We start from the raw sequence: 69,385 nt of genomic DNA, 5'->3' as shown, positions 1-69,385 counted from the left end.
AGCTATGTATGTGCTTGGAGGTGGTGGTTCCATATCAGGCTACATAGGGAACCCCCAGACAGACCTAGGTGGAGGTCCTCTGATAGCAGGTTCCTGTAGGGTTACAGAATTTTCTCTCCAGTAATCTACCTCACCTTTGCGCTCACTACCCCATACCTCATGCAAAATATAACAGAGATTCATTGTTGTTCTTTGCTGCAACTTTGGGCAAGGAAACACAATCCACCAAACTCAACCAACCCACATAGAGTTTATTGGGAAAGGGAGCGAATGGAGAGGGGTATCGGGAGAGAACGAGAATAGGCGGGAGGCGCTTGCTTGTCAAGGGAGGTTTAGAACGAGGCTCGTTGAAACTGGAATCATAGAACTGCCATTGGCCTAGCTCTGCCGTGGCCCCAGCTCCGCATGGTTTCTGCATTCGGAGTCCTTATCCAGCCACTTAACAAATGCACCTTTGACAGCCTTTGAACTGTCAGCGAGGAGCAATTGCCTGTCAAAGACAGATGGGGGGAGGGGGAGAGTAAAAAGCCGGGCGTTGGTGGCTCACACCTTTAATCCCAGGACTCGGGAGGCAGAGGCAGGCGAATCCCTGTAAATTCAAGGCCAGCCTGGTCTCCAGAGCGAGTGCCAAGTTAGGCTCCAAAGCTACACAGAGAAACCCTGTCTCAAAAAAACAAAACAAAAACAACAAAAAAGACAGATCCTGGGGCTAGGGAAGGTCACCCGGAGAGGAGCGATTGGGTCGAGGAGAGAACCGGAGGATTAGAGAGGTCCTGCGACCAGAAGGGTTTCTTGAGAAGGCACAGGCCCGAGAGAGGGCTGGCGCGGTATGACAGCTGAGGAGAAACCACCAGGGTGGGAGAAGGAGAGGAGTCGGGAGCAGCAACCGGGCCAGGTTGCCCAGGACCCGGAAGAGGGAGAAGTCAGTATATCAACATTCACCTGTTGTCAGCCCCAAGGCCAGATCTGGCTTCACGGTGGATTTCAGAAGGCCCAGGAGAACTGTTCCAGACATTGGGTCTTGAGGTGTACAGCTGAGGCTAGGTCCTGGAACAAGTAAAATCGACAGGAAAACGTGTAACATTTGCCCAAAGTGTCTGAACCCAGCAGGAGGTCTCAACTGGCTTGTTTGACCTTCACACTGAAGTAACTGCCCAAACTCTTCACCTGGATGTGCCCCTTCAGTACCAGGCTGAGTGCCCTCAGTACTCCTAGCCCAAGATGTGCAGGGGGAGAAGGAAAAGGGAAGAGGAAGGGCCACGAGGCTGCTTGCCTGGTGTGCAAAGCACAGGCTTCCCTTTCCATAATGTCCAGAGGAGGGCTAGGGCACCTTAATCTGCCCCTAAGGACTGTGTAAAAGGCAAGCAAAAGGCCAGGTGGTAGTGACACACACCTTTAATCCTAGCACTCGGGAGGCAAAGGCAGGCAGATCTCTGTAAGGCCAACCTGGTCTACAGAGCTATTTCCATGACAGGGCTACACAAAGGAATCCTACCCCACCCCACCCCCCAAAAAAGCAAAAAAATGGCAAAAGATGACAGCATTTGAAATCCTATTTGGCTCTTATTTACTAAGTTAGAGTGAGTCAGTGGGCCTAGCAAAGTAGAATTAGATGCTACAGGCAAAGCCCTTTGAGAGTGACTATCCCTGGGAAGGGTGAGAGCAGGTAGAGTGCTCTTTGGTTAGCCAGAAACTGGCTTATTAGGACATCTGGCTTATAGTCCATTGTGGCAGGGAAGGTGTGGCAGGATCTTGAAATACCTGGTCACTTTGCATCTGCAGTCAGGAAGAAGAAACCAATGAATGTGGGTGTCTAGCTAGCTATCTTCTGAGACCCAAACCCTGGGAATGCTGCCACTCTCCTTTAGGATGGGTCTTCCTACTCATCAATTAGCCTAATCAAGATAATCCCTCAAAAGCATGCCCAAGGCTATCCTAAATTAATTCCTCAGTGTTCCTGGAGGCTTGTGTCCTAGGTAGTTCTAGAGCCTGTCAAGTTGACAGCACTAAATATACCTTAGGGTTTAACAGGAAGGTGCAGGAACCAAAAGGTGTGTATTAAATCTGGCCAGGATACTGACCTACACTGGGCTCTGGGTTCTGGTACACTCACTCCCCGTCCCAGTTGTCCCAGTTCTACTGCTTAGATTCAGTGAGGCCTCTGTTTCCTATCTGAGAAATGGAGTAGGTTGGGAAGAGCTGTATCCACTATAGCTCCCTGCTCTGATTGTACACCAACCCAGTCCAGATGGACAACCAGGGATGAGCCATCCCGATGGTCAAACCACCTAAATGACCAGTTTTTCTAAATGAAGAGGTCAGAAGCCCAGGTAACAGGAAGGAGTGCAGGTATTCCCACCAGAGAGGATGTTGGTCTAGGTGTTCCCACATTCTTGGCCCATTGTTCAAGAGTGAAATAAAAGCCAGGTGGTAGTGGCATACACCTTTAATCCCAGCACTGGGGAGGCAGAGGCAGGCAGATTGAGTTTGAGACCATTCTGATCTACAGAGCTAGATCCAGGACAGCTAGATCTGTCTAAAAAAACAAAACAAAACAAAGTGAAATAAAAAGGCTCAAAGGTCCTGAGTTCAATTCCCAGCAACCACATGGTGGCTCATAACCATCTATAATGGCATCTGAAGCCCTCTTCTGTCCTTCAGGTGTACATGCAGATAGAACACTCATATATATAGAATACATAATTTTTTTTGCTTGTTTTTGCTTTTGTTTTTCGAGACAGGGTTTCTCTGTGGCTTTGGAGGCTGTCCTGGACCTAGCTCCTGTAGATCAGGTTAGTCTCGAACTCACAGAGATCCACCTGCCTCTGCCTCCCAAGTGCTGGAATTAAAGGTGTGCGCTACCACCACTGGCCATAAATCTTAGAGTGAAATAAAAGCCCACACAGATTGTAAAGTAGCAAGGAAACTTTATTCAAATAGAACAATTTAGAACACACTGCAAGAGAATAGTGTACCACTTGAGTGAAGATACTCAAGGATACAATTTCCTTTTTTAAAAATGTGTAAGAGTAGCCGGGTGTTAGTGGTGCACACCTTTAATCCCAGCACTCTGTGAGTTCAAGGCCAGCATGGTCTACAGAGAGTTCCAGGACAGCCTCCAAAACAATACAGAGAAACCCTGTCTGGGAGGGTGATGTATGAGTGTTTTGCCTGCATGTATGTCTGTGCACAATCTGTATGCAGTGCTCACTGAGGCCAGAAGATCTCAGACCGCTTCGAACTGGAATTACAGATGGTTGTGAGTCACATATGAATACTAAGAATTAAAATGAGGTCCTTTGCAAAACTAGCAAGTGCTCTTAACCTCCAAGCCATCTTTCCAGCCATAGAGCTTCCTTTTATGGAGCTAAAGAGAAGGAGTTAGGTTACTAGAGGAATCTGTAGCATGGTTCTCCCCCACACACAGTTTTTGTTTTTTGGGTTTTTTTTTAGTTTTTTAGTTTTTTGAGACAAGATTTCTGTGTGTAATCACTGTGGCTATAGACCAGGCTGGCCTTGAACTCCTAGAAATCTGCTTGTCTCTGCCTCCCAAGTGCTGGGATTAAAGGCATGCACCACCACTACCTGTTCATCTCAAGTCATAAACTTCAATGCTGTGCATATTCTTTCTCATAGCGCATCTGATTTTAATAATATACGCATCCAATTATTCATAGACATTAGATGGTAAATAGATTCCCCTTAAAAGGTCACTTAGAGGAGACAGTTTGCTCTATTGTACATGTGTCCTGTTACCATAAATCTTTCCTCGGCAATCAATTTAAAGACAATATGGCATATAGTATCCAGATTCTTTGTGTTTTTATCTCAAGGTGGCTTTTTTACTATTCTACTTTTACTTCCTTTTTTTTTTTTTTTTTTTTTTTGAGAGGGTTTCTCTGTGGAAATCTGCCTGTCTCTGCTTCCTTCAGCAAATCCTACCGGCGTTGGCCATCACAACCGGCTACTCTATTTCCTCCTGTTACTTTTTTTCTCACAAGCCTACATATATTTTTAAATGCAATGTAAACCTTTAGAGGTTTCTCTTTATCTGGATGGCGTGAGCATATGGAAGCTGCTCCGATGCCTCTCAGTGGCCCCACAGGGCAGGCTGTGGCAGCAGGTTTACCTCTTTTCTCTGGGAACCTTGGGGCGTGGGGGTCATACCTGACTCCATATTGGTAATTTTCCAACTAGAGTGTCCCAAACTAGTCAAGGTTAGATCAATCACCTCTGTATCCATGTGTTGAGAATATGTCAAGTCTGATGGTCCTTAAGGGGAAAAGAAACTCAATCTATTGCTCAGAGTGGAATGTGTTTGTAGGTAATACAAATGAGAGTCTAGGTTGCTAAGTTGCTAGGTACAAGGCTCAGAAAGAGGTTGTGTGTGAGTGTGTTTAGTATATACAGTGATAGTCCTAAGCTGTTAGAAGCATTATAATAGGTTTGTGTGCCTAGTCTAAACGAAGTAGAGTCCCAGGTTGCCATTCCTTATGGGTGCCTGCCTCATTGGAGTGCTGGCAGGGTTTGGAGCCCCTTTATGGGGATGGGTTAGGTATGTATGCAGGTGATGGGAAATGTTTAAACAATCACTGGGGTGATATGCAGGCAGTGAGAGACTATCCACAGAGACCACTGAGATTTGCTAGATGATAAAGTGGGTACTGCTTGGTGAGGAAGTACTTTAAGGGAAAGTTGGAGATATGTACCTAGAGCTGCCAATAAACTCAAATGAGATGGAACTTGTGAGACTTAGTGACAGGCAAAGGTTTTTAATAGCAGTGAGCAGCAGCACCAGGAAAACTTAAGCAGCCAAGGAAAGAAGGCTATGTGGTTTTATGTTCTCTGGAGGGAACTCTCAGGAAGTGTTCAGGTACAAGGGTCCTATGGCTAGGGTTACTATGCAGGGATGGGGAGAAGGATGGATCATGGTGAGGACAGTAGGAAGGGGCAAAGGAAAGAGGGGATTGAGGATTTGCTACAGGTCCTGGTGGGGGAAGGGTCACAGTGTCCAGGGGGAAACTGGACTGTCTGTGGAAGCTGAGGATTCAGATGGGCCCATGTGGGCCATTTGCCAGAGGTCACAAAAGAACAGCTTCTGGTGGCCTTGGTTTTGACTTATTTTCCAAGGTGGAAATAAAATTTCAAAAAATCTTGTTGACATTTTGTTGTTTGTTCATTTTGAGACAGGATTTCACTTATAGCCTTGGCTGGCCTAGAACTCACTGTAGATCAAGCTGACTCTCTTGATTGCTGGACTAAAGGCTTCTACCATGCCTGGCTTTTGGTTTTGGTTTTGTGAATGGGTCTCACTAAGTATTCCAGGTTGACCTTAAACTTGCAGTGCTCCTCCTGTTTATAGGTATGTATCATCACAGAAATTACTGTTGAGGGTTTTTTGTTGTTTTATTTTTTCTTTTGAGATAGGGTCTTACCAAGTAACTTTGACTTTAGAGATTTACCTGCATCCATCTCCTTGTGCTGGGATTAAAAATGTGAGCCATTGCACCCTGATGAGTGTTTGTTTGGTTGATTGGTTGGTTGGTTGGTTATTTGTTTGGTTGGTTTTGGTTTTGGTGTTTTTATAACTTTGGCTGTCCTGGAACTCAGGCTGACCTTGAACTCAGAGATCAATCTGCCTCTGCCACTCAAATGCTGGGATTAAAGTGTGTGCCACCAGCACCTGTCGGGTTTTTTTTTTTTTTTTTTTTTTTTTTTATGTTATTTGGATAGGTGCTTCATGTAAAGGTACCAGCTCTGCAGGTTTGCTGACCCAGGTTCCATCCGATGCATGTGGTTGTTTGCATTCCTACAGCAAGGTGGGAGGTAGAAAGAAGGGAATTACCCTAAACCCCTGGGCCAGCTAACCTGGAGCATGAAGTGGAGCAGCACAAACGAGACTTTGCCTCTCTCTACAAGTTGTAAGGCAACTAGAGAAATTGACCTTTGACCTTCATACATATGATAGCACCTGCACTTACATATACATAAAATAAAGAAAAACATTTAAGGGGGCTAGGAGAGGTAGCTCAGAGATTAAGAGTACTGGCTGCTATTCTAGAGGTCATGAGTTCAATTTCCAGCAACCACATGGTGGCTCACAGCCATCTATAATGAGTTATGGTACTATCTCCTGGTGTATAGGCATATATGCAGGCAGAATAGTGTATACATAATAAATACATTCATAAAAATAAAAATATTATGTATACAGTGTTCTGCCTGCATGCCAGAAGAGGGTATCAGATCCCATTATAGATGGTTGTGAGCCACCATGTGGGTGCTGGCAATTGAACTCAGGAACTCTGGAAGAGCAACTAGTGTTCTTAACCTCTGAGCCATCTCCCCAGCCCCAATAAAAAAAAAAATCTTAAAGAAAAACGTTTAAAAGTCATTTTCGTCTTGAGAACTTGCTGAGCTCACTTATTAGTTCTAGGAGGTTTTTTAAAAGTTTTTTTTTTTTTTTTGTTTTTTCTGTGTGTGTGTGGCTTCCTTGGGAGAAAAGGGTGTCAGGTTCCTTACAGCTGGTTACATATGTGCTGGGAATCAAATCCCATTCCTCTGGAAGAACAGCAAGTGCTCCTAACTGCTGAGTGAATGAAAATGAAGACATGGACACACCTAGTTATGGCTGAGAAGAAGGATTTATTGTAGATAAAGAAGAATAGTGTTAAGGTGGAAGCTTCACCCCAGTCCCTGGCAGCCATATACCAAAGAATCTGGGATGTTATGGTGGAGGTTCCACCCAAGCCCCCTCCCCCATCTCCCTCCAAACCCTGCTGCATCTCTGAAAGCCTGCCAAATGATGACCCCTTCCCCAGAGATACTCTAGACCACTCCCATAGGATATTTAAACAGTCCCCTAGAAAACAGACTAGTGGTTTTTCCAGTCTCTCTTTCCCTTCTCTCTGGGAGGCTGGAAGGCCATCTGGGAGCACTGTATCCATTAGACATGGTCTTTTTCTAATTCAGTTTGACTTGGTCTGATTTGGATTGCTGCATCAGCAGAGAGGCTTATCTGAGTGTAGAAACTTTTCAAATAGAGCCAGAAGCATCTGGAAGGTTTACAGACTGAAGCAGGCCACAAGGGGAGAGAGACAGGGAGATCAAGAGAGGAAGAGAGAGGAACCAAGAGAGGACCAAGAGGACAAGAAGCCAAAATGACTGGATTTTATAGAAGAAAAGAGAAGCTGGGGGAAGGGAAGGGAAGGAAGCTTAGGGCCTGGAGAGGTTTAGGGTGAGGGTGGGGGTCAGCCAGGATGACTTGTGAGTAGGGACTGAAGGAGCCTAGAGATTAGCATAGACCTTGATATGCTAAAAGCACCACAGGCATAGGTTAATGGAAGAGCTAGATTTATCTTTTGCCAGAGATAAGGGAATAATAACTCCTTTTAGCAAGTAGGAACTACCCCACCACCACCACACACACACACAGGTTTCTCTGTGGCTTTGGAAGCTGTCCTGGAACCCTGTAGACCAGGCTGGTCTCTAACTCACAGAGATCTGCCTGGCTCTGCCTCCCGAGTGCTGGGATTAAAGGTGTGTGCCACCACTGCCTGGTCAGAGAGATATTTTAAGGAATTGACCTGTGCTATTATAGAGAGGTGAGTCCAAAATCCAGTGAGGGAGGCCAGGAGACCTTAAGGAAGGAGTTGAATAAAGTTCTAGTCCAAAGGCCATCTGCTATACAACCAGAAGGAGCTGGTGTTGCAGAATACATTCACAGGGAGCCTATTGGAGAATTTCCTCTTGCTCTGAAGATATTGCCTTTAGTTGTATTCAGGCCTCCAGTGGATTGGCAGACACCTTCCCACATTATGGAGCTCACTGATGTAAGTGTAAATCTCATTCAGAAACATACAGAATGAGTGTCTTAGCTCCTGTTCTGTTGCTGTGAAGAGACACCATGACCAAAGCAACTTTTTGTTTTGTTTTGTTTTGTTTTCGAGACAGGGTTTCACTGTGGCTTTGGAGCCTATCCTGGCACTCACTCTGGAGACCAAGCTAGCCTGGAACTCACAGAGATCCGCCTGTCTCTGCCTCCTGAGTGCTGGGATTAAAGGCGTGCGCCACCAATGCCCAGCTCCAAAGCAAAAAGGCATGTACCACCTAATGCCTCTTTTTTTTTGTTTTATTTTGGTAATTTTAGGTGGTAGAGAGATGGCTCTTGTTGTGCTTACGGAGGACTTGTGTACAGTTCCTAGCATCCATAAATTGGCTCACAAACTTAACCCCAGTTCCAAGGGATCTGACCCTCCCTCTTCTGACTACCACAGGTACCACACATGGTACACATACACATTCAGACAGAACACTCATACACATAAAATATAAAATAAGTTTAGCATTTAATTTTTTTTCGAGACAGGGTTTCTCTGTGTAACTTTGGAGCATTTAAAATTTTTAATTTTAATATTAATGTGTATATGTGTGGATTAGTGCATGTGAGTTCAGCTGTCCAAGATGACCAAAAATTTCCTGGGACTGGAGTTACAGGCATCGTGAACCGTCTGACATGCTGGAAACGGGAACCTAAACTCAGGTCCTCTACAAAGAGCAGTACATACTCTTAACCACTGAACCATTTCTCTAGCCCTCATTATGAAAGGAGATATCACTAGATAAACCAGGCTAGCCTTGAACTCTCAAGCCTCCTGATTTCTGCCTCCCCAATTCTGGGATTATAGGCATGTACCATCACACCAGGCTTTTGTCATGTTTTGGTGCCCAGTGTTTTATTATTTAAAGGTGTGCACTACCCACCCATATCCAGGTTTCTTTTTGTTGTTATTGTCGTTTTCTGGTTTTCTTTTTTTTTTTTTTTTTTTTTTTTTTGAGACAGGATTTCTCTGTCCTGGAACTCCCTCTGTAGACCAGGTTGGCTTCAAACTCAGGAGACCTGCCACTACATCCTGAGTACTGGGATTAAAGGTAAGTGCCACCACCACCCTGCTAAAGTAATTATTAGTAGTTTAGTTTTTGTTGCCGGAGGGCTTTTTGTTTGCTTTGTTTTTCCCAAGACAGGATTTCTCTGTGTAGCCTTGGCTGTTCTGGAACTCACTCTGTAGACCATGCTGGCCTCCAACTCAGAGATCCACCTACGTCTGCCTCCTGACTGCTGGGACTGAGTGTTGATCTCTCTGAGACCACCAATAGAGTACAACCTCAGCTCAGGGTAGAGTCCATATTCAGTGGGCTGGAGTGGACCATAGAGTTTCCTGGTAGACTTAGGGGGAGATAGAAGGATACACGGAAGAGAAAAAGGAGGAGCCAAGTGATTTCATGGTCTCTTCTACCTGGGAAGTGGGGAGAGGCAGATATTTGTGTCTCTGTCACTCTGTGGATCTCTCAGGTTTATTCCCCAATATTTACTCTTGAGTTATATTTTTTTAATAAAACAAAAAAGTTATAAGTTTTACCATTTTATTTTTTATTCTTCCTCATTTCACTTCTCTTTTCTTGCCTTCCTGTGAGATATGTGAACATTGTTTAGAGTTCTATTTTGATTTGTTTATAGTGTTATTAGCATAATATTTGTATAATGTTCTCAGTGGTTTCTGGGCATTACAATATACATGAATATATTATAGTCTTATTTATATTGTCATTTAGTATTATGAGTGACATACACAAACTTCACTCCATTTGTCTCCTTACCTTATCCACTAAAACCTAAGAATATTTTTGTTTTGTTTATTGGGTTTTTTTGAGACAGGGTTTCTCTGTGTATCCCTGACTGTCCTAGAACTCACCCTGTAGACCAGGCTGACCTCAAATTTGGAGACCAATCTGACTCTGCTTCCTGAGTGCTGGGATTAAAGGTGTTCACCATTATCACTGAACAAAACCTGTAATTAAAAAAATTCCTATATATATATATATATAATATATATATATATATATATATATAATTAGACTATAGCAGGCTTTCTTGTAGGCTACCAACCAGCTCCCAAATCATGAAACCTAGACTTATTATCAGTTTTGAATGCTCAACCTTAGTTTAGCTCTTACTTTAATCTGTTTCTCTTTATCTACAACATTTTGTCTCAGGCCTGTTTACCCTCCCTCCCTCCCTCCCTCCTCCCTCCCTCCCTCCTCCCTCCTCCTCTTGTTTCCTTCCTTCCTTCCTTCCTTCCTTCCTTCCTTCCTTCCTTCCTTCCTTCCTTCCTTCCTTTCTTTCTTTCTTTCTTTCTTTCTTTCTTTCTTTCTGTTCTACTTCTACTGCTTCTCATGCCTTAATGGCTGGAGGCTGCTTGGCTTCTGGCCCCCTGTGTGTCCCTCTCTTCCTTGTTATTTCCTCCTTTTTGGAGCCTAGATTTTTCCTCCTACTTATTCTCTCTGCCCACCAGCCAGCCCCAGCGATACCTCTCCTGCCTTGCTATTGGCTAATCAGCTTTTTATTAGACCAATCGGGTGCCTTAGGCAGGCAAGGTGAAACAACTGCAACACATCTTTACAAAATTAAACAAATGCTGCACAAACAAATGTAACATATCTTTACATTGTTAACAAAGGCAGCAGAAACAAAAGTAACAAACAAATGTAACACACCTTTACACAGTTAAATATTTGCAACATAAATGTAACACATCTTTGCCTAATTAAAATAATATTCCACAACATTAGACAGTGTTATTTTTCTTCAACAATTCAGTATGTTTTAATTTAGTTTTTAAAATTTTATGTACATTGGTGTTTTACCTGCATGTATGTCTGTATGAAAGTGTCAGATCTAGTTCAGACAGTTGTGAGCTGCCACATGGGTACTGGGAATTGAACCCTTGTCCTCTGGAAGAGCAGTTAGTGTTCCTAACTGCTAGGCTAGAAGCCAGAAAGCCTCAGCAATCTTCCTGTCTGCCCCTTGGAGCTGGGGTTTTACAGGCAATTCATAGGATGCCAGTTTGTTATATGTGCTGAGATCTGGACACCAGTCCTCTGATTTTATAGCCAGCACCCAAACTGCTGAGTCATTGCTCCTGCTTGTGTCTCCTGTACATTTCTGTTCATGGTGCATTGTTCTAACCTTCCCATTGTGCCTCTAACATTAGAGATTATTTTTATTTGTTTTCATTCAATCTGAAGGGATTTCATTAAATAAAAAATTCCTGATGGACAGTTTTTTGTTGTTGTTGCTTTTTTTCTTGAAAAATGGTGTCCACATCTTCCTGGCCTCAGTGGGGCTTCTGCTGAGAAATACAGTTACTGAGACCCCTCTTCACTGAGAGCAGTGTGTCATCTTTTCAAGTCCACTTCACAGATGTTTTGTCCCAAGTTCAGAAGTTTGACTATAATGCATATAGCAGGTTCTTGTGGTTTGTCTCATTTGGACCTCACTAACCTTGAATGTGCAGATTTACATCTTTTGCCATGTTTGGAAAGTTTCTGATATTGGATCTTCAAATATTTTCTCAGCCCCATGCTTCTTCTTGGACTTCACTGACACAAAGCCTAGCAAAAACTAGATTTATTTTTAATAGTCCCAAGGCTATGTTCAATTTATTTCAGTCTGTTTTTTCTCTATAGTGCAGTTGGGCAACTTTTACGACCTTATTTTCCAGTTCGGAGTCCAGATTCATTCCCATGCCATATTTAATTTGCTATTGAATCTGTTCAGTAAATTTTTCAAAATTTTGGTTCATTGTAATTTTTTTAGTTCAATAATTTCCCTTTGGTTCTTTTGATTAAGAATCCCCCCAAAATTAAAAAAAGACACCCCCCACAAAAAAAGGATTTTCCCTGAGCTTTTCAATTTGTTCATTTATTTCAAGATAATTTGTAAGGACTGTTAAAGCATTTTTGTGATGGCTGCTTGACAGTCCCTGTCAAACAATTCACATCTGATCCCTTTGTGTGGCCCCTGATGCTCACTTCCCATTCAAGCTGTGAGTTTTGATTTAAATCATCCCCCAACCATGATTGGACAGTTTGGGTTAGGATTATGAGACTGAATCCTACTTAAGCCTTCCCTGTCATTTTGCCAGGCAGTTGTTTTGTACAGGTGAGGGCTTCCTGGGCTGCTCCTCTGGGTTCTGATTCTCATGGCAGTGCAGTTCTCAGAGCCCTTGCTATCCTATGCTGGTCTATTATATTCATCTGGTACCCCTGAGCACTGAGGTGTACCTACTTGATTCTTTGGGGATAGAGATGCTTCTCATGCTACTCAGAGTTGCTGGGTGGGAGGGGGAGAGACCAACTGAGGTGGACTTGCTAGTCACAGGTTCCTACCTTGTCTCTGTTAAATCCATGGAAGGTAGTCAAGCTTCTCTTACTGCTGGGTGGGGGTCAGACAGGCTCTCACATTATAATCTCCATTTCAGATTCTCAGACACTGTTATTGCAGGTGGGTACACCAGGCCAGGTTCCACCATCACATTTAGAGCAATTTCATATCCATCGGCAGTCACTCTCAATTTCCTTCTCCCAGAGTCCTTGACAACTAAATTTGCTTTCTATCTTTGTAGATTTGCCTAGTCTGGACATTTTCTCCAAGTGGAGACATATAGCATGTGTCCTTTTGTGCCTGACTCCTTTTGCTGAACTTGTTTCCGGGGTTCATCTTGTTATGTCAGTATTTCATCTTTTTTTAAAAAAATATTTATGGATATACATTTTATTTATCTATTTATCAGTCACTTTCCTCCTTTTGCCTGTTATAAATAATACTGCTTTTAATGTTCCATTGAAGACATGTATTTTCATTTCTCCTCCCCGCTCTCTATCAGAAGATCCAATATCGGAAACTTCCCAAACATGGCAAAAGATGTAAATCTGCACATTCAAGAATAGTGAGGTCCAAATGAGACAAACCCCAAGAACCTGCTATATGAATTGTAGTTAAACTTTTTTTTTTTTTTTTTTTTTGGTTTTTTCGAGACAGGGTTTCTCTGTGTAGCTTTGGAGCCTATCCTGGCACTCGCTCTGGAGACCAGGCTGGCCTCGAACTCACAGAGATCCACCTGCCTCTGCCTCCCGAGTGCTGGGATTAAAGGTGTGCAACACCAACGCCCGACTGTAGTTAAACTTTTGAACTAGTGACAAAACATCTGCAAAGTGGACTTGAAAAGATGACACACTGCTCTAAGTGAAGAGGGGTCTCAGTAACTGTACTCAGCAGAAGCCCCACTGAGGCCAGGAAGATGTGGACACCATTTTTCAAGAAAAAAGTTGTCTTGGGACTCACTCTGTAGACCAGGCTGGCAGTAGAATCTTGCTGTGGATCAAATTTACGGTTCCTTGATGGCTGACAATGTGGGGTTGTTTCCCTGTGTTCACTGGTATGTCTTCTTAGCAGAAGAGTTTGTTCCAGTGCTTGGCCCATTTTTTAATGTTTTTGTTTGAGTGTTTTAAGTTGAGGACATTTGCTTTCATTCTGAAGGAGATGGCATCCATGATGTTCTCAGTTTGGGAGCGATGGAATTACTTGAAGTGCTGCATAGAGAAATAGGGAGGTACAAAGTAGATCTTTGTGATGAAACAACGGTTATCCAGGTGAGGGAAGATGTTGACTGGTCTGAGGGAACAGAGGAGTTGGTGGGGCAGGTCTGGTTCTGGGTGCCTTGTGAAGAGGAATGCACAGAATTTGCTTTTTTTTTTTTTTAATTTGGCTGTGTCTCATTATATAACTCTGACTGTCCTCCATAAAGTCACAGAAATCTGCCTGTTTCTGCCTGCTGAGTGCTGGGATTAAAGGTGTGCACAACGGCAGGGCGGCGGTGGTGCACGCCTTTAATTCCAGCACTTGGGAGGCAGAAACAGGAGGATCTCTGTGAGTTCCAGACCAGCCTGGTCTACAGAGTGAGTGCCAGGATAGCCTCCAAAGCCACAGAGAAACACTGTCTCAAAACACCAAAAAAAAAAAAAAAAAAAAAGGTGTGCATCACCATGTCTGGCTGCTGATGGATCATAAGTGATCGGTTGAAGCTCCTTATCATTGAGAGGCATGAGAGTCATAGTAATTGAGACTGCCTTCGTGTCATATAGTTTCTGAAACACAGAGTGAGCCTCTTCATCTGGAGGCCAAAGTCTGAAATGAGTGTCTGAGGGCCACCTCCCTCTCAAACCTGCAGTGGAAGAGCCTTTCTGTCTCTTCTAGCTCCTGGTTACGAAGCTGTCAATCAGTCCTTTGTCATTTCTGGCTTTGTGGTACCATCACTGCAGTCTTTGTCCCACTGTGCCTGTGTCTAAATTTCCCCTTTCCCACAAAGGATAATAGGCACAGGAGTGGGGCCTGGCTTAATGACATGACCTTGATTACACATGAGAGGACTGTTTCCAAACCAGGTCACGGTTCAGTACTGTGACTGAGGTCTTCAAAACAGCTTTACAGGAGACACACCTCTTCCCACAGTGAAGGAGACAACAGAGCAATTTGGGGATGAAGGCTGAAGCTGAGCCTCAGAAGGGTTATGGTTATGTCCAAGAGGCCCATTAGGTCTCTTAGAGAAGATGCTGCTGAAGAATTTTTTTTTTTTTAAATTTACAAATGTGACTCATGTAACTCTGAAGTGAAGGTGTGTTGAAGATTTATTTAATCAACAATGAACAGTCAGCCTGATAGTGAGACCATTCATGAGACTGAAGAGGTATTTGCAGTGACTGACATAGAACTTGTTTGAGTAGGCTTGCTAGCCTAGATTACAAAATAAAACTGTTAATGCTCTTCAAGTCCATCTTTTATCATCTTTTCTCCTAGGCAGAAATCATTTTCTATTATTCACTATTGAATTTATTTACACTGTCATCATACAAGAATCAAAATTTAACTTAGCCATCTGCTTTCTACAAGTTAAAAAAAAAAAAATTCTACTGCCAGGTGGTGGTGGCAGCGGTGGCGCACACGTTTAATCCCAGCACTCAGGAGGCAGAAGCAGGTGGATCTTTGTGAGTTCAAGGCCAGCCTGGTCTACAGAGCGAGTGCCAGGATAGACTCCAAAGCCACAGAGAAACCCTCAAAAAAAAAAAAAAAAAAAAAAAAAGGAAGAAGAAGAACAAGAAGAAGAAGAAGATGAAGAAATTCTACCTTTACTGACTTGTCTAGCACGATGCATACCCTAGGAATCTGAAAGTTCCCTTGGTGAGTCCTCTGGACACCATTCATACTGATGTTGAAAAGACACATGCTACTCTTTTGCTTAATCCTAAATTTTGGAAAAGCTTCATTAGTTGCCACTTGTGATGGTAATTTTCAAGGGTTATTGTTGTCCCAGGAAAGTCAGTTTCCTTGTGTGCTGACCTGATTCATACGCACAGGCACTGTGAGAAGTGGTAATTAACATGGATGAACCTCCTTGTCAGGTGGTATATCTAAGCCATGCATTACACAAGACCAAGGCTGGAAAATCAGCTCTGTCTGAAGATGTCATCATGAGGAATGTGGGACTGAGCCTCTATTATGCCTAAGGTATATTCTGATTTACTTTTCTATCCCTTGGTTAGGAAACTGAGCCAAACTAATCTTGGAGTTTGCTTACAGTTCTTGTGTGTGTAGGTGAGTTCCTATTTTCTCACCAGCCTTACTGGCTACCATGGTTCCTGGTTTTCCAGACTGTGTCTTTGTATAGTGGGTGGGCCTTCGTATGTCAGAGTACAGGTGCCTGGCAAGCATTCATCTGAGGGTGGTGTGAAGCAACTCATGTACTCCATACTTCCATTATGGTGGGCATGCCATGTGGCTCATGAGAAATTTAAGACCTTATAAGGTCTTTTTTTTTTTTTTTTTTTTTGGTTTTTTCGAGACAGGGTTTCTCTGTGTAGCTTTGGAGCTTATCCTGGCACTCGCTCTGGAGACCAGGCTGGCCTCGAACTCACAGAAATCCATCTGCCTCTGCCTCCCAAGTGCTGGGATTAAAGGCCTGTGCCACTAACGCCCGCCTGACCTTATAAGGTCTTAATTAGGCCTTGGTTACACAAATAATCTGATTTCCCAGTGAAAAGGACAAGCAATTTCTATCATAACTATGCAAATCATTTGATTTTTCTCTAAGAGGAAAGTTTCTAAGATGGACATGGAAGCAAAATATCCTCAATCTCAGCACTTTGGAGGCTGAGGTGAAAGGTCTGAGTTAAAGGCTAGTCTGGGCTACAGAGTGAGTTCCAGAACAACCTGGGCAGGTGGAGTCTGACACAAAAATACACAAAGAAGAGGCATAGCAGGGTGGTGGAACACGACTTTAATCCCAGCATTTGGGAGGCAGAGTCAGGCAGATCTCTGTGACTTTTAGGCCAATCGGGTCTACAGAGTGAGTTCCAGGCCACCCAGAGCTACACAGAGAAACCCTGTCTCAAAAACAAAACAAAAACAACAAAAGAATTTGAAAAGATATTTCAATCATTGAGCATGGTCACAATCAAGGCCAGCCTGTGCTATATACAGTAAGTTCCAGTCTAGCCTGAGCTAATATCTATCTCAATATCTGAGACACAATCTCAAAAACAAAAAGTAAAGAAAAACAAAACCAACTAATCAAATTAAAATTTTTTTGATAGATTAATCTAATTCAATCATAATTCTTTAATTATTTGAAACTATTCATGCCATCTCTTGACATTTTCCATTTTTTTTTCTTTATGAGAGGGCTTCTCTTTGTAGTTCAGGTTGGCCTGGAATCCACTGTTTCCCAGTCTAGTCTCAAACTCACAAAATTTCTGCCTTAGCCACCAACTGTGGTGCTAAGGATTGTGTGTATATAACACAGCGCCCAGCTCATGTCATGTTCCTTACTTGCTATGCTTTAGTATTTTTTGCTGCTGTTTTGTTTTGTGATAGGGTTTTTATGTGTAGCCCTGGCTGTCCTGGAACTCAATCTGTAGAACAGGGTGGCCTTGGATTTAGTGCCTGGTGTGAGGGTATGAGCTGTCACTGCCTGGAGATTTAGTCTTTTACCATTGTCCTTCTGTTAGTTAGTGTTGTGGATTTTTCTTCATCTTTTCCTTACATTTGAAAGGTGTGAGTCACATTTCCATTTTTTGTTTCAGGTGGAAATTTTGATATTTTAACATTATAGTCCATTTTCTTTGGGTTCTAAAATCCTCTAACCATACAATTTAAGAATGTCATTGAGCCGTGGTGGCGCACGCCTTAAATCCTAGCACTCGGGAGGCAGAGGCAGGCGGATCTCTGTGAGTTCGAGACCATCGTGGTCTATAAGAACTAGTTCCAGGATAGCCTCCAAAGCCACAGAGAAACCCTGTCTCGAAAAAAAACCAAAAAAAAAAAAAAAAAGAATGTCATTGAACTTGCATTTCTTTTTTCTTTTTCTTCCTTTTTTCTTTTTCCAGACAGTGTTTCTCTGTGTAACATGTCCTGGAACTGATTTAATAGACCAGGCTGTCCTTGAACTCATAGAGACCCACCTGCCTCTGCCTCCCCAGTGCTAGATTAAAGATGTGTGTTATCATGCCCGCTCACACTTTCATTTCTTGTTGCTGCCTCTCTTCACATGTGTAGTGGAGTTTGTCTGAAAATTTTTAGATACTTTCTGACATCAATAGTACAAACTGGTTTCATGGCTTGCTACTGATTTTATTTTTAATTTTGCTAACATGTATCTTTTAGTAATTTTTAAAGAGACTTGTTTCAGTAAACTTGACTGTCTATGGACTGTGAATCCATCTTTATTTTGCTGTCTCAATTGAACAGTAGGATTTTTTTTTGTTTGTTTGTTTGTTTTGTTTTTGTTTTTTTCGAGGCAGGGTTTCTCTGTGTAGCTTTGGAGCCTATCCTGGCACTCGCTCTTGAGACCAGGCTGGCCTTGAACTCACAGAGATCCGCCTGCCTCTACCTACTGAGTGCTGGGATTTAAGGCGTGCACCACTAACTCCTGGCTTGAACACTAGATTTACTGTATATGAATTCTAGATTCAATTCTTTTAGAATTTTGGTAGTTCCTCCTACATACGTTCTTTGAGTCACCATAAAGAAGGTCCTTCCTCTCTGACAGTTTCTCAGTTTCTTTTTTTTTTTTTTAATTTATTTATTAGTTCTAGTTAGGGAACAAGCTTGTTTCACATGTAAGTCCCTTCTCCCTCTCCCTCCCCACACCCCCATCCCTCCTCCCCCAACCCCAGCCTACCCCTACTTCATCATCTCAGTTTCTTTCTTCACCCTTGAAATTGCAGGATGTCTTGGTTTCATGCCTGCACGGAGGACTCCCCCAGCCTACCAAGCACTGCTTTCATCCTCTGGGGAGTCACATTCTCCCTCAGTCCTTCCTGCTCTCTGAAGGGTTCATGTCTTTTCATCTTTTGTTTTATGAGATTGTGTCTTACTTTTGACTCTGTGTTGTGGGAAATCCTTCACTTGCTGGTTTGCATATAGTTTTCCCAGGGACGAGAGAAGGTCAGGGCTTAGCTTGCTTGTTCTTTTTTTGGTTTTTCGAGACAGGGTTTTTCTGTGTAGCTTTGGAGCCTATCCTGGCACTCGCTCTGGAGACCAGGCTGGCCTCGAACTCACAGAGATCTGCTTGCCTCTACCTCCTGAGTGCTGGGATTAAAGGCCTGTGCCACCAATGTCCAGCAGCTTGCTTGTTCTTTATGGCTGGCTGTCCTGGTATGCTTGGATTCAGGTAAGTGGACATCTGCAGAGGAGGCAACATTTGCAGTTCCTGGCTTTGTGGCAGATGTGCTCAGGCCTTTCAGAGCTGCTGCTCCTATCATGGTGCAATGATGTTCTAGGAGTACTAGCTAAATGTGGGACCTTGCTTCTGAGTGGCCACAGGATGACCTTGGCTCCAGAATTAACCCACATTTAAAATTTTTATTTTCTAGCAGAGAAATCACATTTAATACCAGGACTCAGGAGGCAGACAGGTAAACCTCTGAGTTCAAAGCCAACCTGGTTGACAGAGAAAGTTCCAGGACAGCTAGGGCTACACTGAGAGATCCTATATTGAAAAACAAAACAAAACAAACAACAACAACAAAATAACTTTATTTCCAACCCATAGTTTGGCTGCAGTGGGGCATGAGTATTGGTCAGCAAAAAGCTTATGGGCTCTAGTTCCAACCTGGGATGCGTAAGTGAGCAAGGCTGCACTGTCCCAGTAACGTTTGGTGTCATCCTGAGAGGTAGTCCTGTCCTGCCTACTATGTGGAGGAAGACTCTTTAGCTCAGGAAGATGGAAGTTCTGGCCTTGAATGAAAAGTTTGTCTGTTTATCTGAAGGATCCACCCTGATGTCACAAGCATACCTCTCCTTTATTACCATGACACCCATCAGAAGCCTTTAAAGGAAACTAAAGAACCATTTAGTCTTCACCCTCATTTCAAAACATGTAGAGATAAATCTCACAATGAAAATTCTCAGCTGGGTGTTGGTGGCACACATCTTTAATCCTAGCACTCGGGAAGCAGAGGCAAGTGGATCTCTGTGAGTTCGAGGCCAGCCTGGTCTCCAGAGCGAGTGCCAGGATAGGCTCCAAGCTACACAGAGAAGCCCTGTCTTGAAAAACCAAAAAAAAAAAAAAAAAAAAAAGAAATTCTCAGGTAACCACTAACTTTTAGCGTCTTAAACTAAAGAATAAAGTAGAAGCAACCAACTGGAGTAAGACCTGTGTCTCTGAGCTCCTATCCACAGGGATCTTGGAACCTCCAGTAGTCTCTACAGCCTAGGTTTTTCAACCTGTAAGTTGTAACACCTTTGGGGTCAAATGACCCGTTCACAGAGGTCCTGTATTAAATGATATCCCGAATATAGGATATTTACGTCACAATTCATAACAGTAGCAAAATTAGTTACAAAGTAGCAACTAATTTTATGGTTGGGGGTCACCACAAAATGAGAAACTGTATTAAAGGGTGGCAGCATTAGGAAGGTTGATAACCACTGCTCTACTGTTTCACCAGGTCCTAGGTAGAGATATCCAATATCCCTGTTTAATTATCTGTACTAGTAAAATGCTTAAAAGAAGGCCTGAGCCAGTTGTGGTGGCCCATGCCTTTAATTCCAGCACTTGGGAGGCAGATCTCTGTGAGTTTGAGGCCAGCCTGGTCTACATAGTGAGTTCCAGTTTAAGAGCAAGGGAACTTGGCATAACACCAGGACAGCCAGAACTACACAGTGATACCCTGTTTCAAAGCAACAAACAAAAACGAAGGTCTGTGTTGGGGACATGCACCCCCAGACCTGGCTCCTCCATACCTTTTGAGACCTCCATACTTGTCAAGGTCACAAGTCATTCACAATTCCTTTCCATACCCTGTCCTAACCAATCACTGACCCCCTCCTTGTGACCTTTCTAGTGCCATATTAGGGTCCTCCAATCCTAGTCATTTATCCCTTGCAGGTATACACCCTTGTCTGGTGACCCTTCCTCAGGAACCTGATTTCCATCCCCTAACTAACCCTTCATGAACCACCGGGGTCATGTGACACTACCAAACCCTCTCTTATCCTCTTTAAGCTGTCTACTCTTCATTTCCTCAAGAACCAACCCCTGGAAAGACACACACACTCAGGAAACCCTACCTGCTCCTGAGGGTCAGCATTCTTGCTCTACTCAGTGCCTCTACACCCCCTAGTAAACATCACCTGGTTACCCCACTCTTGCAGCAGTCCTTCCCTCTTCACCCTTCAGGAGCCCCACCCTTTCCTCCTCAGAACCACCCTTCCTAGCCACCCCACTCTGGCAGCACTCCTCCCCCCCTTCACTCCTCAAGATCCCCACCCTCACTCCCGTAGAGAGAGCCACCCTTCCTGGTCACCCCACTCTAGCCTTCGCGTCCTGCCCCGCCCCCTCATCCCGGCTTGGCGCGGCGCGCGTCATGGCGGCGGCGGGCGGGGCGCGTCTCGCACGCAGCGCGCCGGGCGGAGCGCTCGCCGCATTGTTTGCTTCGCTGGGGAGCGAGCAGCGCCTCGGCAGGCGTCCGAGCAGCTCCGCGTCCGCGTCCTCAGCCCGGCCGGGCCCCGAGCCGGCCTCAGCCGGCCGTGCCGGCGCCGCCGACCCCGCCCGAGTCGCGGCGCCCTGCGGGCCCGGAGCCGCCGGCCGAGCGCGCCCCGGAGCCCGGCGGGGCTCGGCTGCGCGGCGTTGGCGGAGGAGCCGCGGCGCCATTAGCGCCGCCTCGGCCGCGCCGGCCCCCGCGCCTGCCCGCCCGCCGGGCTCCCGCGGCCGCGGCGCCCCGAAGGTGAGTGTCTGGCGGTCGCCGCTCGCCGCCTGCTTCGCCGGCCGGGGCGGAGGTGCCGGCGCCATGTTTGGCGGCCGCGGCGGCGGCTCCGCATTGTCCGCGGGCGGGGAGGCCGGAGAATCGGGGCGGCGAGGCCCGGAGGCCGTGAGGCCTGGCGGGCGCGGGGGCCGGAGGAACTGAGAAGGCCGGACCGGCGTGGGCCGCGGTGAGCCGGCGCGCCCGAGGACGCTGAGATCGGTGCCGGCGGCTTGCCGAAGAGGCTGGGGCCGGGGAGGCGAGGCCGCCGCGGGATCGCGGAGGCGGAGGCCGCAGCCGGGTGGGGGCGGAGAGGGACACGGAGGCCGCGGCGGGGTCGGGGAGACAGACAGAGGCGTAGAAGGAGGCCGCTGCGGCGCGGGAGGCGCGGCCAAGAGAATGGAGCCGGCGGCTGGGCTCAGGAGGCGGGGAAGCTGCCGGGCCGGGCCGGCGGGCGGGCTCTGGGCGTCTCGGCTGTCGGTCTGAGCGGCCGGGGCAACATCGAAGCCGGGCGTCAGACAGCGAAGGAGGCGGAAGGCCTGGGGTCTCGCGGCGTCTGCCCACGTCCTCGCCCGTAGCATTGGCGGCGCGGAGCGGGTCGCATTATGTAACAGATAGGTCCGATCTATTTTGCCAAGACAGGAAACTCCCTCGAAGAGGGACGGGCTCGGAAGATTTCCTAAGTCGAGCGCGTCCTGGTATCTCCGGAGCAAGCTTGCAGCTCCGCCAAACTCCGTGAATATGTTCAGGAAACGCTGAGAAACGAACGCGCGTGCGCGGCTTTCTTAGGCCTTTTAGGAGAGAAGCAACTTTCCTGTGCACAATTGGCAGAAAAACACAGCTCCTCTTCGTACACTGCAGTTGTGACACTTACACACACCTAGGAAACCGCCCCTTAATGGGGGATTTTCCCTTCACCCAGCCGCGACTGAGTTTGTCATCTGGTAACATATAGTTACAGAGTTGGGGTGTTTATTTACTGTCTTAACACCTGCTGGGTCTAGCACTGTCCTGAGTCTGTGTTCACTCCTTGCATGGTCACACCGCCTTAGAGGTGTGTCTCTTTCCTGTGTGTGCTTTTATAGTGGGGGGGTAGAAGCTGGAAGTTTAAATGGCTTGCCTACAAACACCAGGCAGGAAATGAACTGAACTGATCTTGAGCGTTTACCTCTTTTTGCCAGCAAAGCTTTTTAGGATGTGTTTAGCACAGTTATTTCTGGGGAAGCATGCTTATTGCCTTTGCTGATCCCTCCATGGAAATGCTTGTTTCTGCATAGAGCCGGAGGGTCAAAGTGCTGGGTATAGGAAAAACGAGGAAGCAGATGAGATTGTTGGTCACTGTGCTAAATACCCTCTTTCCGTGGGTCACAATTACATTTCAAATTATAGAGTGGCTGTGGCCATTAAGTATTAGGTTCAGTTTTTGTAGAAAAGTGGTTTAAAGATCTTCAGTGCTCACTAGAAAAGTGTGGGATTTGAAGGGCTGGTTACAGTGCTTTACTGTAGAGGAGAAAATTACACGTTTGTCTTTAATCTGGGAGCTGTTGCTTCTATCCTGCCTTGGTAGTGATTTGTGAAGTGGGTGCACTGTAGTTCTTTCTGTGCAGGATATGATGCTGCTGATTCTTGGGTGTGCACCTATCTCTCCTAAGAGATGCTACTGGAGGCTAGGGTTGGCTAGGGTGGCTTATGCTGACAGTTCCCTGAAAATCCAGGGTTGAGTAGGCACCTGGAGGCCCCACAGATGTAGGTGCATTGGGGTCTGGCTGACCACAGTGTTCTCTTGTTCATAGAGAGATGGTATCTGATTTTCATACAGAAAGGTGAGTTTCTGCAACCTGTAAGATCTGTCTTACAAACTGCATATACAATTTGCTGAGATTTCCTTTTGGGACTTAAAATGTGAAGCCTGCTGCTTGAGGGCTTTTCTCAAAGACTGGTAAAATAACTATGAGGTTGTGAATCCATGTTTCCTTAAGAGCACTGATTCTGGGCTGTTCTGACATTTAGCTTGGAATTTAGTCTTTCTTTGCTTCTTGTCAGTGAAGTAGGCTTTGGGCTTGTTCAGAGGGAGGAGTTTGAGTGGTCTCTGCCCTTGTTGCTCCATATGCTTGTCCACTTGACTAGTGGTTCAGAATGGACATGCCTGCCCTTAAGACACACAGACAGTAAGTCACCTCAGAGAAAACCAAAAGTAAGAGAAGTCCACTACAGTGAGGTAGGAGAGTAGGCTGTTAGTGCACTGATTTTGTCCACACTGGAAATGAACAAATATCTGCATTGAAGTTTTCAGGCATGTGTACCAGTGATCGGGACTCTGACTTGTTCGGGGTGGGGGAACTCTGCAGGTTCTTTGTAGTTTGAAGGAACCCATTCTTTCTTTGGAGCAAGAGCTGAGCATTTTCAAGTGTGTCAGGAAGAGAGCAGAGATGCCCTTTGACATCTTGCCCACAGCTAGGTTGACTTGAGTATGTGTCTCAGCACACAGAGGCTGCTGCTGCTGCCTATGGGAGTTTCCAGTGTGGTCTCTGCTTCGGCTCTGTGGAAGCTACATTAAACTGCTTGGGGCAAAGAGATCCCACAGATCTGTTCAGGGTTCCCTTCTAAGTCTTGATGAGGTTGTGTGTGTGTTTGTAGGATGTGGAAAGAATGGACTACTCCATGTTGCTGAGTTATGGAAGCTTCTAGCCCCCAGCAGTGAGGTTCACAGGAACACTCAGCTGGGCAGTAGTGGGAAAAAGAAAGGAGACTTTTCTAAAAGGTTGTTAAGACTAGGTGGCCACTGAGCATGCCTTTGTTGTGGCCATAAGTCATAGTATCTATGTGTTGTGAAGTCTTATCTGAAAAACAATCCCATACTTGAGAGCAAAGGGCCAGGATCTCAACTCTGGAGGGTGTGTTGCTGTTTTGTAGGTGACTTTTGGTTTGATCTAAAAAGGTGACTTGTGGGTAGTTTGCACTTTTGCCTGAGCTATTCAGCAAGAACCCTGAGGGCGGCTGCCTCCTGCTGCCTCTGCCTATCAGTACCTTTACTTGAGTGTCCTGAGGGGTACTGTTGAAGGCTTATTGAAATGTCCTAGGAGAAGTTGTTTGGAAGTCTCAGAAGTATTTAAGCTCTGAGCTTCATTTGTGGGGTGTAGAGTTGATTTGTTAGTGCTACCAAGCATATTTTGTGGTTTTCTGAAGTCTTTTGTAATCCTGCATGGAATTAACTATTTCCTTGACTTTGTTTTAGGTAATCATTGCCAAATGAGGAGGAAAGGACGATGTCATCGAGGCTCTGCAGCGAGGCATCCTTCTTCCCCGTGCAGTATTAAACACTCCCCCACTCGAGAAACATTAACATACGCACAAGCTCAAAGGATGGTGGAGATAGAAATTGAAGGGCGCTTGCATCGGATCAGTATTTTTGATCCCTTGGAGATCATACTAGAAGATGACCTCACTGCTCAAGAAATGAGTGAATGCAACAGTAATAAAGAAAACAGTGAGAGGCCTCCTGTTTGCTTAAGAACTAAGCGTCACAAAAACAACAGAGTCAAAAAGAAGAATGAAGCTATCCCCAGCACCCATGGCACACCAGCTTCAGCCAGTGCCCTTCCTGAGCCCAAGGTGCGAATTGTGGAGTATAGTCCTCCATCTGCACCCAGGAGGCCCCCTGTGTACTACAAGTTCATTGAGAAGTCAGCTGAGGAGCTGGACAATGAAGTAGAGTATGACATGGATGAGGAAGATTATGCCTGGTTAGAGATCATCAATGAGAAGCGCAAGGGTGACTGTGTGTCTGCTGTATCACAGAATATGTTTGAGTTCCTGATGGACCGCTTTGAGAAGGAGTCATACTGTGAGAACCAGAAGCAAGGTGAGCAGCAGTCCTTGATTGATGAGGATGCCGTTTGCTGCATCTGCATGGATGGGGAGTGTCAGAACAGCAATGTGATACTCTTTTGTGACATGTGTAACCTAGCTGTGCACCAGGAGTGCTATGGGGTTCCCTATATCCCCGAGGGCCAGTGGCTTTGCCGCCACTGCCTGCAGTCTCGGGCCCGCCCTGCGGATTGCGTGTTGTGCCCGAATAAGGGTGGTGCCTTCAAAAAGACAGACGATGACCGCTGGGGCCACGTGGTATGTGCCCTGTGGATCCCAGAGGTTGGCTTTGCCAACACGGTATTCATTGAGCCCATCGATGGTGTGAGGAACATACCTCCTGCTCGGTGGAAACTGACATGCTACCTCTGTAAGCAGAAAGGTGTGGGTGCCTGCATTCAGTGCCACAAAGCAAACTGCTACACAGCATTCCATGTAACATGTGCCCAGAAGGCTGGCTTGTACATGAAGATGGAGCCTGTGAAGGAGCTGACTGGAGGCAGCACCACGTTCTCTGTCAGAAAGACTGCTTTCTGTGATGTCCACACACCTCCAGGCTGTACCCGGAGGCCTCTGAACATTTATGGAGATGCTGAGATGAAAAACGGTGTCTGTCGAAAAGAAAGCTCGGTCAAAACGGTCAGGTCTACGTCCAAGGTCAGGAAAAAAGCAAAAAAGGCTAAGAAAACACTGGCTGAGCCCTGTGCGGTTCTGCCAACCGTGTGTGCTCCGTATATCCCCCCTCAGAGGTAAGTGCATCTGAGCTTCGACTCAGATGAGGCTGGATTATAGGATTTAATGGAGGATACAGATTAGGGCCTGCAGGAAGTCCTGCCATTTGTTTCCTGTACCTCCTGATAGTCTGTTTCCTAAGCCATGTTTCCATTCATTTGCTACTCTCCAGTGGGGCAAAAATGTAAGAGAAGTTCTAGATTGGGATCACTTGCAGGTTTTTTTTTGTGAGGAGTTGGTCTTGAGTATAAGGTAGACATGGGTATAGGAGCCACAGCCACACTAACATTCACTTAACCCTGGGCTTCTGGATTTCATAGCGTTCTAGGTTTTGTTCCCATCTATAATGCAGTTAAACTCCTTTCCACCAGATTTTGGGACCTTGTGAAAAAGTGAAAGAGAAACTTGTGGCTGGAAAATCGAACCACCATCCTCTTTCTGTTAGGTGACCTCTGAGGTGAGGTTAGAATGGGAGCTGTTGTTGTCAGGGAGGGGGTGGTCTTCCTGCTAGTCTTGAACTCAGAGGGATCCTCTGCCTCTAGCTCTCAAGTGCGGAATAAAGGGTGCTCACCACCACACCTGACTTCTTTTGCTGATGGAGTCATCAGTTCTGCAGATGTTGCCTGATCTGCACAGTCTGTTCCTGGTGGTAGGAGTGGGTCCTGCTGTGCTCTTCTATGCTACTTAGGAACTGCTTCAAATCACCCTCAGATTTCCTTGTCCTCAATCCCTGTTTCTTCTGGACTTACTCCTTGGCTTGCCTTTTTTGTTCCATTATTTTAAAAAAAAGTTCTTTTTCACATTTGAACCCTGTCCTTGAGCCTGGAGGAAGTAATTTTCTGTGAAGGGTGTGAGCTTTTAGTCTGCTCAGGTGTGTAAAGCCCCAAGATAATGACGGTCAGGTGAGGCAGACAGCTGCTCTGAAGCAGCGTACATGGGTGTTGGTGACAGGGATTGCTTTGTGAAAACATTTAATTGGCAAACAAGTGGAAGAAGACTTTGAGGACATTTTCATTGCTAAAGGGCTGAGGCTGACTTTAACACAGTGAGCATTAGTTGTTTTTCTTAATGTCTGCTTTGAAGAAGTTCCTCATTCTTAGTAGTTTGTGATTTTACAGTGGAGTTGGGCATTACTGTGCCACAGTGAGCTTACTGGCTGAGTTGGGAGCTAGCACTTTCTATGTCTGAGGCAGAAAGGATAGGGTTATAAAAAGAGCTTCTGCTCAGGAGCCATGAACAAGTTTAGTTTTACCAAAACTGAAGTAAATGAAACAGCGTTTCTCTGGCCAGCGCCAGATACTACCTGTTCCAGGTGATGGGTGCAATTCCTTACCCTGTCCTGTGGTTCCTGATGTTCAGGTTTTGGAACATGAGCGCTGCCAAATGGGTGGGACTGTTGGAAGGAGGATCTGTCTGCAGTGAGAACAAAGGCTCTTTGGCTTTCTGGGGCCAGACCCATTGAGGAAAGGACCTGAAGCTTTAAATACTTCAGGGTCTGTTGTCGAGTTCAAGTAAGAGGTGCAGCCTGGCTCATGGACTTCTCTCCCAGACAAGGTCTTATCTGAGGGCCAGGATCACCTGGGACTTACTTAGCATGCTGGGTCTTCCTCATTCTTGTGAGTCTCCTGCTTTAATCTGTTAAGTTCTGAGCATGTCCTGTCTTATTTTGTTTTGTTCCGTTCTATTTTGTTTTGAGACTGCTCTTACTGTGTAACCCAGGCTTGTCTCATACTCACTGTATAGCTCAGGCAGGTCTCCAACTCACAGATGCAGCGTCTTGAGTAATGGAATTACAGGTCTAAGCTGCTGCTGCTGCTGCTGCTGTTGTAAGATTTATTCAACTGTGTGTATGTGTGTTTTGACTGCTTGTATGTTTGTGCACCATGTGTATGACCTGTTTCTGCCAAAGTCAGAAGGGCTTCAGATCCCCTGACACTGGAATTATGGGTGGTTTTTGTGAGTCACTGTGTTGGGTGCTGGAAATTGGACTCACATCCTTTGCAAGAGAAACAAATGCTTTTAACCACAGAGCCATTTCTCAAGTCATGTCTCCCCCCCACCCCGTTTTTCTTCTTTACTTGGTTTAGTAACAAACTTAAGTCAGCTTTGAATAGAGATAAAAAGTATATCTGAACCAGATATTTGTACTGTTGAACTTAAAGAGTCTGTATTGTCCCAGTCTTCAGGGACAATTCTGATATCTGTGTCCCTGGACAAGCTCCCGCTACCCTCAGTCTGCTGCTTACATGGGACTGGACCTGCCTTTGTGTGGGGAGGGTTATGAAGGACAGAGCCTGTGCGTAGTGTGGGCTGTAGTTGGAGACAGAGGCTGCTGCTTCTCAAAGTTTAGTCTGTCAACTAGAGTGTCATGTGACATTCCAGGCTAGTTCATGAGCAGGCAGGTCTTACTGGAAGAGGGAGGGACAAGGACCAATCCAAACAGTTGTTTGAGGAGAACTTTAACAAAGTGTATCTCTAGTATTTATTCATGTTTTTTATTATTTAGCATTTTTAAACCATAAAGATTGCTTTTCACTTAGCCATGAACTTTGGAGAGCACATAGTCTTGGCTTTGCCCACTTATTGAGGAACTGTCTATGAATTTCTGGTTGGACACCTCTTTGGCACTAGCTTTAACCAGTAGACTTAGGGCAGTGCTGGGTGTGATGGTGCACATCTTAAATCGAACCCTCGGGAAGCAGAGGCAGGAGGATATCTGAGTTCAAGGCTAGCCTGCTCTATGTAGTGAGTGTCAGGATTACATTGAGAAACCCTGCCTCCAAAAGGGAAAAAAAGTTATGTAGAAAATAAGTTATTTTTTAAGTTTGGGGAAGCTTGAAGAGGAAAACATAAAAAAAGACCCCCCCCCAAGAAAAACATTTTGGTGTGTATTTAGTCCTTTTTCTATTCTCTTCTGATGGAATTTGTTGTCACCTTGCTTATTCCCCTCATTCTGGTTCACAGAGGAGGGAAAGAGGATGGGTAAAGGGTGGTGCTGCTTAGTTTCCATGGCATCCTGAGCTACAAGTCCTCTGAAGTATTAAGACTGCTAACTTATTGCCCTGGCTACACAGGGCCATGCTTTTTATTTCCAGGAATGTGGCTGCTAGTGAGTGTGTGGCTGTTGTCTGCCTAGATCTGGCCTGGGACTTAGAGCCTCTAGCAACTTGGATAATTGCTTGACAGTTAGTTTATTCAGTAAAGAAGATGCCTAAGTAGTGAGTTGTTACAGGGTTAGTAGTGAGACCGAGGCTCCTTCTGGTGGTATTCACACTGGCAGTCCTTGATCTTGGTTTTGATATATTCAATACTATATGTATTGAATTTTGGCTTGGGTTTTGTACATTTTTCCTCCTTTATGCTTCTGATAGTTAATTATATAGCTAGTCCTTGATTTAAGGTTTGATTATTTTTTTGTTTTGTTTTGTTTTATTTTTCGAGACAGGGTTTCTCTGTGTTACCCTGGCTGACCTAGACCTTGCTCTAAGGCTGGCTTAGAACTCATAGAGATCCACCTGCCTCTCCTTACTGAGTGCTGGGATTAAATGTGTGTACCATTACACCCGGCTTTTTTTTTTTTTTTTTTTTTTTTTTCTCCCAACTTTTGAAATGGTCTTACTATGTAACCTTGGCTGTCCTGGAGCTTGCTATGTAGATTAGACTAACCTCAAACTCACTGAGATTCACCAGCCTCTGCCTTCTGAGCAGTGGAACTAAAGGTGTGTAGTGGCATGCCTGGCTGAGTTACCAGTTTTGAAAATTTAGTGCATTTGAAAATGCTATGCATGTAGTAGCAAATAGACTTTGAATTTTGCCCTTTCTGGGCTAGCAGTATATACACTTTGGAGATGCTGGGTGGTGCTCTGGTGTGAGCCACAGCCACAGAGCTGCATACAGAGGATGACTAAGAACACTTGGTAAGGAGCTGGTTGCTTCACTAGGCTGTCTAGGATAGATGGAAGAAATGAGCTTTTGACTTGTGTGAGATTATCAGCATGTCAAAGAGCATCTGCATTTGATAAACATTTCCATCTGCCACAGGTTGGCTCCATCCCTCCCAGGTGGAAGCCCTGCCCTGCATGTACTGAGAGCAGTGTAGGAATGTTTGCTGCTGTGGAAGGCCTTGGAAAGCAGGCAGACACATCTACAATAGTGATACTGGGAAGAAGCATTAAAACAACCAACTGAAAAGTACTAAATGACGTACTGTGGAAGGCAGGGAACCCACCCTGATATCTGGCAAGTGGAAAGAGCCAAATCGGTTTGGGGAATCAGTGGGTCTGTCTACTCAGTACAACAGCACACCTTCTAATGTAGGTTACATTAGCCTACCCTTGTGTCATTATTGATCTGAAATCTGTGTATCAGGCCACCCATCTTAATGACTCTGTTCCTACCATCTGGACACCTTTCCCTAGTGGCCTGGTTCTTTTGTCCTTGGACACTCAGCAGAGGGGCATCTCCTGTATGGCTGATTTCCTCCTCCTCTTAATTCTCACCATAGTTATTTTGATGGAGGTAGAGATAGATATTTAGAAGTTTATTGCTGGAGGCAGGTTGTTCCTAAGGTCTCACTACTGCTTGCTGCCCATTGCGAGTCCACGTAAAGCTAATAGTGGGGTGGACTTGGTGCTAGACCTGCCCAGGGTCCCTTCCCTTGGGACCCTGAGGACAGCAGGACACCTAAGTTTGGCTGTTTTAAAATTTCAAAATGTAAAAAGAGGAACAACAACAAAAGATCCCCCCCCCATTAGTTCACCTAGTTACTTATTGCTAGCGTTCTGCTGTGAACTGTGTACACCTTTGTACATGGATTGTGGAGACTTAAACACATACCCTTAAATGGTCAGATACCATTCAGGACATAGGCCTCTGCAGTGTGGAAGGGCACCAACATGTCCTAAGTCTTGTACACGCCCACCTTCTAGAGGTAATCTCGATGCTTTGCTGTTGACTCCATAGTCTATGCCTCCAGTTCCATGCCTCTAACCCAGCCTGCCTCACACAATGCTCAGGCCCTGTGAGTCATAGGAAGACCATTCTGATAGCTGTTTTGTTCTGAGGTGTCAGATCATAGAGCCAAATGGAAGGTAAGGGGCCAGAGAGCCTGTAGGTAGGCAGGCCAGGCACTGGGCAGTGCCCTGTGGACACAGGGCTGGGGTATATCTGTACCCCCATTCCACCTACTGCTGTGACTGTTGAGATTTTCAGCCATCCTGGGTTTGGAAGTTTTCAGTCTTCTGTGACACCTGGAAGAATGTTCTTTGGAGTTTGTCTGGTGTTTTCTTTTGGCTCACTGAAGTCGAGCCTGAGTATAGAATCAGTGGTTCTCAACCTTCCTAATGCTGCCACCCTTTAATAGTTTCTTTTTCTTTTCTTTTCTTTTTTTTTTGGGGGGGGGGTTTCTCTGTATTGCTTTGGAGGTTGTCCTGTAGACCAGGCTGGCCTCGAACTCACAGAGATCCACTTGCCTCTGCCTCCTGAGTGCTGGATTAAAGGAGTGTGTGACACCACTGCCCAGCCCTGTTCTCATTTTTATAACAGCATTTACATAAATCTAGGATGGTTGGTTCTATTGGCATTCACCTGGAGTGGATTATTTAAACTCTTTTGCACTATTCTCTTCCACCTGTGCTTTGTGCTGCCATCTCCAGGGGCCCGCCCTGCAGCAGGAAGAAGGAGACCATTCCTTGATGATGAGGGACTGTATGGCATTGAACCTTTGAAGGAGTTGTCTTGATATGACTTTGGGGGTGTATGTATGTGGCCGAAGTTGTTACAGTATGGGTGGATATAGTCAGGTTACCTATCTGACACGCCTCTCAGTGGGGTTTACATATGTGTTATCTCTTGAAGTTGCTGCCCCACCCCCCTTCTTGCCTCCCTGCACTGGGCCATTGAGTTCTAACTAGTCAGTGTTTCCCACTCTTTGGGCAAGGCCTGTCTTCTCATTTTTAGTAATAGCTATGATTTAACCCCCTCAAAACAAACTGTAAAAAGTACAGAGAATCCATTTGTTCGGCAACTTAACTTCAAAAGTTCCTGTGACTGGCTAGTCCTCCCTTGCTTGTACCTCTCTTTTCCTTGTTAGAAACAAGTTCCAGCCATGTGACTCTGCCCATGACCCTACAGTGTATAAAGATTCTTCTCATAACTGGAGATTTATAGTTTTTGATGAAGTGAGTGAGTGTTGGCCTGTGGGCCAGTCCTTTTCTGTATGGACTCTGCCTTTTGGGTTAGTCTTGAGAAAATCGGCCAATCCTGGAGGTCAGAGAGTTCTTTTTTCCTGCAGGAGCCTTGGGGGCCTAGAGTTGTTTGTTGAGGTGATGGGAGGGAGCTAAGTGCCTGCTTGTTTTTTTTTTTTTTTTTTTTTTTTTTTTTAAGATGTATTTATTTATTATGTACACAGTATTCTGCCTGCATGTATGTCTGCAGGCCAGAAGAGGGCACCAGATTTCATTACAGATGGTTGTGAGCCACCATGTGGTTGCTGGGAATTGAACTCAGGACCTTTGGAAGCGAAGGCAATGCTCTTAACCATTGAGACATCTCTTCAGCCCCCTCCACAGCTTTGTTGAGTGTAGTAGGGTGGTAGTTCATAACATCTGGGGCTTTCTGCTGACTGTCCCCATGATAGCACTGTCGTGTAAGAATAGAACACTGCTCTTGTAGGGTTTTTTTTTTTTTTGTTCTTGTTCTTTGCTTTAAATTTTATTTTATGTATATTGATGTTTTTTTTCTGCATGTATGTCTGTGTGAGGATTTGGGAATCCCTGAACTGGAGTTAAGACAGCTTTGAGCTGCCATGTAGGTGCTGGGAATTGAACCCAGGTCCTTTGGATGAGCAACCAGCACTCTTAACCATTGAGCCATCTCTCTAGCCCGTTGTTTTGTTATGTTTTGAGACAGGGTCTGTACGTAGCTTTGGCTGTCCTGGGACTCACTATGTAAACCATTGCCCTGTCTCTGCTTCCCCAGTCCACACCTGGCTAATATGAGAAGGGCCAGTGAGGCCCTGTCTCAAAACAACCCCCTCCCAAAAAAGCCAAAAATAACATTAGCATTTCGTGACTTTGCAAGATACAGGATTTTTGTTTTTATATTGATAGATTGTAAACCTTAAGATTCTCTTCATGAACAATGTCTGAAAATGATAGTTTGGGTGGGCTTTTGTGATCTTGGTGGCACATACCTTTAATCCCAGCACTCAGGAGGCAAAGGCAGAGGCAGGCGGATCTCTGTGAGTTCGAGGCCAGCCTGGTCTCTAGAGCGAGTGCCAGGATAGGCTCCAAAGCTACACAGAGAAACCCTGTCTCGAAAAACAAAACAAAACAAAAAATGAAACCAAACTAAAACTGTTTCATTATGTATCCCCAGCTGTCCTGGAACTCACTGTAGACCAGGCTAGCCTAGGACTCAGAGAGAGATCTGCCTGTTTCTGCCTCCTGAGTGCTGGGATGACAGGTGTGGCTACTATGCCCTGCTTGCTTCCTGGTTTTTGCTTTTATTGAGTAAGGTGTTAGAAATCCTGGCCACATCTCTACATAGACTGTATAAAAACAGTTTGGTAAGAAGTCCCAAGCTTGTAACCATAACTCTTTCCACCAGCTGCCTGAGTTCCAAGGCCATATTAGGCCCCCTAAATACAGAGATTAGTATTAGTTACAATGCTGCTGGCCAATGGCTAGGATTTCTTATTTGTTGGTTCTGTCTTAAGTATCAACCAAAACAATTAATCTATATTTTATAGAGACTCATCGAGGATGCCAGCGGCATTCGTCCTCTCTTCCCAGGATCACATGGTGACTTTCTCTTTACTACATTTCCCAGAGTCCTCCTTCTCTCCTAGTCCCGCCTAACTTGCTTCCCTGTTGGCCAACAGTGCTTTATTTATCAACCAATAAGACAAACATATACACAGAAGGACCTCCCCCATCACAAGCTGTTTGTAATCAGCTGACTTCACTGTAGGCCTAGAATTTTTCTAGCTAAAAATGGGCAAAACCTAGGCCTCCAAAGGTTAGGGTATGTGAGTCAAAATGGTCTACTTAGTTTTTCTCTTGCATTTCATTTTTGTTCTTTGTTTATTAGCTGTATTCAGGAAGGCTTGAGAAACTCTTTGATTGTATTCTTGTCAACATTAAGAAATTATAAATAGAATACAATATAAAAAAGTTGACAAAACAAATGTGTGGTTAATAGTTACTGTGGAGTAAACACTCTTGTAACTGCCTTGTGTCACATGAAGCTTTGCTTATTGCAGCCCCCTGCACAGTCCCTTTCCATCACCAGGGACTAAGTGCTTTCTGACTTTGTGGGGAACTTTTCCTGTAGATAATCCTGCTTTACTTATGCCTTTGATATAATACCTGTATCAGTTTTAGTCACAAAAACTAGACAAGGCTGGGTACTTTTATAAAGAAAAATTTTTGAGCCAGGCGTTGGTGGTTCATGCTTTTATTCCCAGCGCTCAGGAGGCAGAGGCAGGTGGATCTCTGTGAGTTCGAGGCTAGCCTGGTCTACAGAGCAATACAGAGAAACCCTGTCTCGACCCCCCCCCCAAAAAAAAATGGGCATCACATCAATTTATTCTCTGGCTGAATCACATCAGAGCAATGTCATGGCAGGAACATGTGTGGGAAATAGAAATGATGTGGTAAAATAGGAAGCCAGAGCACAGCGAGTGGCCAGGTTTGGTCTTCCTATTGGGTACTGATATCACACCGGCAGTCTGGGACAAATTCTACACAGACTGGAGTAGCATCTTTCTTTCCTTCTAGGGGTCCATTTTGGTCATGTCTACTTCCAGGCTCTTGTGTGCTGTGGGTCTCATGCCTGGCTTGTGTTGTGGTCATTGTTGTGACTTGGCCTGTTCTTCTTCCATGTGCTTTCTTTGAATTAGTAGTTGGCCTGGGCGCTTAATGAGTGTCAGATGAAGTAGTAGACATGCTTGCTTTTGGCTGGTCTGCTTCTGGGGGCTTACATTATTGTGCCTGTTGTCCATCTCTTTCTCCAAGACACATGGTTGCTCACCAGAGGTAAGTCAGGCTCTGCATATGGTGTTTGGATACATTTTAAATATATTTTTATGTATATGTAAACAGTCTTGTTTATAGCTTTCAAGCTCTTGCACTAGAGAAAGGGTGGCTTTGAAAAAAATGAGATTGGAATCTTTATAAAAGCAAATTACTAACCAACATTTCTTTGGGATTTCAAATTGTTAAAATCATGTGTCAGAATTGGGCTGTTGGTGGTACACACTTCTAATCCCAGCACATGGTATGCAGAGGCAGGCAGATCTCTGTGACTTTGAAACCAGCTTGGAGTTACAGGACAGCTAGGACTACACAGAGAAATACTATTTTGAAAAACAAAACAAAAATTCCAAAGCCAAAAAACAAAACAAAACAAACCCCAAAAATCCCCCCCAAAACCTCCAAACTTTGTATAATAACCTTAAGTAGTATTAAACATCTGTTTCCATGTTAAAGCCTCTGTCCTTTACATGTTGTTGGAATTTATATAGTTTATTATACAAATGTTGCTCTTCAGTTAGAAGTGGTGAAAACAAAAGCTATATCCAGAAAAGCAGCCTGCCAGAACTGTGGACATAGTTTCTTGTGGGACTTTGGTACATTACATCCTCAGGTGTCTCTCACTTGCTTTCTGTTATAGTCTGCTTTCTTGTCTTCATCTGAGTGTCTTTTGGTAGATTTGTCATTGGAGATATGCTTTATGGCCTTGGTGCCAGACCCATCCATACTGAACAAGCAGATCCACAGAGGGCACTGCATCTAGCAGGGCTCTGTCAAAGACTGATGGCATTCTCAAGATGTGCAGCATTCTCAAGAGCAAGCCAGCCTTGCAGAGCTAGTTTTCCACCTGGTGGTGGTGGTGGTCCTTGATTGTTCACTAAAACTTATATTTAATTCTTAAAAAAAAAAAAAGTGAACTTAGAAATTTTTAATGTTGGTTCTGAAGTTTTGATGTGTAATGTACAGTGAAGAGATACCTTGTAGCCTTTTGTAGTTTTGTACTGTTAAAATTTGGGAGGCACACTGAGATCTTCTAAGGTAGTAATGGTGAAAAGGAGTGGAGAAGCTCTCTGTCCAGCCTTCAAAGGCTGGTTTAGCCCCCCTGCTGTAGAGGGCTTTTTTTTTTTTCTTCAGCTTTGCATTTCTAGTACACCAAAGGATGAAGTGTCTCAGAAGATGGTTGTCATTTATTAAGAGCAGACTGTGTTTTCAGCCTGAGCTGGTGGGTTACTCTGCTTCAGGTTGTTCTCTCTTCAGGGTTGAGTGGGACCAGGGCCAGTAGTGCCACCTGTGAGAGCAAGCCATCAGCATCTCATCTGACAGTGATCAACACTGGTCTGTCTGTGTGTAGATAGGACACCACACAGGATCATGGTCTTGAAAGTTTTGTTCAGCTGTGTTTCTTTTTAGACAGTTAACCCGATGACTGTTTTGGTGGATGAAATCTCCAGATAGCTCAAGGTTATTAACTGTTTTTATAGTACCAGAGACCATACATAACTGTGTGTCCTGGCTTAGGGAGAGACTTGCAGTGTTACTGAAGGTAACGTTGACCTGTCTAGTTTATTAAATGCAAACGCTTTCGAATATTCTTTTTCCAAGCTAAACTCTGAGTTTTTCCATGTTTTAGATTAAATAGGATTGCGAATCAGGTGGCCATTCAGCGGAAGAAGCAGTTTGTGGAGCGGGCCCACAGCTACTGGTTACTCAAAAGGCTGTCTAGGAATGGTGCTCCCCTGCTGCGGCGGCTCCAGTCCAGCCTGCAGTCCCAGAGAAACACGCAGCAGGTATGTGCACATTGCCCTCATCCACGTTTTCAGTGTCACTTGCCTCCTAACACACTGATCAGGCACTGTCCCCTCAGGTTGGATGTGGTGCTGACCCTTGACCCCTGGGCTTTGAGCTACTAAACTAAGCTGCAGAGTGTACAAGTAGCTCAAGTATCCTCAAGGGGTGGTGTGACCTCACTGTTGAGTTGTGCTTCCTTTCCTACTCTGTACACACTGATGGGTGTCTGCTCTGTGTCCGGTTCCAGGGAAAGAAGGGAATGGTCTGAGAAGCTGGTACAACTTTGGCCACATGGATATTCTAGACAGGGAGGGAGGTTTGATGACAGCCTGGATCTGATGGGTGGGGTCTTTGTTCTGGGTCTTGAGTATATTGCATGAGGAGTAATTTATTTTCAGGCCTTGCTCTAAAATGGTTGGTTTAACATTGACCCATAGGAGGAAAGAAGTTGAGGAGGTGACTTTTATTTTCTTTTATTTTTTATGTGCATTGGTGTTTTGTTTACATGTATGTCTATGTGAGGGAGCCAGATTCTTTGGAACTGGAGTTACAGACAGTTGTGAGCCACCATGTGGGTGCTGGGAATTGAATGCAGGTCCTCTGGAAGAGCATCAGTCAGTACTCTTAACCACTGAGCCATCTCTCCAACCCCTGAGGAAGTGACTTTTAATTTAAAAGAACAAATTTAAACAAACTATGTTATATAAGAGGCTATCTTAAAGAGGAAAGAAGTATCTTCTGTGGGATGTTACACATACCGTTCCTCTGCACATTGCCCAAACATGCTTGTCTGGTGGCCTCCACTGGTTCCAGTGGGAGGAGCTAATCATTAAATCTGTAAAATATCAGCCAGCTTTAATGGAATCATAAGTCTATAGAATCCTGTTGAGTACCCATGGCTGTCACAGACATGGCTGTGGAGTAAGCTCAGGGCTCTCACCTGTACCAGGGCTGACAGATGAACTGTGGTACTAGAACCCTGCAGTGTCACTCTTTGGAATCCAAGAACTTGGGCAACTGTGAGTCTGATCTGAGTGGAAGGGGCAGTCTAGGCCTCTCATGTGTCAGTTCTTCTCTACTGCATTCTGTTGGCCAACTGCATCTATTCATTGGGGCATATGCCTCCTTGGCAGCCACTGGATTTGTGAAGCAGCCCCATCTGAGGACTATCATCGAATCTCCAGGCTTTGAGCACATTGAGATGGTTGTTGAAGTGAATCAACCATGTTCTTTTTTTTTTTTTTTTTAAAGATTTTATTTATTTATTATGTATACAACATTCTGCTTCCATGTATATCTGCACACCAGAAGAGGGCACCAGATCTCATAATGGATGGTTGTGAGCCACCATGTGGTTGCTGGGAATTGAACTCAGGACCTCTGGAAGAGCAGTCAGTGCTCTTAACCTCTGAGCCATCTCTCTTGCCCCCCCCCAATTTTTTTTTTCCGAGACAGGGTTTCTCTGTGTAGCTTTGGAGCCTATCCTGGCATTTGCTCTGGAGACCAGGCTGGCCTTGAACTCACAGAGATCCTCCTGCCTCTGCCTCCGAGTGCCACCAACACCCGGCATCAACCATGTTCTTTACCTCTCCTGTTGAGATGCTACTGTTCTCTCTACCACCCTTCACTCTCAGATCATAGCCCCATTGGGGGTTCCCAGCATGCTTGTCCTAGGTACCAGAGGAGAAGAAGGTCTTAGGGGAAGAGGGTCTAAGAGATATTAGTCATGAAGTGGGGACGTGTTTGTGAAAACTGGACACTGGTAGGAACACTGCTTTTTTGGTCTTTGCTTATTTGATGGTAGCAGTCTTGGAAGTAAGATGTGGCGAATCCAGACCTCATGTCTTGTCTTGGGCTCGAGGACATTTTTTAAATAAGCTGAGCATGGACCACAGAGGAGGGATGCTTTTGGTAGATTGTCAGTAAGAATGGAATGCCATCAGTACAATGGTGGGACATTCAGCTGTTGGCTTCTTCTCTTTTGCTTAGGAGCTTAGAATGAAGGACATGGGATGCAAAAAGGCCCGTGGGCAGCTTGTCTAGAGAGATGGAGCCAGGAGGAAAAAAGGGTATAGGAAGGAGGGTGAAAAGACAAGGTGGCAAGCACAGCCTCCACAGGGTCATACGATGTACTCTGGAGAAGCTGTCCAGTGCTGTACTCATTTAGACCCATCCTTTTAGAGGAAGAGTATTTGCTGCCAGCTGTCTCTTTTTGTAGAGGACATTGAGGCCATCAGAGTGGGGGAGCAGACAGAATTTGAGGATACAAGCCTAGTGACGTCTCTTGGTTAGGGCATTCTAGAATCACCAAAAAGGGAAGTAGAAGGCATTGCCCATGGCAGAGGGGTATGCTGTGCAGTGTTGGACCAGACGGGCCATGAGTCTGAAGGCTGTAAACTGTACTCACATTTTCCTAGTGACAATAAGGCTTGGCGCAGCTCTTCATTCATTTGTTTGTTTATTTAATTTTAATGGCTCTAAACCTTGTCATTGGAGCAAAACACATGTGCCATCTCAGCCTCTGTTGAGTTTTTAAACTAGAAATACATGATGTTGGAATTTGATTTTCCACTGGCTTTGGTTGTCTGTGCTCAGCAGGCTTTGGGAGAAGACTTGGACTTCTCCATCTTGGCTGACCTTGTGGGGGATGGGGCTGAGGGACAGTGGAACAGGATGAGCTGCTCTGAGAGAGGACATCACTGAGGTTGGTGTTTCTATCTGATTCTATCAATATTGTGATTAGGGAGGCTTTCTTAGCTATATGCTACAGGCCCTGGTCTGGCAGAAAAGGCAGGCACTTTGTCTTGTGCTGTCTGCTGAGGTGGTGCTATGGTAGGAGGTGGGTTAGGGTGGCTCTTTAGATTTTGGTCAAACAGTTTGCTATGTGCGAGTCCCTATTCATTCTGTTTTGTTTTGTTTTCCTTTCTTTTTTTGGTTCTTCTTTTCCTGCCCCACTAACTCCTTGGGGCCTCTGTACTTCTACCCTACTGCTCATAGCATCTTGTAGGTCTGGGAGTCTGACATGGCTGAGCCTAGCTGCCCTGGGGGTCATGGTTGTAGCATATGGGAGGGAGCCCTTGCTGCTGAACTGGTCTCTGCTTCACAGATGAGCTGACCTGTCTCCCCAGTATAGGGGGTGTTGGCCTGACTGCTGAACTGGTCCTTGTTACGGGGTTGGGTCTGGCCATCTTCCGTCATCGTGCCAGGACCTGGATCTCGGAAACCACTATCGGGTACTTCTATCCTCCAGTGAAGATTTCCAGCATTACTTCTATGTAGAAAAGTAGACTGCTTCAGAGCAGCACCAAGCAAGCTGGGATTTTTTTTTTTAGGTGAGGTGATGTGTATGTGGTTTCCTTTCTTCATGAACCCGGCAGTGGCTCAGTTATCACGTGACTTTTAAAGATTACAACCAGGCCATGAAAAAAAAAACAGTGCATTTTGCTTGTCCCTAAATACACAAGCATAGGGCTATTAGTAATCTGGAGATTTTCTTTGCTTCACAGGGGTTGCCAGGCCAAATGTCCTTTTGGTTACTTAAAGTCTGTTTCCAACTAGTGGGCAGGAAGTTGTCTGGATGTTGTGAGGATATTTGGTTTCTTTTCTTTTGGGGTGGGTGGGTGGGCAGGGTTGATCTGGAACTTGCTGTGTAGACCAGACTGGCCTTGAACTCACAGAGCTCTCTCTGCCTTTGCCTGCTTCTGCCTCCTGAGAGTTGAAATTAAAGGTATGCACTGTTACACTTGGCAGCATTTGGTTTCTAAATTCACCTTTCTGTGTATTTACCAACTTTGTGTATGCATGGATGATACTGTCATCAACCTCAACTAAATGCTTAAGAATTTTCAGTAATACCTGTTATACCTTGCAGTTCTGCACTGCTATGTAGGGTCGCGGAAGTTTGTGGATGGAGATAGGTCATACCCCCTCCCATCCTGTGCCATTGTTTTTATACCATGAAGAGTGGATACCCTACATCCTTGACCAGTGGGCTGGTAGCCTGGGTTAGAGAGTCTGTTGTGGTACCCTCTGAGTATGGACCATGAGAAGCCAAGCCATCTAGAAAGAGAAAGGTCTCATGTCTGTGGCCTGTACTCTGCAGCTGGATGGTGTCACTTTGTTTGTGGTTGGCAGATGTGGGTACTTCTGAGTTGCTGTCCAGCAGCAGTGCAGAAGGACAGACTTCTGGAGTAGGCCATTCTCCACCCATTTGTCATAAGGACATAAGGACAGGGCATGTGGGTTACTGTGAAGGAGGTAGTCCCATACATTCTCCATAGAGCAGGGAGTAGGTATTAATTTTGGATAAAGACCTCTGTTGTGACGCCTTTAATCCCAGCACTCGAGAGGCAGAGGCAGGCGGATCTCTGTAGTTCGAGACCAACCTGGTCTACAAGAGCTAGTTCCAGGACAGCCTCCAAAGCCACAGAGAAACCCTGTCTCGAAAAAACCAAAAAAAAAAAAAAAAAACAAACCAACAACAACAACAAAAAACAAAGACCTCTTTGTGTTGCATGAGGAGGGGGGCGTCTTCGACAGGCTCATTCTGAGGTGGCAGAAAGGGGAGTGTGAGTTCGCCTGAAAATGAGATCTGGATTGGGGAGCAGAGCTCTGGGGATCTTGGTTGAATAGGATGCATGGAATACTGAGAGTATGTGGCTGGAAAACCTGGCCCTTTGTAAATAGGGTTCTGGTCTTGTTTGGGGTTCCTTGATTGCTATGGAGGGATGTGTGCTATCTGTGTGGCAGTGGCTCTTGTTCTTTACCTTTGTGAGGTAATGAGGGTACCCTTTGTACATTCTTTGGCCTTGAGGGACTCTACTAGGCCCTGAATTATTATTGTGAGTGGTTTTGGCTTCTTACCCTGTTCAGAGATATGAACAGCTCTAGTATTGATCTCCATGTTCTACGGGTCCAGGCAGAGCCAGACTGCTTTCCTACCACTGTGTCCCATGGCTTTCTAGTGTTGCATTTCAGTTTTGATGACTTGGGTAGAGAGGGGCTGGTGCTGACTGCTGACTAGGTTAGGCTAAGGTTAGGACATGTGCTGTCTTGGTATACTGTTCTTGTCACCTGAGAAGACATAGGTGTGCCTGGTGACTGCAGTGCCCACCCTTGTCTCTAAGGGGTTAGAAGTGATCCCTGCATCTTACCTGCTGAGCCCAGAACTGAGTCTGTGTAATATTCCATTGCCGGTCAGGATAGCTTAGCCTTTCATTCTAGTATACCTTCTTTCTCGTACCCCCTCTAACCCTCCCACCCACCTGAAGATCAAGCCAAAAACCCCTAGTACCATGGACCCTACTGGATCCTTCTGTCCCTTAGTGACAACACATTCAAAGGGACTCTTGAACGATAATGGGTCCCAGGTAACCTTTTTAGTCTCATCTGTATGAGATTTTTAGACTCCTGGCAGGAAGAACCTTTAGGTTTGACTGATGGGAAGTTTCATTTAATCTTAGAGAGAAAATGACGAAGAGATGAAAGCTGCCAAAGAGAAGCTGAAGTACTGGCAGCGGCTGCGACACGACCTGGAACGTGCACGCCTGCTAATTGAGCTGCTGCGCAAGCGGGAAAAACTCAAACGTGAGCAGGTAAGGCCCTTGGGTTCTGCCAGCCTCCAGGCCTGCTTTGGATGGACCTCTTGCTGCTGTCATGGAATGTTATGGGAGATGCTCTGGAGTAGCCCTGTGTGCCTGCTGACTTTGTATTGCCATTCCCACCCCACAGCATGTCCCTACCCTATAGTTGGTCCCATGGTGCCTTTGTGGTACCAGTTTTGGGTGGCCATACCCTAAATTTTGCCAAGGGCCCTAAAGGAAACCTCTGTGCACATGTCCTTGCACAGAGACAGTTGCTTTGTTGTAGGGTGGTGACATGCATGTAGGCTGCTCTGTGTTGATGGCTGCGGTGTTGCTGCTGTGACTGTGTAATATGTGAGGTGCCATGATCTCCAAGAAAGGTATACCCACAATCCTTTAGAGACAGTGTGTGCTGTTGTTGCCAGGTGAAGGTGGAGCAGATGGCTATGGAGCTCCGATTGACACCACTGACTGTGCTGCTACGCTCGGTCCTGGAACAGCTTCAGGAGAAGGACCCTGCAAAAATTTTTGCTCAGCCCGTGAGTCTAAAGGAGGTGCGTATTGCTATGGGTCACTGTAGTGCCTCATGTGTGACTCTGGATCTGCTGTTGGATTAGTAAACATGTAATTGTGAGAGAGGTTACTTGAATTCTTAGTCCTCACTATGATTTATTGAATACATTATTTAATATTTAATGAATGCTTAATGAATAATATTTTAATTGTAAAAGATTGTGTTTCCTTATAAAGCATTGAAAGTGCCTAGGTGAAAAGCTCTATTCAGAACATAGCTGTTGATGATGTTAGCTCTGCTGTTACCCCACTTGATGTACTTGTAGTTAAAGGAACTAGATTGGGAAGGTCCCTGAAAAGATGGACTTAGTTTGGATTGGCTTAGTGTTACTATGTGAAATTAGTCTGTGATGGGGGCTGTATGTATTAGGTGTTATTGGTTATATAGATGGCATGAAGTATGTTTTGATTTTTCTTTGGTTTGTAAGTGTTTATTTTCCTCTCTAAAATTAGGTACCAGATTATTTGGATCACATTAAACATCCCATGGACTTTGCCACAATGAGGAAAAGGCTAGAAGCTCAAGGGTATAAAAACCTCCATGCGTTTGAGGAGGATTTTAATCTCATTGTAGATAACTGCATGAAGTACAATGCCAAGGACACCGTGTTTTATAGAGCTGCAGTGAGGCTGCGGGATCAGGGAGGTGTTGTTTTGAGGCAGGCCCGGCGTGAGGTGGACAACATCGGCTTGGAAGAGGCCTCGGGAATGCACCTGCCTGAGCGACCTGTTGCAGCCCCTCGGCGGCCTTTCTCCTGGGAAGAAGGTAAGAACCCAGCACTGCATCCAGGAAGATGGCATGTGCCTTTTTCCTCAGACTGTACAGAGTTATGTTTTCAGCATGCAGCCAGCATAAACGCCACTGAAGGTGTTCTTTTATTTCCTGTCTCATTTGGGCCTTGCCATATTTCACATAACCCATTGCAAGAAACAGATGTCTAGTTGAGCCCAGATGCAGATGTGCAGGCCAAGAAGACAGTATAGCTGAGGATTTGTACCCAAAGGGTCTTGCAGTGAGAAGGCAGATATTGGTGGTTTTATTTTAGCTGACAAATAGACGCAGGAGCTGACATTGGCTTTGCCTCTCACCCTCTTTCTTGGATATATGTGGGTGTTCATAGAGGGCCCGGCCTTAGCCTGTCTTCAGTACTTACTTTCCAGGACGCCAGGGTGAGCTTGTACTTTGGGCCTCAACAGGCACATGCTGTTGTGTTGCTCATGAACTTCCTCCAAGCAGGGTTTTTTTTTTTTTTTTTTTTTTTTTGTCCCCCTGAGACAAGGTCTCTCTCTGGGTACCCTTAGCTGGCCAGGAGCTCAATATGTGGATCAGGCTGGCTTGGAACAGACAGTAATTACCAGCTTCTGTCTCCTGAGTGCCGGATTTTAAAGATATGTACCACCACATCTAGCCTCCAATCAATTCTTGTAAACTTCTTTCCCATTAATTGTTTATTCGTAGGTGAGTATCCACATGGGTTGGTGGTCCACCCTGGAACATGAAGTTTTCCTATATTCAAAATAGGCTCTGTGTTCCCATTTAGGTCCCCCTTTTTCTTCTGCTATTCACTGTCCAGGAAAATATTGGGACTGTGGTTACTTTGTTTACCCTGTACTTTTCTTTCTTCACAACCAGCTGGTTACTGTGTCCTGCTTTTGCCTTTCCATTGGGCCCTTGGATGCCCCTGACTTCTGACTTCTTATGTGTCTGGTCCAGAGAGACTATTTGTTCAGTACTCAGGCATCCACAGGGCATACAGGAGATTTGGTGGCATACATCTGTAGTCACATCACTCAGGAAGCTAAGCTAAGTTCAAGATCAGTCTGGATTGCAGTGATTTCCAGGCTAGTGTGAGTTACATCCTAAAACAAAATAGGGCCAAAAAGTATAATTAAAAAATAAATACAAGCAGGCTGGAGTGTGTGGTTTAGTAGTGCTTCTCTAGCATGCATAAAGCCTTGGGTTCGATCTCACACTGGACAAACTGGGCATGGTGGTGCAAGGGTTAGAATTTCAAGGTCATCTTGGCTTTATAGTTCCTGGGTTACGTGAGGCTTTGTCTTGAAAAAATAGACATGCACTCACGTACATACAGAGGTAACAGATCTCTGCGGCCTAGATAGGTCCAGAATGGTTAGATAGGAACCATCTGTGCTAGATGTTCCCCAGCAGTTCTGTTGGAGCTGAGTGTGATAGCCAGCAGGATTATAGAGTGACACTTAGTCCTTCACATACATCCATGTTCTGTTCTCTGGGCTGTGTGGGAGGCAAGAGTAGTGATCCAGCCTCCTCTGTCTGTTGTGGACCCTGGTCTGTTGTGACTGTGCTCTGGGTGGTGTTGGCGGTCCTTAGAAGCAGAGGAGCCCAGTGAATCTGGGAGCCTTTGACCCCACTGCTTCTGATTCTAATGTTCTGTAGATGGGCAGGGCTTGCTTGGAGGTCTCAAAGTTGATACTTTGAGGAAACTGACTCTGCCATTGAAAAATAAATTTCTGTGCCAGTCTTGTTGTCAAAGAGGAAAGCAATAATAAAAAGTACAAATTTATTTTTCAGTGATTGGAGTAGAGAGAAGGGTGATGGTGGCAAGGCCAGCTCTGGATATCTGTCACTGTCCAGAGCCCTACTATAATGAAGATACTGGTCCTATTGAAAAAGAAACAGACAAGCAGGTCATGGTAGTTCCTGACCGAAATTCTAGCACTTAGGAGGTTGAGGAAGGAGAATGCAAGTTTGAGGACAGAGTGGGCTACATATGGAAACCCTGTCTTAATAACCAAAGAACAGGAAAGAAATGAGCCATGAAAAACTGGGGTGTTATTTTGTTGGCTATGTTTTTTATTTATTTTTGGTGCTTCAAATTAAAAGAATTTTGTTTACCTAGTGCACTTGAGATTTTGTTAGAAATAGTGTGACTGCAAGCCTTGAGTCAGCCCATTAGAGGATTTTTGTTCATGTCCCAGTGCTAATCAGTGGTCTTGTAGACAGGGCACTCCAGCTGGACTTGGGTTTCTGGGCCAACTACCAGGTCTGGGTAGATAGATCTCCTTTATCCCTGTTCTTCTTCTGGTTTTATCTTCTCAAAGTTTAAAAGATTTGTTTGGTCATTTCACTAGTTAAGTTTTGAGGACTTCAGTAGTCAGTGTGCCTAGAATTTGGGAAGACCTGTGGACTCTGCAGCCTAGATTCCATGGACAGTGTGCAGGTGCTTCAGCACATGAAGTACATGAGGATGACATTCACAGTCCACATCAGCATACTTGCATGCTGTCACTTCTGTTGGCAGTCCATCTTGTTTGTGTGTTGGTGAGTGTCATGCATTTCAGGTGGCCTTTGTACCCCTCATTTGGAATGGGCTGCCTACCCAGCAGGCCCGAGTTGGGTTCTGTTGCAGAAGAGGCCACATATGTTACCTGTGTATGTCTTTGCTCTGGCTACCCTATTCCTTTGTGACCTACCTGACTGGAGGAGAAATTCTCTTTTAGGAGTCTCTTTTTTTCCTCCTTGTGGCAACAGTTTTCTCATTGGTTCAGAATTGGGGTAGAGGAATCTGTGTATGACATCAAATGGTGAAGCTGGAGCTTTGGCTGTGGGCAGGCTAAAGGGTAGTTGGGACCAATGTGTTTTTCTTAGCAATGCCCAAGGATCAGGTGACTGATGATGCATGTTCTTTGGTTCAGTGGACAGGTTGCTGGACCCAGCCAACAGGGCCCACATGGGCTTGGAGGAGCAGCTGAGAGAGCTACTGGACAAGTTGGACCTCACCTGCTCCATGAAGTCTAGCGGCTCACGGAGTAAACGGGCAAAGCTGCTCAAAAAAGAGATTGCTCTTCTCCGAAACAAGCTGAGTCAGCAGCATAGCCAGTCCCCGTCTATAGGGACAGGTACAGGAGGCTTTGAAGATGATGCTGCTCCAGTGGGGCCGGACACAGGGGAGGAAGGTAAGCATGATGGGGTGGGAGGGCCTTACCCGTGGACATGGATGTCTCTTGTCAGGCTTGAGTGATGCTCTGTAGTAACCATGGATTTGTAAGTTTTAAAGGTCATAGAACTCTCATCACAGGCTATTTCCTTCTAGTTTTTTGTTGCCCTTTGAAAGGATGTATTGGTATGTGCTGTCTGTGCTGTATTTTAGTACTTAGTTTATAAGCTTAAAAGGCATGGAATGAGATTTTCCTTAACTTGGGCCTTGAAAGACTTTTAAAAGGATAGTTTAGATCTGATACTGCGTTGAAGGTGGCTTCTGTGGTAGAAGTGAGAGGAATCTTTGTTATATTTTGTACACCAAGGCAGAGAATTAGATGATTAGACAGCTTAAAATTGTTAGGTCAGAGAACACTAGTGTGAGCTGATTCTCTCCTGTTACCTTACAGGATCTAGGGGTGGAATTCAGGTGGTCAGGCCTTGTGAGCACCTCTACCACTAAGCCATCTTGCTGACTTGGTGACAACTTTCTGAAAGATATTTAAAAAATAATGTTGCCAAAGTACACCCCAGCTCTGGGCTGTGAAGGGTGGGAAGGGGACTAAGGTACTTGTTGGCACAGGCCTACTCCCAGATTCTTCCTCAGCAGCCGGAGACTTTTTCTGTGGGTCACCTTCAGTGAACACCATCTTGTCCTAGCAGCATTGAGTGGCATCTGGAGAAAGAGCTTGACAGTGGAGATGTTAGGACAGGGCAGAAGGAGGTATAGAAGAGACTCGTCTGCCCAGTGGGGTACCTGCTTGATAAGGTCATTCTGTGGAGGCCTTCGTGTGCACATGTGTGCGTGCGCATCTAGTTGGGGAGAGTTTAGAGAATCTTAGCACTTGGCTCACAGTCACCACATTTTAGTTCCATGAAATGGAAGGAATACTAAGACCTGCTCCTGCTACTGTTAGCAGTTTGGCTTATGATCTCCCTGTGTATTTTTCTTGCCCTCTCCAAATAGGAATAGAAAAACATTAAAACAAGACGTATATAATTGTAGTTTGCATTTTGATCTGTATGGTTGTCTGTATCAGTAGACATGGCTCTGACCTGCTCCTCAATGACATGGTTTCAGTCTGTTTGTGCCATGTTTCATTCAGTCCATAGATTAACAGTTGGTGACAGTCTTGTAGCCCTCTTTCCCCTTCTCTGGTTGCTTCTTCTTCTTCTTCTTCTTCTTCTTCTTCTTCTTCTTCTTCTTCTTCTTCTTCTTCTTCTTCTTCTTCTTCTAAAGATTTATTTATTTATTTATTTATTTATTTATTTATTTATTTATTTATCATGTATACAGTGTGTGCCAGAAGAGGGCACCAGATCACATTACAGATGGTTGTGAGCCACCATGTGGTTGCTGGGAATTGAACTCAGAACCTCTGAAAGAAGTCAGTGCTCTTAACCCCTGAGCCATCTCTCCAGCCTCTCTGGTTGCTTCTTTTATACGGTTGTGTTAGGCAACCAGCACAAATTAGGGTTAATGCCACCAAGTTCTCCTGGCCTGAGAATTTACTTTCAGTATGTCCAGGTGTAAATTTCACACACATCCTTTGCCTTACCATTAGGTACAGGTTTGATGGGTTCCCTCAGTAAAGGTTTTATTCTTCAGTGTGTAACACATTTCCTCCATTATTCTCTAAAAGCCTAATCACCAGCACATGGCAATCTTCTGCCTCTGTTGGAGGCTGTGTGCTTTTTAAATGGAGCATTTGTTCATGGGACCTTTGACAGGCGGATGAATCTGAGATACCACCATTCTTTGTGCTCTGTGGTGAGTCACAGATAGTGCTATTACCTGGTTCCCATGGTAGCCCTTTGCAGGTTCCTCTTTTCAGTACTGACTGAGGAGGACCCTTAGGTCCAGCCACCCCATTGATCTGTGCATTATTTGTTCTGAAGAGTCACCTGGGGAAGATTATTGGCAAGACAGCTCACTGAAAATGCAGTGGCTTGCTCTTGAATGAGAAACTTGCAGGATTTCACACCCCCCCCCCCCATTCCCTCATTGATGCTGGTTTTACACAGGGCAGAGGCTCCTCCTTTCACTTCAAGTCCTTCAACTCAAAGAGAGCCAGCAGTGCATTTGGGAGACCAGATTTGCTGCTTTGTACTGTTGGGCCCCTTTTGGGGAAGCATATTGGTGATAGCTGAACCAAATGCCTAGAATTGATTGCTGTTGGCCTGTGTTTGAAATTCTTCCGTTCTGAGGAGAGCTGTGGGGGTGGAATTTGTACTCCTTAAAGAGATTGAGTTCCAGACAGGCAACAGGGGAGTGCATAAATGTTGCTGTGGATAACAGAAGCATAAATGTGAAATTTTCTATGTGCCTTGAGACAGAACCCCAAAGTCAAGACACTACATAGTTCAGCATATTCTTTTCAAAGAGAGTATTTTTGGTTGGGTGTAGTCACAAATGCTTTTATTTCTAGTCCTCAAGCGACAGGGGCAGGAAAATCTATGCGTTTAGAGACCAATTTGGTTTACATATTGAGTTCCAGACCAGCTAGGGCCCTGAGACCTTGTAACCAATTAAAAAAAAAAAAAAATCTGCTATTTTTAGAATGACCATAGATTTTTCACACTTACAAAAGCAATCCTTAGTGTAAAATAAACAGTTTCTCTTAAATTGTAATTAAATTAACACTTTTGTGTTTTATGACATTTAGGTTGTTCACATTAGAGGAAACACCAGCAGTATAGCTGTTGGGAGCCAGGCCCAAAAGGCCAACATCTGAGGAAGGAAATAGGTCCTGGCTAGCTTGGGCAGTGAATGTGCTCTGTAAGGGGCAGGGTGTTTGTCAGGGGGCCTTCCATGTTGACCTTAAGGTTGAAGGGTTCTAGCCAGTTGAATGCTAAGTGGCACATGGAATGGGGTCATGATAAGCCTGTGGGACAAGCTTGAGTTTATAGACCTTTACATTTATTGGGATTTAGTGGATTGACTAGGGGCTTTGGGAAGACCAGAGTGTATGTGTTGGTGAATGGGGCTTACACCTTGCCTATGGCTAAGTTGTGGGGTATATCTCTCTCTTGTTGAAGACTCTGGACCAGATCAGCACCCTCAGTGGGGCATCACTTCACACAACAGCTAGCTATGTGCTGTTTCTGCTCTATGCACCCCATGTTTAACTCAGCATTGACCACAGTGTAAACTCTGCTCCCTCAGGGCTGGCAGAGGAACGGAGCAGGAGGTAGGTTGCTAGTGGGGATGGTGCAGTTTCTAGCCATTTGTTGGAATGTCTCCACACATTCTGATGTGGTATCTAGTGTTGTCTGTGTTTGGTGGAAGCATTCAATTGGCTTGGTGGCCTTGTATGTAGAGGATCACAGTTACATAGGGAATAGCTGGTCCTGGGTAGATGTCTGTGTGATCAGCATGTGAAAAAAGATGAGCAGCTTTTGCTTGATGCTGTGTATTGTAAATTCTGGCTAGGGATATTTTTGAGTGCTGACATTCATACTCATGTTAGAGTTGTGAGGTGCTGATTCTGGAAGTTAATGGGACATGTAGTTAAGCAATGTCCATTTGTTAGCAGACAGTGAAGTTTTGAAAATGAAACTTTTTGCATTTGTATGTTAACTGCCATTAAGATTTCTGCCTGAGTAACCAGTGGGAAGATTAGCTGTGGTGCAGATAGTGTCCAGTATGCTGGTATGAGGGTTCACTCATCAAGGAACTTGACAGCCTCAGGTGTTGCTAGTTCTCACCATGCTGAGGAGACTGAGGATCACAGAATTTTAGTGGCCCCATGGCTACTGGAAACGTGTTTCACTTGGGCCTCTGTGTAGCCTCCTGTATCCAGTGAGATTCTTTTTGTAACACCCCAGGAGTATGCCAGTGAGCTATGTGGCAGTGTTGGGAAGTTGGGCTCCTTCTCAGGGGTTGCCACAGAGCAGGGAGAACACATGGCTTGAATGTGGAGGGGACCACAGATCAGTGTGCCTGGCCATGCAGTCCTTCATGGGCAGGCAGCTTTTGATTTAGACATTGATTTGGGGACAATGGAATGTGGTGGAGGCCTTTTGTGCAAGGGCAGTAGTGACTGACTCTGAAAGTTAAGCTGGAGGCAGAAAGTGGGTCTTTGGTACCTCTTAGCTGTGGAGAGAATGGATGGGAGAGCTGCAATACCTGGTCCTGGTACTGCTTTGGGGCTGCCCATTAGCCTCTGCCCTGAAAAGACCATAGGACTGGATTGGACATAGGAAATCTCAGTCAGTGTAAGATGCTTGGACTTAAGGTAGGAGGCAGAGACTAGTGAAGGAAGATGAGGCAGGAGGCAAATTATCCACTGAAAGGTAGTGGTTACCTGCCACCTGCGCCTGTACCAGCCTACATACCACCCAGTGCCAGTGACTTCTGTTTTCATGCTTATGTGTGCCAAGAGTGCCATGTATAGTTCTGCATGGTTTCTAATTCCATCTTCTCCATGTTCCTATGTGCTGTGCAAATACTGTGCTTCAAAAGTGGTTCATGAACCTAAGCAAAGTGGGCACGAAAAATTGTGTCATCATTCAACATGCCAGTGATTCAAGATTCAGCATTTCCACTTCATTGGAGTTTTAATTTTCTAATACAGATTTCTTGGCCTCCGTGGCATGAGTTTTTCTGCACTCTTATCTCCTGGATAAAGCTTTTCAACAAAAGACCTCTTAAGCAACGGGCATTTTGTTGAGGTTACGCTTTCCCTGCTTGGGGTGGAGTTGCCTTTACCAGGCTCCTTCACATGCACACTGTTAGCCCAAAGCCACCTCACTTGCAATCCTATCTGGTGTCACTTTCAGCATTGTGTTGCTGATTGGAGGTCCTTAGTAGTACTTCTTTAGAGGCTTTTAACTTTTGTTCCCACTTAATCAAGTGACCCAGAGATATAAGTGGAGCTTGTAAATTATATAGCTTTTCATTTTCAAAGGTGACTTAAATTTAAAGTATTGTGGCATACTGCAAATGTTTTGTGGGAAGTTTGTAGTTAGAATAAAATAAAAACTATACCTACTAATTATGTGTGCTACTTTGGATTGTTTAAATTGATACTCTTGGTTTTCTATCCTTTGTCCTATAGTGACACTCTCAGAATCAGTCTGTTCAGAAAGAACCCTTATCATTTTAGCCCAGCAGGGCCTAACCTTACACTGTTGGCTTCTCTGCTGTTTTGTTCCTTGACCTTTTTTGTATGAGACGACACACAAAATTTAAGATTGAATTTGAGATTAAGATGTCAGGTCCATATTGGTTCATGCTGGTACATTTTTCTTAAGTTATATTTTTATTTTATGTGTATAAGTGTTTTATCTGTATGTAAGTGCACCAAATTCATGCCTGGTGCACCAAAGGCCAGAAGAGGGTGTCGGGTTCCTTGGACTGGCGTTACAGACAGTTGTTGGTTGCCATGTGGATGCTGGGAACTGAACTTGGGTCTCTTGCAGGAGCACCAAGTGCTCTTAACCACTGAGCTAGCTCTTCACTTCCATGCTGGTAATTTGTAAACTCCTTTCTAAATAGGTTGAAATAATTGTTTTTATAGCTATGAAGGTAGAGTTGGGGGGACTCACTGGTAGTACTCACAGGTCTGTGTATTCTAAGGGAAAGGAGGGTGATCCTGTCTCCCTCCATAAGAGTCCTCCCCAGCCAATCAGTGTGTTGGGCTTTGACTTAGAAAGCCCTGGTCAGACAATTTAATATTTGTTATCTTTCTGTTTGCCACCTTATGGTGCAGCATAAAATGCTGTGAGAACCTTTTAAGGCTCCCTTAGTTCTATGACTGTCTAATCTTCCTCAAGGTAAGTGAATATAGATGCAGACATTGTCCTGAACTCAGATAAGAGTTTAAATATTGCTGTGTGTGAAATGCTCTCACAGTTCTTTCCAGAAAGTAACTTGTGCACCTGGACTTAGCACACCAGGCCCACAATCTTTGGTTAGGGAAGCACACACAGTGTTACCTGATGACCCCAGGCTGCTCACTGCTCAGCAAACCATTGTGTGTGATGCTGTTTCCTTAATTGAATTAGTGTTTTGGTGGACTTCACATTTATATAAGTTTTATAATAGATTTTATAATCTTCAGTTTTCAAAATCACTTTATTTATAATTTTTTCAGGAGATAAATCTCCCCCTAAACTTGAACCATCAGATGCATTACCTCTTCCTTCAAACTCGGAGACTAATTCAGAACCACCAACCCTCAAACCAGTAGAACTCAACCCCGAGCAGAGTAAACTATTCAAAAGAGTCACATTTGATAATGAATCACATAGCACTTGCACTCAGAGCGCACTGGTAAGCGGACACCCTCCAGAGCCCACCCTCGCCAGTAGTGGCGATGTGCCGGCGGCGGCGGCCTCCGCAGTGGCGGAGCCATCAAGCGATGTAAACAGACGCACCTCTGTTCTCTTCTGCAAATCGAAAAGTGTAAGCCCCCCAAAGTCTGCCAAGAACACTGAAACCCAGCCAACTTCTCCTCAGCTAGGGACCAAAACCTTTTTGTCTGTAGTCCTTCCGAGGTTGGAGACTCTACTGCAGCCACGGAAAAGGTCGAGGAGCACATGTGGAGACTCCGAAGTGGAGGAGGAGTCCCCGGGAAAGCGCCTAGATACAGGTAAATGTCAGGGGGCTGCTGCCTCTCCAGGGATCTGTTAATATGAAATCATGGTACTGAGCTTTTGTTTTTGCAGCATTCTCATTTCTAGAGATGAAAACAGACAACATGGGTTTTCATTCAAAAGCTGTGAGCTGTTTTCAGGCATTGGCCATTTAGTGCCTTGGCCACTGGGTATGGCTGGCCCTGCCCTTTTTTGTCCCCTTTCTCCTGTCCCTGTGTTTTTTCACACATCAAGTGCAGCTTTGAGTGTGGTTTGATTGATTACTTTTAATATTGTATGCATGCATGTATGTGTGTAGGCTGTGATCTGCCAATGGCCACACCTGGCACCAAGTAGCCCCAGGATGTGTGTATCTCCTGAGGTCAGTTCCCACAAACCCAGGGCCCTAGTTTTGAGCCTGAACCATTCCTTCCTGAAGACTGCTTGTCCTTTGGGCACTCTGAAAATAATCTGTCATTTCATTACTTGTAAGACTTTGCATAATTGGCTTAAGGAATATTTTAATGTTTCCCCAATTTTTTTGTAACTTGTTAGTACATGTGCATTGTATTGTTAATGCCTCATATAATCACACTCAAAAAATATTTCTCATTGGGCTGGAGAGATGGCTCAGCGGTTAAGAGCAGTGACTGTTCTTCCAGAGGTCCTGAGTTCAATTCCCGGCAACCACATGGTGACTCACAACCACCTTGAATGAGATCTAGTGCCCTCTGTTGGCATGCAGGCACACAGCTGTATACATAATAAATAAATAAATAAATAAATAAATAAAATTTTTTAAAAAAAAAAGACTTAACATGTTTAAAAAATATTTCTCATTTACTTTTAAGCTTTTTCCCTTTTAATGGAGACAGTCCTTAAAAAAAAAAAAATACTGAATTAGTGTATTCCCGTATTTGGTTGGGTTGGGGCATGCCACAATGTACACACATCTGGGGGGTGAAATAAATCTAGAGAAAACTGGGGGAGTTGTTTATTTGCTTTCACTATGTGGGATTGAACTCAGGTCATCAGGCTTAACGGTAAGCGAATTCACCCACTGAACCATCACTTAGGCCCCACTACTAAGATAAGATGTGATTCCCCAAGAAATGATGTTGCCATGTTTGCCTATACCTATAACAACTCCATGAAAATTCCCTGTGCTGGTTTGACTTTGTCACAGCCTCCTATCTAGCTCTCAGCTAAAACAGTGTGGAAGGATGGTGTTAAAGTTCTCGAGCAATGACTGTCATTAGGTCTTTTGGTACCAACATCAGATTTTCAACATTTGCTTTCTGTTAGAAATAGGTTTGTGCTTTTGTTTTGGTCCTGGATTAAAGCCTGGTTATTATTCTCTGTTATCCTGTCACACCTAGATAAGTGTCTCAGTTACTTTTCTGTTGCTGTGAAGAGACACCATGACAAAGGCAACTTACAAAAGAAAGCATTGAATTTATGGCTCATTGTTTTAAGGGGTTAGGATCCATCACCATCACAGCAGGGAACATGACAGCAGGCAGCCATGATGCTAGTATTAGCTGAGAGCCTACATTTGATTCATAAGCTTGTGGGTGGTAGGGAGAGGAGAGAGCCAGCAAGCAGGAGAGCGAACTTTAACTGGGAATGGCCTGGGCTTTTGAAACCTTAAAACCCACCCCTAGTGACATACCTCCAATGAAGTCATACCTCCTAATCCTTTCCAGACACTTTCATCAACTGGGGACCATGCACTCAAATATATCATCCTATGAGGGACATTCTCATTTAAACCACTACATTCTACTCCCTGGGTCCCTATAGGCTTGTGGCCATATCATAATGCAAAGTACTTTAGTCTGATTTCAAAAGTCTCCATAGTCTCACAATCTCAATTTAAAAGTCCAGTTTCTTCTGAGACTCATGGCAGTCTCTTAATTTTAACCTCCCATAAAATCAAAATTAAAAATCATATACTCCTAACATGTAATAGCATAAAATATGCATTAACATTTCCTCCCAGGGAGGAAAGGGGGCATAGTGAGGAAATACTGGTCCAAAGCAAGACTTAAATTCACCAGGGCAAACTTCAAATCATGTAGCTCTGTGTGCAATGTCAAAGGGCTTAGATTGCCCTGCCCTGCTAACTGTAAAACACATCTCTGTCATGGACTGGTTGCATTCTGTATATGTAGCTCTCCTTGTTAGACATCCCATGACTTGGGCAACTAGCACAATCCAGGCTTCACTTTCACAGTTTTGCACAGTGGCTTTTCTGGACCTCCCCATGCAGGGATTCTTCTGTGCCACACACTTGATCTCAGTGGCTTTCTTTATTGGAAGAGGAAGAACCCAGGGTTCTTTTCCTTTTGTATCCTTCAAGACTAAACTCAGAACCAACAGGCAGAAGAACTAAATTTAATTGCCAGCTTGGGATGGAACCTGGCCTTGCTTGAATTACATGGGCATAATCTTTGGTTTGTTGCTAATCTTTAGGAACAGGTAATTCCTTAGTGTGCGCTCTCCCCTCCCCCCCATTGCAGGATTAGCTGGGTAGAATCTCATCCTAAGGATACTGCTCCCTTTATTTCATTTCTCCTTATCTCTTTCAGCACAAGCCTTGGCTCTAGAATTAAGTTTTGTGGTGTCCTTGTTCTCCTCAAACTCTATTCTTTTTATCCCACATGCTCTTTTGCATTTAGACACACATAATAGTGAATATTAAAAACTATGTAACAAAGTCATTATTAGGTGAGATCTCTGCCCCAAAACTTAGCCCCATATTTTAATTTAGTTTCAGACTGATTCCTAGGACAAGGACAGAAACAGTCACATTCTTTGCCAAAATGTCACAGGAATGGTTTTAAGTCCGGTTGCTAATGTTGTTTTCCTCTGAAACCTCTTGAACTGGGCCTCCATAGTCTACATTCCCTTCAGGACTACTGTCTTCCAAGTTTCTGTTAGGGTGGCCATTAAATTAAGCACTGTGTAGAGTGTCCAGCCCCTTTTCTATTCCAAAGTCCTGCAAACAGCATAGTCAGGCCTGTTACAGAAATACCCTACTCGTGGTACCAGCTCTGTCTTACTTTTCTGTTGCTGTAAAGAGTAACTTGTAGGTCGCTTCAGCAGCACATATACTAAAATTGGTAGATACAGAGATTAGCATGCCCCTGCACAAGGATGACACGCAAATTCATGAAGCATTCCATATATATATATATATTTTAAAAGAGTAACTTGTAAAAGAAAGCATTTAATTTATGGCTCATGGTTCCAGAGGGTTAAAGTCCATTATCATGGCATTGGAGAATTAGCTGAGGGCTAAATTGATCCTCAAGCATAAGGCAGAGAGAGGGAGAGCTAACTAGGAATGGCCTGGGCTTTTGAACCTGAAAACCTATCCCCAGTGAGTGACTCACCTCCTCTTCCAAGGCCACACATTCTAACAAACAGTTCTACCAACTGGGGACCAAGCATTCAAATATATGATCTTATGGGGTCTGTTATTCTCATTCAAACCCTGACTGAGGAAAATTGCATTTCCTGCCAGGCACTCCGGTGTTGGGTGCTTTCTCTTGCATGTCAGCAGGGACCAACAAACACAGAAGTCTTGTTGATGATGAGTGAATTCTGTTTTCTGGAGCTTTGCCAGGTGCTCAAGTCAGAGAGTTGGGTGGAAAAGACTGGCCCGGTAGTGTCAGTGGGCTGTTGACACCTCTTCATCTCTTACTGTCTCATATGTTGGGTTCCCTGGCCTGAAGCAGCATACCCAGAAGCGGATTCTTGCCAAAAGCAATAAATTGTGATTTTTTTGGGGGTGGGTGGGTGAGGGGGTTCGAGACAGGGTTTCTCTGTGGCTTTGGAAGCTGGTCCTAGAACTAGCTCTTGTAGACCAGGCTGGTTTTTAACTCACAAAGATCCACCTGCCTCTGCCTCCCAAGTGTTGGGATTAAAGGCGTGTACTACCACCTTCTGGCTAAATTGTGATTTTTTTAAAATTACAAAATAATTTATTACAAATTATATTGTGTGTGTGTGTGTGTGAGAGAGAGAGAGAGAGAGAAGAGAGAGAGAGATGCTGGGACCCCCCCCCATCCCTAGTCCCTTCCACACACATCACACATACACTGGTACTGCAGATTGATTGAATTCATTGCCTTGTGGCAAGTTGTGTACTATGGAGCCCCCCCCTTTTTTTTTTAAAGATTTTACTTATGTATAAAACATTCTGCTTCCATGTATATCTGCACACCAGAAGAGGGCACCAGATCTCATAAGGGATGGTTGTGAGCCACCATGTGGTTGTTGGGAATGAACTCGGGATCTCTGGGAAAGCAGTCAGTTCTCTTAACTTCTGAGCCATCTCTCCAGCCCCATGGAGTCCTATTATTATTATTATTATTATTATTATTATTATTATTATTATTATTACATTTATTTGTGTGTTTGTGTACATGCCACTGCGTGTGTGTGTGTGTGTGTGTGTGTGTGTGTGTGTGTGTGTGTGTGTGTAGGTCAGAAAATTCTACCGTACAAGTCCCAAGGATGCATCAGATTTCTGTAGCAAGCACCTTTCGCTGACCCACCTTGCTTAAATAGGCCACAACTCATTAGTGCCATACCTCAGCCTCCCAAGTAGCTGAAGCTATAGTTCTGTACCAACAGGCCCAGCTAATTTGATTTTATGTTGTACTCAGTAATTTTACAGACACTTTTCTTACAGTGTCCTCTTATTTTGATGAGCTGATAATAGCATTTTAAAATTAGATAAAACCTGGTTTCTTTTAATAAATTATTTTGTATTTTCTGTGCATTGGTATTTTGCCTGTATGAATATCTGTGTTGGATGCACTGGAACTGGAGTTACAGTTGTGAGCTGCCATATGGGTGCTGGGAACTGAACATGGTTCCTCTGGAAGAGCAGCAAGTACTCTAAACCAGTGAGCTGTCTCTCCAGTCACCTATAAAACCTGGTTTCTGTGAAGCCATTTCAATATGCCACTGGAAGTAAAGATTGAAGCTAAAGTAGTTTCACTTTTTTGGGAGTTTCTGTAACTGTATAGCTTTAGCTTTTCCTAGTCACATGTAATGAAGGACTCTGTGTTACTGAGCTAGTCATGGTATGTTGGGCTCTGGTGCTAGGAGATTGCTCAGTGAGTGCCTCAGTACTAGGTGACAAGTGTACACAGGATGGAGTAGAAACTCTTTCTACCTCCAGGTTCATATCTATCAGCAACAGAAAGTCTATTGACCCTGCAGGACACTGTAGGAAAAGCTCTTACCATGTAGCTGCTGTCCAGAGCCCTTGCTCTGTATGTGGCATCTTCTGCTGGGCAGTCCAGTTGGCCATATGGGCTCTGCTAGACCATTTGTCACCTTTGGGCTGCTAACCATGGAGTTCATGAGATGTTACTTGTTTGTTCATCTGAGTGGGATTTCCTTCCTTCCTTCCTTCCTTCCTTCCTTCCTTCCTTCCTTCCTTCCTTCCTTCCTTCCTTCCCTTTTTTTTTTTTTTTTTTTTTTTGATACAGGGTTTCTCTGTGTAGCTTTGGAGCCTCTCCTGGCACTCGCTCTGTAGACCAGGCTGTCCTCGAGCTCATGGAGATCTGCCTGCCTCTGCCTCCCAAGTGCTGAGATTAAAGTTTTGCGCCCCTGCTGCCTGGCTCTTGAGTGGAATTTTTTTGGTTTTCAGTGATAACGGTGAGTCCCACGCTGTCTTAACTATAGACCTTTAGGACATGTAACCCCAGTGCCTTTGATCCTGACTGAAATGGAGATTTCTGCTTTCTTATTCCAGAATGGCAGTAGATTTCAGTGGATGCATGGTGAATTCCTAAGCACACTCCTAAGCACCGGGAGCCTTATTAGCACTAAGATCTGACCCTCAGGAGCAGGAGGCGTCCACTGCTGCATCTGCCTGGCCCATGGTGGGCTAGGCATGGGTTGAATGGGCCCATCCTACCATCGGTGCTGGCTGCGCCTCCACCTGAACCTTCTGGTGCTCTCTGCGCACCTGGATTTCTTGTTCCAAGTTGCAGTTCTACGCTGTTTGAGGACTTGGAGTATTCAGAACCTTCTGATCTTTTCCAGGTTCATCTGGCACTTTGAACTTTTAGGGAATTCTCTGGTGCTCCAGTGCACTGCAAGATTCCAAGTTAGATTAAGTGTGGACTCATTTATTTTAAAATTGCCCATCCATAGGGCTCCCTTGCTCATGCCTGCGGGACGGGCAGGACATTGTGGGCAGTGCAGAGCATGGTGTGACCGATTTAATGGGTATCACATTTTTTTGGAGCTGGCTCTGTGTCGTAGATTCTTTACTCTGACTGCTTGTTTATTTACATCAATGGACCATCCATCAGGCCAGGACCTGTGTCACCTCTTATGTTGATACCCATGGTGTGGAGATTCTCAATGAAATGGGTGGTGGAAAGCAAGCAAAATGTCTTCCATGGCCATAGACTGTTGAGGGAGGAGATGATTCCTGCCCTTGCAGTCAGACTAAATGGTTCTCACTGTTTTCTAGGTTCTCAGTTACCACTAATGTGCTTGGGTAGCTCACTCTTTGGATGCTAATCCTATTTTCCTTAACTTCGACTTGGACTGGAGTTCTGCTAAAATGGCCTCTTGGAATGCAAAGCCTTCGCTGCCTCCTTGCCCTGCTCCTAGTTCTTGAGGATCACATTGGAATCATCCGTTGAGCCGTCCTTTAAACAGACTCTCAGACACCTACCCTTGGAGGAGATCTCTATCCCTGGCCAGCCCACCCCTCTTAAGTCAGCCCAGCAGTGAGAGGAGCTCTGGTGCCTGAGCAGATGTTTCGGCGCCTCAGGTCTTCCTGGTGGATAGATATGAAGGAAGCAAGGAATGCCTAATGCTGTGGCAGAACCTACTGTAGCTTGGACAACATAATCCAACAGTTTGACCCACGTTCTGAGCACATCCAAAACTGGCCTGTGATGACTGGGGGGCTCTGGTTAGGGCAGCCTGGGCTAGGTGTCTGAAGGGACTGTATATGCAACACTGCCTAAAATGGGGCTTAAAGAGAGCTCATTACTTGGTTGTTAGCATCTTTTATTTCTTTGTTCTCTACCTCATTTCCCTTCCTTTTTCAGTTTCTCTTGCATTATTAAGCATTGTTAGTCTTGTTGGTAGCTGTGCAAATGCCTGCTGAGCCAACCTCGAAGTCCTGCTGGAATTCCCCTTGAGTGGGCATTTTGGCCTGTCCTCTGGCCTGTCTTGGCCGTGTGCAGCAGCAGTGTCTTCATAGACCATACTCAGGAAAAGCAGGTGGCGGGTGAGGTGGTATTGTTTGCTGTGCTTTTGAAAGGTTGAGAGATGCACCCACTGTGTGGTTCTCTAGGGGACTTCTGCTGCCACCCTGAAATGGTTGCATTCCTAGCCTGGGCACACTGTCCAGCATGGGACCCAAGCTCTTTGATGTGCCATAGCTGGGAACAAGTTAGTGCTTTGGGCAGCATGATCCTGTGCTGTCATGTTTCAAATGAGTCAATGGGCTCTGAGGTAACTGGTGGTGGGAGTAGCAGCAAGGATGCACACAGTGACCACACTCTCAGGCACATTTCCTAGGTGATGTGGGGTCTGTAGAGGGTAGGGAAGCTGGTCAATCCCATTTACCAGGCCCTGATACTCTCACTTGGCTGCAGCCTTGTGGGTTCTTGCAGGTTGGGAGCCCAGGAGAGAAAGGATCGTGTCCCCACTCTCCTACCTTCATGCCTCAACTTTGCATGAAGCACCTAAGTCTGCTCCTGTCTGTGGGTGGGAGCTTTTCAGAGTGGAGACCTAAGCACCTCAGGGGCCCTTTACTGGCCACTCTGTTTGTACCCCAGTTGTCCCTTAGAATACCTGGGCCAAAGGGGAGCTTTTAGAGAAACAATAGTAGTTAAAAGTCTGGGGCTGGGTCTGTCTTGGGACTTAGTTGCAGTGGCACATTTGTGGTGTCATTTGGGCATGAGCAAGGTGTTTGGGCTCTGCCTTGGCCTTTGGAGACCTCAAAACTCTCTGTAACATATGCTTGGGGTCATTGGCTCTGTCTAGGAGCTATCTCATCTTTTTGTTTTGGTTATCAAGAATGGTGGGCCTGTGTATGATCTAGACAGTAAGCCTCAGTGCTAGGAAGGCACTTTATTCCCCATCCTCCAGTTGATGGGAGAGTCATTGTAGGAAATGGTTCACAAAGGAGGTAGAGGCACAGAGAAGAGAGGGCTCATACCTGGCTTTGTGTCAAAGCCATGTCTTCTCTAGGTAGTGGATGCAAGAGCTTTTCAAGCTTGGGTCTCTGGTCCACATTGCCTCTCAGGACATGTCCAGGGCCTTGGAAGCCCTCAAGAATCTGGTTGGGCTGTGCAAGCACCATTGTCCTGTTTGGGCTGCAGTACCCTCTGGAAAGCAGGCCCCTGGGGTCTTTCCTGGAAGCTTCTCAAGTTTCACAGGAGCCGTGCCAGCTTCTTCTCAAGGTGGTGTGTGTTTTTATGTAATGTGTGAAAAACTTTCTGTAAACTTGGAGCCCAGATGTGGTGTGCCCTGATAATTAAACACTTGGGAAAACTAGACAGACATTTAATCATACTTTTCCCTTCTCAGAATTATAAACCTTAGTTTTTCTTTTAGGGGCTGTTTAGGCCCCAGCAAAGCACCTTACTTGCTGGGAATACCAAATATATGTGGGCTGTGCTTTTGGGTCCTATCCTGGGCCTCCTTCCTAGGATATATGCCAGTGATGGGGACCTGCTTGTCCAAGACCTTGAGATTCCTCAGACCTGCCTGCTCAGCCTAGCAATGGCAGATATTTCTGGGCTTGCAGTCTTCTCTAAGATTCTGGGTTCTGGAGCAAGGACTTTGCCCCTCTGTCAGTCCAGCCAGGTTGGGAAGGCTGTGTCTGTGTTGAATCTGCTAATTCAAGGCAGTGGATGTTATTGCCCCCCCTCCCCCACCCCAAGCAGCACATGCCTCCTAAGAACTCTTGGGCCTTGCAGCCCTTCAAGGGTAGGGTATGGATGGCTTCTTCCCTGTCATGTGCCTTCTGCTTTGCAGATGAGCAAACAAGAGGCCTTGTCAGCACAAGCAGGTCCTTTTCACAGGTGTGATGTAGAGAATGCTGTGTCAACTGTGTAATCTAGACAGTCACTGCAAATATTCCTAAGAAAATGTTGTGAGTGTAACATACATGATTTACTTTGGAAATAGTTTTTTACGTTTTAAGTACATGGGAAGGTGGGCATATATGAAAAAAGTATTGCCAGGACCCCCCCCCTTTTTTTTTTTTTTTTTTTCCTTCTCTGTCTGAAGCTGGCGCAGCCAGGAGCCAGGCAAGCACACAGCATTGGGGCATGATGCTCCTGACTGGGGGCACTCTGGGGGTGGTTGTTCATGGCTGTGCCTTTTTCTACTTACTGACTTGAATGGAAGATTAGACTTCTTGGGAAGAATATGGTAGTTGCATTGACTAAGATTTGTCTTTATTAAAATACTTTTCAAATATCAAGGTGATGTGGTTGCTTTTGTCCAGACATTCATTTATCTGGTCACCAGTGTGGTTCAGCTTCCTGGGGGGAGGTATGCAGTGGTGGCTTGCCTCAGCTGGGGTGGAGCTCCATGTGCTTTGTGCTTGGGGACTTGAGGATTGTTCAGGTGACTTGGACCCACACTTTCTGTTTTTAAAGTGTTTCAGCATTTTTTAAAAGTTGTTTTTAATACCCACATTTGGAACTATATAGTCCTGGTGTTGCTGGTGAAACCCAGGGCCTATGTGTATGTGGAGGCAAGTGCTGTACCACTGGGTTCTCTATATATATAGCCCTGGTTTTGATTTTTGGTGTTTTTGTTGTTGTTTTGCTTTTAGAACTTAATTTTCTGTTTACTATCCCTAAAGTTCCACAGGTATCGATGTTTTTGTGGAGTATTGTAGTGTTCCATCACTCGAGGGCACTGGAGGGCCCTTGTCTAGACACTACTCGTTCATTTCACAGTAGACAGACAGACTGGCTTTGTTGGAAGCTCACTGAGCTGCATGTGGTCCTTTAATTTTGGGAGTGGTAACAGATTCTTTTTGCTTTGCATTCAGGGAACTTGTTGAAATTCCCTGTTGAGTGTGTTGAGGTAGAACTACCTTGACTGTTTTTACTATAATTTATTGTGCTTATTTCACACACCACTGTGTCTGTGTCCATCCACTAAGGTCATAGGAATGAGAATAAAGATACTGTGGTTTTTTGTTTTGTTTTGTTTTGTTTTTTTTGTTTTGAGACAGGGTTTCTCTGAAATGCTTTGGAGGCTGTCCTGGAACTCACTCTGTAGACCAGGCTGGCCTCGAACTCACAGAGATCCTCCTGCCTCTGCTTCCTGAGTGCTGGAACTAAAGGCCTGTGCTACTACTACCCGGCTGATACTGTTTTTTTCTGTACAAAATTTTGTGGGGCTGGAGATGAAGCTCAGGTGGTGGGATGCTTAGCTGGCATGCACAGAACCCTGGCTTTGGTCCTGAGCACCACATGAACCAGGTGTGGTAGGTAGCTCATGACTAATCCTAGCATTCAGGAGGGTAGAGGCAGGATCAGGAAGTCAAGAGCAACCTGTCTTACCAAAGCAAAGTTATTTGGAAATTAACTCTAGTTTTAAAGAAGACAGAAATGTAGGAATAAGTTGGGTAGAGCTGCTGCTTTGGGGTGGGTGACCGTGCCTCTGTCTGCTTCTTGTGTTCTAGGTCTCACCAATGGCTTTGGGGGTACTAGAAGCGAGCAGGAGCCGGGCAGTGGCCTGGGGAGGAAAGCTGCGCCCCGACGGCGCTGTGCATCTGAATCCAGTATTTGTTCCAGCAACAGCCCGCTCTGCGACTCAAGGTAGGCCCTGTCCTCGAGCAGGGTGCGTGACTTTAATCGGAAGACTTCTGAGAAAGGCTGCCCCCCAGTTTAGTTGATGTGTGTGCTCTGCCATTCAGGGAAAGCTTCTCATGAGATAAATTTGATTTACTTGGTAGAATTTAACTGGAAGTCAGAAGTAAATCTATATATAGAAAAGGTTAATCTAAGTTAGTGTATAGTTAACTTGTACTCTGTACTTTCCATCCCCCAAATCTGTCCCTTACTGAGATTATGGTCTGCATAGCCATACCTTCTGTGGTGGTCAGCTGGGTAAGGGTGGTCCAAGTATCCTCACTGGAACAGGCTCACTTTTCTTGGGTCTCTATACCCCTTGGCAGCCCAGCACCTGATGTAGGATGAAGCCACAGGCACGGGGCTCTTTGCTGTAGTCTGTTTGACTCATGTCTGCTTTTTCTCCTGAAGTTTTAGTACACCCAAGTGTGGGCGAGGGAAACCTGCCCTTGTACGAAGGCACACACTAGAGGACCGCAGTGAGCTGATATCTTGCATTGAGAACGGGAACTATGCTAAGGCTGCCAGGATTGCAGCTGGTAAGTGTATCCATATTGATTGATTGATTGATTGATTGATTGATTGATTGATAATACAGTGGCTGGAGAGACAAGGTCTCCCAGAACAGTCTGAATACCCTTGGTTCTGGGTAGTTCTTTTTCTTTTCTTTCTCTTTTCTCTTTCCTTCTTTCTTTCTTTCTTTCTTTCTTTCTTTCTTTCTTTCTTTCTTTCTTTCTTTTTTTCCTGTTTTTTGAGATAGGGTTTCTTTGTGGCTTTGGAGGCTCTCCTAGAACTAGCTTTTGTAGACCAGGCTGGTCTTGAACTCACAGAGATTTGCCTGCTTCTGCCTCCTGAGTGCTGGGATTAAAGGTGTGTGCCACTACCACCTGTCTCTGGCTAGTTCTTCATCATCAGGTTTGTCCAGGCCAGGATCTGCCCAGGGTGTCTGTCTTGACAACTGAATTCCACTGCAGGGTGGTCATTCCTAGTTTCAGGCCACAGTATAAGGGAGATGAACCTGAAGGCTGATGTTGTTTAGACTTTTCTGTCAGAGTGGGCCAAACCAACTCCAGAGATAGAAGCACCTGTTATTGCCTGAAAATTTGGAGCTTTGGTGGGGCCAGCTCTCTGTGAAGGCCACTGTGTTCTGTGGATGTCAAGGCAGAGACCTGAAGATGGGGAGGGCCAGAGACTGCAGGGTATGGTGTGGCCATACAAGCTGCAGTGAATGTGGGTGGGCGTGCTGGAGGTTCTAAGCATGGGGAGGCTAATGTATTTTGCTGCTGTGAGGTGGGACCAGGGACTGGTCGGATACTTCTTACCAGCAGTATTCAGTGGGGGCCTGAACACGGTGGACTGGGCTGTGTCTTGGACTGCTGGATGTACTCATCAAGGCTTGGAAGAGCAAGGTGGTGGTGGTGGTGGTGGTGGAGCAAGCCAGGACTTGGATTTGGGTTTTTGGTTATGTAATAGGCATCTGGTACATGCCAAAACCCCCATCTTTAGAGTTCAAGTGTGGTAAAGTATTGGAGACCTGGAGTCATAGGCCTTAGAGCTGGGGAGGGTGGGAGGCAGGGAGGTCTTTGACAGGCTTCTAGGCCTGACCTCCATAGGAGGAAGTGAGGTAGTTTGCCTCTTGTAGACTTAGGTGGTGCCATGGGACTGTCCTGCTGCAGCAGCTAGGGAAGCTGGGGCCTGGGTGGGCTTTTCTCAGCCCTGAGGCTTTGTGGCTGTGCTGGATGTGTTGGGTGTTCTGCTGGTTCTGATTCTGGGGTTCTTCTTTTTCTAGAAGTGGGACAGAACAGTATGTGGATTTCCACTGATGCTGCTGCCTCTGTCCTGGAGCCCCTTAAAGTGGTGTGGGCCAAGTGCAGCGGCTACCCTTCCTACCCAGCACTGGTGAGTCTAGAGGCTGTGAGTAGGGTGTTCTGGTGGGACCTGGGGTGGGACCCCAGTGCATGCTTTGTACCTTGCAGTTCCTGTGCTGCCAAGGGTGTATGGTTGTCATGGCTCTGGAGACAGGTGTGTGAGTGGCTGTGAGCTTTTAAGGCATGTGGCTCTGAGTGACTGGAGCATGTCCTTGGCAGATCATTGACCCCAAGATGCCACGAGTGCCTGGCCACCACAATGGTGTCACCATCCCTGCCCCACCCCTGGATGTGCTGAAGATCGGTGAGCACATGCAGACCAAGTCTGAGGAGAAGCTGTTCCTTGTTTTGTTTTTCGACAATAAGAGAAGCTGGTGAGTGTGGTGTTTAGGGCTCTGCAGTGGGCCGAGCTAGGGGCCTATTTATTAGTCCCAGGACTTGGCTTGGTCCATGTTGAGTCAGGGTGTCTCCAAGTAGTCTGTGTCCTGGTCCTTGTCTACTGAAAAGGGCACTGTCCAGTAACTCCGTGCTGGTCACTTCCCACCTGACAGCTCCTGTCACTTATTCTCTCTCTCTGAATGGCTCTGCCTGTCTTCATTTCTTGCTCCAGGTTCCCTTGCATGGGCTTTCTGACCCTACTGCTTTGCCAGGACACAAGCTTTACTTCCTTCCTGGAGTTCCCTGTCTATCTCCCCTAGCCTGCCTTCACCCAGAGCTGCTGAGACCACTATTATGCCATGGTTGAGATCCTGAGACGGGTGTTACTTGCTGACATCTTAACCATATTTAGTTGAGTCCAGACCTTTCCTATGTGGCCCTTTATGACTGTGTCCTATCCTCTGGGAATGCTTAGGACTAGGAGGTACTTCATATTCCCCCTGTGGAGTGGGCACTCTTGGGGACTTTCCAGGTCCCCTGTGGTGCTCTTTCCTCCCTTCTTTGCCTCTCTGGAAGCTGGTGTTCATCAGTGAGGCTTACACTGGCCTTACCCATTTGATGGTCCTGTTTGTAGTCTTCTTATCTATCCTAGGATGGTCCTCACTCTGCTCCAGGGTTCACTCACCTTACCTATGTTATGTGCACACATCTGTTCTGCTTTATCCCTTGTGTGCATATGTGTGTGTACTTAGGCTTACCTTGTGTATCACATATATGTGTATTCTTGGGCTTGTCCTGTGTGCACAGCTCTTATGTTTCTGACTTACCTCAATAGCCACTTGGATATGTTTTGGAAAGAGGGTTGTATCATGATTTTTATGCCCTATGTGAGTTCAGGGCTAGGTGGATGCGCTGTGCACCCCAGCCATCCTGCCTGAGGTCCAGCATGTGGGGAACTTGGGTTGTGTACTACCAGGTTCCTTCCTACACACACGGGCTGGTGGTTGGTAGACCATACTGAGAATAGGTTGGTGGTTCTTATGCTCTGTCTTCTCTCTAAAAGGCAGTGGCTTCCCAAGTCCAAGATGGTTCCTCTTGGTGTTGATGAGACCATTGACAAGCTGAAAATGATGGAAGGGAGGAACTCTAGCATCCGGAAGGCCGTGCGGATTGCATTTGATCGAGCCATGAATCATCTGAGCCGGGTCCATGGGGAGCCAGCCAGTGACCTCAGTGACATTGACTGAGGTGGCTTCCAGCAAAAGGCAGTGACCAAAGCCACAGCCATCCGGAAGCGTTGTCCATAGTGTTGATAAGCTGTACATGTTTGTATATTGTTCAGAACTTAACTTATTCTGATTTTCTAGGTGTAGTTCTTTAATTCTTTTTCCCCAGGGAGGGGGAGGTTTCACTTCCAAGTTTTCTATGAAACCATCTTATCTTGGCGCTTTGCAAGTGGGGCAGGCGTGTTCCGAGCAGTGCGGTGTGGGTGTCCCACTGGTGGCGCCGGGGCCTCACTTACTTTAATCTGTAGTTTTTTTTTTTTTTTTTTTTAAAGACTTTTGAATGTTTAATAATTTTGTAGATCATGCTCTTTACACAGAGTACCGCTTATTTAATAAGACGGGATGTAAATTTACAATGACAAATGTGTATTTTAAGAAAGAAAATGACATTATTTTGAATGGTACTTTGTGCAAAGAGGGAATAAATTTATGCTGTGTGCATCACTTGCAAATCACCAAAAAATGTCCCGCCAGCTGCTGCCGGGCAGGGCCCGTTCTCATCGTCCTGCCTGCCCTGAGTCTCCTGTTCCTCCCTGACTCCTGCAGGCGTGCCTCCCAGCGGGTTATTTATTGTAGAAAGTGTACTCATTTGCTTTATAATGAAAAATAAATTTGCAAAGGTATATTGATATGCATTTTTATACAGGCACATAAAAATTCAACTTTGGTGTGGGAGCAGAATGTGTTGCGTGGTTATATACATGACTGGCCCGTGTGTACTTTGATTTTGTAACTTGTAATCTTTTGTTTACAATGAGGGACTTTCTGTAACTTGTTTTAATTTAGAACACTTTGGTAGCAATAGACCTTTGGATACATTTTTGTATGGTACATGTGATGTATATAGAATTAGTACTTTATTTTTATTTTTAAGAGGTAAAGCATTATGTTAGGGGGAAAAAGGCAGGGTGGGTTTCCAAATTTGCATTTTTATATTAAAAATAAAGTGAAGATTTGGACAGTGTGGCCCTCTCATTCCTGCATCTCTAGGAGACTGGGTGAGCTGTAGCCTGAGGTACAGGAGGGCATGGGGCCTTGAGTGGGTGGTGTGACCAGGTAGATGACACACTTGATCTTAACAATTGACTTGGGATGGCATTATTTATTATTTTGCCTAATCATATTTTTATTTTAAAGCTAAATAGTTACTAAAAATTTTAAATGTTTAAGTCTACATGTTTGTAATATCTCCATAGAAACTTGAAAATAAAAAGTCTTCCTTTGGTAGTTTTTGTCCCGTGTTTGGCAGATGCTCATATGTCCAGCATCCCTTTCCACTGCTGTGAGGAAGACAGGGTGGACCAAGGCCTCGGGCTGTATGCTCAGGTTGGGCAGCCGCTGTTGGCTCTCCACCTGTTGTCTGTTGCTTCCCACCTGCCTCCTGCTTTTGAGTCTGGTTTGAGGTGTGGTTGACCTTGACCCTGGGTTAGCCTGTGGGGTGGAGCTGGTGCACTTTGTGGGTCTGAGCTGCTGCAGTAGTATGGCTTGGTGTGTCCTGAGACCTACAAGGGTACAGGCAGGATCCTGGAGTTGAAGTCTGATGTCATCCATCATCTCTGTTCCCCGGAAGCCAGTGCCAGGTGTCCCCACCTGCGTGATTGTCTGAAATCTTCCAGAGCTAACCCAACCCTCCTTTTCAGATCTCACCCTGTATCCACTGTGGTGCCTGGCCACTTGTTCCAGTCTGTCCAGAATGTCCCTGACATTAGCACTTTAGTAGGTATCAGGTA

General features: G+C 45.2%; 1 protein-coding gene and 1 pseudogene across 4 annotated transcripts; both read left to right on the top strand.

Moving 5' to 3' along the window:
* The first annotated feature begins 20,952 nt into the window (after positions 1-20,952).
* Positions 20,953-68,619, top strand: Brd1 (bromodomain containing 1). Of its 4 annotated transcripts, none has more exons than XM_027396210.2 (13): positions 20,953-21,123; positions 24,374-25,754; positions 36,403-36,559; positions 42,023-42,154; positions 42,568-42,696; positions 43,169-43,481; positions 46,391-46,651; positions 53,165-53,269; positions 63,955-64,090; positions 64,535-64,662; positions 65,913-66,022; positions 66,211-66,365; positions 67,433-68,619. In XM_027396210.2, exons 2-13 carry the CDS (start codon positions 24,388-24,390, stop codon positions 67,614-67,616), a joined length of 3,177 nt encoding a protein of 1,058 aa, XP_027252011.1. In that variant the 5' UTR covers positions 20,953-21,123; positions 24,374-24,387; the 3' UTR covers positions 67,617-68,619. The 4 variants fall into 4 exon arrangements, with proteins under 4 accessions (XP_027252011.1, XP_027252010.1, XP_027252012.1 ...); XM_027396209.2 differs by having other exon boundaries at positions 52,772-53,269; XM_027396211.2 differs by lacking the exon at positions 53,165-53,269.
* LOC113831003 lies at positions 56,349-56,446 on the top strand (annotated as a pseudogene).
* Positions 68,620-69,385: the final 766 nt, after the last annotated feature.

This window comes from Cricetulus griseus, chromosome 2 (genome assembly GCF_003668045.3).
Source record: "Cricetulus griseus strain 17A/GY chromosome 2, alternate assembly CriGri-PICRH-1.0, whole genome shotgun sequence".
Taxonomy (NCBI): Eukaryota; Metazoa; Chordata; class Mammalia; order Rodentia; family Cricetidae; genus Cricetulus; species Cricetulus griseus.
The sequence above is the reverse complement of the archived record's forward strand: the minus strand, read 5'-3'. Positions and strand labels throughout refer to the sequence as shown.

Coding starts and splice junctions, on each gene's coding strand:
- Brd1 (XM_027396209.2), top strand. CDS start 24,388: ATGAGGAGGAAAGGACGATGTCATCGAGGCTCTGCAGCGAGGCATCCT. Junction 25,755..36,402: donor CCGTATATCCCCCCTCAGAG/GTAAGTGCATCT, acceptor TCCATGTTTTAG/ATTAAATAGGATTGCGAATC. Junction 66,023..66,210: donor ACCCTTCCTACCCAGCACTG/GTGAGTCTAGAG, acceptor TGTCCTTGGCAG/ATCATTGACCCCAAGATGCC.